The 72,089-nt window shown below is 39.7% G+C and overlaps 4 protein-coding genes across 6 annotated transcripts in view; 1 reads left to right on the top strand and 3 right to left on the bottom strand.

The window, feature by feature from the left end:
- tfr2 (transferrin receptor 2) overlaps positions 1–8,213 on the bottom strand; it is a 21,339-nt gene extending 13,126 nt beyond the window's left edge. Inside the window, exons 1-5 of one of the 2 annotated variants that reach the window (XM_052100164.1) lie at positions 8,196–8,213; positions 5,265–5,298; positions 1,423–1,639; positions 1,018–1,204; positions 803–943 (exon numbers count right to left, since the gene is read on the bottom strand). In XM_052100164.1, coding sequence (XP_051956124.1) covers positions 803–943; positions 1,018–1,204; positions 1,423–1,639; positions 5,265–5,294 — 575 coding nt within the window. In that variant the 5' untranslated portion in view covers positions 5,295–5,298; positions 8,196–8,213. Of the gene's footprint in view, positions 1–802; positions 944–1,017; positions 1,205–1,422; positions 1,640–5,264; positions 5,568–8,195 lie in introns of those variants that run through there. The other variant, XM_052100163.1, reaches the window with a different exon arrangement.
- A 985-nt stretch (positions 8,214–9,198) lies between these two features.
- On the top strand, positions 9,199–11,371 carry LOC127625107 (high mobility group protein B2-like). Its single transcript, XM_052100190.1, has 5 exons — positions 9,199–9,263; positions 10,110–10,269; positions 10,372–10,523; positions 10,702–10,876; positions 10,993–11,371. The coding sequence occupies exons 2-5, from the start codon at positions 10,120–10,122 to the stop codon at positions 11,158–11,160; spliced, it is 645 nt and encodes a 214-aa protein (XP_051956150.1). The 5' UTR covers positions 9,199–9,263; positions 10,110–10,119; the 3' UTR covers positions 11,161–11,371.
- Positions 11,372–12,844: 1,473 nt separating this feature from the next.
- LOC127625105 (endophilin-A1-like) lies at positions 12,845–40,440 on the bottom strand. Of its 2 annotated transcripts, none has more exons than XM_052100185.1 (9): positions 40,294–40,440; positions 21,528–21,596; positions 21,188–21,260; positions 20,617–20,775; positions 20,398–20,531; positions 17,655–17,813; positions 17,456–17,559; positions 17,227–17,351; positions 12,845–16,819 (listed from the first exon to the last, which is right to left on the bottom strand). In XM_052100185.1, the coding sequence occupies exons 1-9, from the start codon at positions 40,336–40,338 to the stop codon at positions 16,623–16,625; spliced, it is 1,065 nt and encodes a 354-aa protein (XP_051956145.1). In that variant the 5' UTR covers positions 40,339–40,440; the 3' UTR covers positions 12,845–16,622. The 2 variants fall into 2 exon arrangements, with proteins under 2 accessions (XP_051956145.1, XP_051956146.1); XM_052100186.1 differs by having other exon boundaries at positions 20,632–20,775.
- A 3,649-nt stretch (positions 40,441–44,089) lies between these two features.
- si:ch73-168d20.1 (NACHT, LRR and PYD domains-containing protein 12) lies at positions 44,090–68,880 on the bottom strand. The gene is given in 12 exon segments (XM_052100159.1): positions 44,090–44,207; positions 46,341–46,514; positions 48,413–48,586; positions 57,441–57,614; positions 59,108–59,281; positions 61,084–61,257; positions 62,286–62,459; positions 63,410–63,583; positions 65,413–65,580; positions 66,099–66,982; positions 66,984–67,861; positions 68,691–68,880. Coding segments are annotated over 12 exon segments (3,456 nt in total).
- Positions 68,881–72,089: the final 3,209 nt, after the last annotated feature.

Below are 72,089 nucleotides of genomic sequence, written 5' to 3'. Positions count from 1 at the left end.
CACCACTGCTGCTCTCAATCTCATTGTGGAGAGTCTTGGTAACACACCAAGAGGATAATTCTAAAGAGCATTGGTGCTAGCACACACCCCTGTGCGTACAAGGAAGGGCTCTGACTTTTGTCCACTGAAGGTCACCCAAGCATTCATCCCATTGTGGAACTGGCGGAGGATGTTTACAAATTTATTGGGACAGCCAAACCTGAGGAGGACATCCCATAAGAGCTCTCTTTGCACAGTGTCAAAAGCTTTGGAGAGGTCGGCAAAGGCCATAAACAGGTCCTGATGTTGCTCCCGGCACTTTTCCTGAAGCTGCCGGACTGTGAAGATCATGTCGACTATACTCCTGTTCCTCCGAAATCCACACTGCGATTTAGGCACCATTGACTCGGTGATGTTACTGATGAGTCTCTGATGCAACTAGCCAAGACCTTACCATCAACAGAAAGAAGTTATATGCCCCTACTATTGCCGCAAATGGCACGGTCACCCTTGTTCTTATAAATGATAACAATGTTTGCATCTCTCCATTGTTGTGGGATGATCTCATCAGTCCAGGCCTTCATAATATACTGGTAGAGGGTGTGCCTACACATGTACCCTCCTTCCATAGCTCAGCAGGGATATTATCTTCGCCAGGGGACTTGTTGTTCTTAAGGGACAGCTGATAGGACCTCCTGGAAGGTTGGTGTTAGACTGAGGTCATGAATGGGAGAATGTATAGGCAATTTGTCAAGGATGGTGGAGTCTGCATCAGAGACCTGATTAAGCACACAAACACACATATATACAGACACACACACACCTGGAGGGGAACTGAAGTGTGGCGTAGTGCGAGTCGGTCCAGGTGTGGTCCATACGGAGGTTCTGCAGATTCTGCAGTATTTCTTGCGCTATGGCGTTCCCCTCTGAAGATCCTGATGGATGAGATGTCCTGCTCACTCGCCTGAACAAAACAGCACAACAAATAAAACAAGCCCTGGACACTAAAACATCACAAAGGTCACACCATGATCTCACCTAAGTGTGCTTTCGATCCTCTCCTCTTTCAGGTATTTTTTCAACATCTCTCTGAGCTCAGCCATGTACATCACCCCCTCCTTGGGCGAGGTGTCCGCTCCAGCCTCATCGCTCAGTGGAAGCAGATCCACCTCGTCCCTGCACAAACCACAGGTTCCACGGAACGCCACGTAACCCAACAGGAACGCTGCGGAGGGGAAACAGTAGAATGCTAGTATAGAAAATCATTTGTGGATCAGAACACAGAATGGAACAATCATCATGTCAAACGTGGTTGTCACATGACCTCACAATGCATGTTCAGCAAGTCGAAATCAAAATGTTTATTTTGCATTTGAAAATATCTGAATTTTTGTCAGTCTGATTAAATGAGTCAAGAAAGATGTTAATCGTGTGTATTATCACCTGTGGTGAAGATAAGCAGGCTGATCAGAATGAGGTAAACTGCTGCTTTCCTGCGGTCTATCTGTTGATGTAGCATCAGAGCGGTGATGTCATTGTTTAGCCCCACCTCTGACCCCTCCACTGATTCCATGAGTTTCATTTCAACATGGGGGACTCGACGTCTGGCCCCTCCCACTTCAACTGCACCTTCATTCGCTTGAGCTCCGCCCCCTGTTGACTGTTCACACAGATTACACAAGCATTAATACAAATACATAATGGAAACAGAACATGCACCCTTACATTCATCAACAATGTATTACTTTATGAGCTAATAAATACTGAGCAGTAATTCATCAATAGTAGATCATCATCTATTGCTTGTAAATTGCATATTTGCCTTTTTTATAACATTACATATTAATAATCATGAATAAGTCCATAAACAGTGATGGTGAGAGTCTGGGCTTTGTTACAATGCTCTCTATGCAAAACTCACCAGATTAAGATTTTTGGAGCCAATATATTCACCACATGAAGGGTTTTGGCCACAGTGGAATTTAAAAAGAAACAAAAATGTTGTTGATTTTTTACGATAACTGATAGTTCCAAAAAACACTATCGGCACCAATAATCGGTACACCCAATATATCGGTCGACCCCTGTTAAAAACACTGATCATAACTAATAAAGAGCCGAGCAATTATCAGCACGATTAATCAGTAAAACCGATATATCGGTCGACCCCTATTAAAAACACTGATCATAACTAATAAAGAGCCAAGCAATTATCAGCATGATTAATACGTAAAACCGATAGATCGGTCGACCCCTATTAAAAACACTGATCATAACTAATAAAGAGCCGAGCAATTATAAGCACGATTAATCGGTAAAACCGATATATTGGTTGACCCCTGTTAAAAACACTGATCATAATTAATAAAGAGCCGAGCAATTATCAGCACGATTAATCAGTAAAACCGATATATTGGTTGACCCCTGTTAAAAACACTGATCATAATTAATAAAGAGCCGAGCAATTATCAGCACGATTAATCAGTAAAACCGATATATCGGTTGACCCCTGTTAAAAACACCGATCATAATTAATAATGAGCCGAGCAATTATCAGCACGATTAATCAGTAAAACCGATATATTGGTTGACCCCTGTTAAAAACACTGATCATAATTAATAAAGAGCCGAGCAATTATCAGCACGATTAATCAGTAAAACCGATATATTGGTTGACCCCTGTTAAAAACACTGATCATAATTAATAAAGAGCCGAGCAATTATCAGCACGATTAATCAGTAAAACCGATATATTGGTTGACCCCTATTAAAAACACTGATCATAATTAATAAAGAGCCGAGCAATTATCAGCACGATTAATCAGTAAAATCGATATATTGGTTGACCCCTATTAAAAACACTGATCATAATTAATAAAGAGCCGAGCAATTATAAGCACGATTAATAGGTAAAACCGATATATCGGTCGACCCCTGTTAAAAACACCGATCATAATTAATAAAGAGCCGAGCAATTATCAGCACGATTAATCAGTAAAACCGATATATCGGTTGACCCCTGTTAAAAACACCGATCATAATTAATAAAGAGCCGAGCAATTATCAGCACGATTAATCAGTAAAACCGATATATTGGTTGACCCCTGTTAAAAACACCGATCATAATTAATAAAGAGCCGAGCAATTATCAGCACGATTAATCAGTAAAACCGATATATCGGTTGACCCCTGTTAAAAACACCGATCATAATTAATAAAGAGCCGAGCAATTATCAGCACGATTAATCAGTAAAACCGATATATCGGTCGACCCCTGTTAAAAACACTGATCATAACTAATAAAGAGCCGCGCAATTATCAGCACGATTAATCAGTAAAACCGATATATCGGTCGACCCCTATTAAAAACACTGATCATAACTAATAAAGAGCCAAGCAATTATCAGCATGATTAATACGTAAAACCGATAGATCGGTCGACCCCTATTAAAAACACTGATCATAATTAATAAAGAGCCGAGCAATTATCAGCATGATTAATACGTAAAACCGATAGATCGGTCGACCCCTATTAAAAACACTGATCATAACTAATAAAGAGCCGAGCAATTATCAGCACGATTAATCGGTAAAACCGATATATTGGTTGACCCCTGTTAAAAACACTGATCATAACTAATAAAGAGCCGAGCAATTATCAGCACGATTAATCGGTAAAACCGATATATTGGTTGACCCCTGTTAAAAACACTGATCATAATTAATAAAGAGCCGAGCAATTATCAGCACGATTAATCAGTAAAACCGATATATTGGTTGACCCCTATTAAAAACACTGATCATAATTAATAAAGAGCCGAGCAATTATCAGCACGATTAATCAGTAAAACCGATATATTGGTTGACCCCTATTAAAAACACTGATCATAACTAATAAAGAGCCGCGCAATTATCAGCACGATTAATCAGTAAAACCGATATATCGGTCGACCCCTATTAAAAACACTGATCATAACTAATAAAGAGCCAAGCAATTATCAGCATGATTAATACGTAAAACCGATAGATCGGTCGACCCCTATTAAAAACACTGATCATAATTAATAAAGAGCCGAGCAATTATCAGCATGATTAATACGTAAAACCGATAGATCGGTCGACCCCTATTAAAAACACTGATCATAACTAATAAAGAGCCGAGCAATTATCAGCACGATTAATCGGTAAAACCGATATATTGGTTGACCCCTGTTAAAAACACTGATCATAACTAATAAAGAGCCGAGCAATTATCAGCACGATTAATCGGTAAAACCGATATATTGGTTGACCCCTGTTAAAAACACTGATCATAATTAATAAAGAGCCGAGCAATTATCAGCACGATTAATCAGTAAAACCGATATATTGGTTGACCCCTATTAAAAACACTGATCATAATTAATAAAGAGCCGAGCAATTATCAGCACGATTAATCAGTAAAACCGATATATTGGTTGACCCCTGTTAAAAACACCGATCATAATTAATAAAGAGCCGAGCAATTATCAGCACGATTAATACGTAAAACCGATATATCGGTTGACCCCTGTTAAAAACACTGATCATAACTAATAAAGAGCCGAGCAATTATCAGCACGATTAATACGTAAAACCGATATATCGGTCGACCCCTGTTAAAAACACTGATCATAATTAATAAAGAGCCGAGCAATTATCAGCACGATTAATACGTAAAACCGATATATCGGTCGACCCCTGTTAAAAACACTGATCATAATTAATAAAGAGCCGAGCAATTATCAGCACGATTAATCACGTAAAACCGATATATCGGTCGACCCCTGTTAAAAACACTGATCATAATTAATAAAGAGCCGAGCAATTATCAGCACGATTAATACGTAAAACCGATATATCGGTTGACCCCTGTTAAAAACACTGATCATAATTAATAAAGAGCCGAGCAATTATCAGCACGATTAATACGTAAAACCGATATATCGGTCGACCCCTGTTAAAAACACTGATCATAATTAATAAAGAGCCGAGCAATTATCAGCACGATTAATACGTAAAACCGATATATCGGTCGACCCCTGTTAAAAACACTGATCATAATTAATAAAGAGCCGAGCAATTATAAGCACGATTAATACGTAAAACCGATATATCGGTCGACCCCTATTAAAAACACTGATCATAACTAATAAAGAGCCGAGCAATTATAAGCACGATTAATACGTAAAACCGATATATCGGTCGACCCCTAGTAAAAACACTGTCCATAATTGAAGGAAAGATCAAGTATATGATGCTCTTACCCTGGTGCTCAATCCTGATGAAGAATCCATCCTCCTGTCATCAACACATAAAAAGGTGATTCTGTGGCCACCGAACATCACAAAATAAGTTTATAGAGCTGTGTCTATCATGTTTTTATATCAGCACATTAAACAACTGTTGATTGTGTCATGATGTGAGTTTCCTGCGTGTTTACTGGATCAAAAGTCAAAACATCTGATGCAACTCCAGCTTGTTTGAGCTCATTTCCCACAAACTCAGCGAAAGATGATGACATGTTACCATCTCTTTCTCTCCCTGTCTATCTGTCTCGTCCAGTAATAGAGATAAACTATAGTGACACACCCTAAATGCTGCAAACACACTGGACAAGACAGAAACACATGAGCTGAACACAAGATTCCTAAAGGAAAGAGTTTTACAGTCTGATGTCAAAGGAGAACTTTTATGTTCCACTAACAACTTCTATTCTGTGTTGTTGTGTGTAAAGAACCCAAAAATACTTATCTGAAGAACCTACAATAAAACATGAAGAACAAAGCACCATATAGGAGCTCAAGAGCCATACAAACATGGTTCATGAACCAGAAGCATTGAAGAACCTTCATAAAAGTATAGTGCTGTTCTCATGCGACATACTCACAAAGAGACATAGCTCACTATTTAACTAAAACACGTTTCTAATGTCATCGATTTTCCACAGTTATGAAAAGAAATTTCAAAATTCTCAGTTTTCTGTCAGGAAAAACTCCGTTATAATATGGATGAGAGGTGCAAACGTATTGATATTAATGCATTGTGAAATGACAACTATTAGTGTGTACATGGTTTCTATGGTGGTCTGGGTGGTTGCTAGGGTGGTAGAGGTGGTTTGGGTGGTTGCTAGGGTGGTCGTTAGGTGTTCTGGGTGGTCATTAGGGTGGTCTGTGGGGTTGCAAAGGTGTTCTTGGTGGTTGCTAGGGTGCTCAGGGTGGTTGTTAGGTGGTCTGGGTGGTTAGTTGGAGTTCTAGGTGGTTACTAATGAGGTCTGGGTGGTTGGTAAGGTTGGTTGCTAAAGTAGTCTGGGCGGTTGCTAGGGTAGCAGTACCGGTCTGGGAATTCAGTCTGTTTTTTTTTCTCTCTGTAAAATCACTATGAGCAAAGGGTAATAGTGATGCTTGACTTAACCACCACTAATTAGCGTTTATATAAATAATTTGCCCTCATGACAAATGTCAGCGTTTTTCCAAAGTTATGGAAAGCGTTTTCATAATTCAAAATTTTCTGTCAGGAAAACGCCATTAAAATATGAATAAGAGGTGCAAACATATTGAAATGAATGCATTGTCAAATTATAAGTATTAGTGTCGACATGGCCTAAATGAGGACACATCATGAGGACATATTGTTTATATTACAGTTAATTAGTGGTGGATAAATCAAGCATCACTATTATTATAAAAAAATAAAAAAAAACAGACTGAACACCCGACCACTATAGCAACCACCTAGAACACCCTAGTAACCACCCACAATACTTTAGCAACCAACCTTAGCAACCACATCTAGAACACCCACTAACCACCCAGAACACCTAACTTCCACACTGAGTACCCTAGCAACCACCTAGACCAACCTTGCAAATACCCAGACCACCTAACAACCACCCAGAACACCAGAACTACCACCCAGAGCACCCCAGCAACCACCCAGAACACTAAAGCAACCACACCGAACACCATAGCAACCACCCACAACACTAATGCAACCACCCAAAACACTAAAGCAACCACACCAAACACCATAGCAACCACCCACAACACTAAAGCAACCACACCAAACACCATAGCAACCACCCACAACACTAATGCAACCACCCACAACACTAAAGCAACCACACCAAACACCATAGCAACCACCCACAACACTAAAGCAACCACCCAGAACACTAAAGCAACCACACCAAACACCATAGCAACCACACAAAACACTAAAGCAACCACACCAAACACCATAGCAACCACCCACAACACTAAAGCAACCACACCAAACACCATAGCAACCACCCAGAACACTAAAGCAACCACACCAAACACCATAGCAACCACCCAAAACACTAAAGCAACCACACCAAACACCATAGCAACCACCCACAACACTAATGCAACCACCCAAAACACTAAAGCAACCACACCAAACACCATAGCAACCACCCAAAACACTAAAGCAACCACACCAAACACCATAGCAACCACCCACAACACTAAAGAAACCACCCAAACCACCTTTGCAACAACCAAGAACACTATCATATGACTTCTGAAGATTGGAATATAGCGCACAATTCATAAATAACTTGCACATATTTCTGACAATTAACAGAATTCATGTTTGGAGCAACAAGAGGATGAGTAAATGATGACATAATTAAAATTTTCAGGTGAATTATCCCTTTAAACCTCATCTCGTGTTGCTCTATAGACTGTAGAGTTATGTAATGTTCTCTTTGAAGGGGTATTTACTGAACTGCAGCAGATATTGATTTAACTAATACACACACACACACACACACACACACACAGTGCCAAGGACACACAGCAGAGATGTCACTACCAGAAGAGAGAAATGTGTTTCTTTGACTTGTTATAGTGGACACTATTCTGACTCAAACTGAGCTAAATTATCATATGAACTATTAACAGATTATAATTGAATTAATAACACGATTCTCTCAATAGCAAATACAATACAAATATTGAAGGATCCTTCTAAGAACACTGAAGCTGGAATATATCATTGATTTACAAGAAAACAAACACAGATGGGATTTTAGGCAGTTGCAGATGTGACCCTATATGAAACAAGCACTATGATGTCATCAATAGTCAATTTATGAATAAAAACTCCAGAATTACGCCTGTCTAGTTGAGATTTATATATATATATATATAGTGTGTGTGTGTGTGACATACCTCCTGTCCCACTGTCTGTCTGTTCAATGGCCTTCTCATAAGCCCCGCCCACAAATGCCCACCAGTAACTAGCTCCACCCCTCGCATGCTCTCCTGACCTGTGATTGGTCGGTCTGGACAGACTTAAAACTGATCTCATTCAAGACTTTCAAAACACGTTTCATTTCATATGTACAAGCAAACCACAACACAAAATTTCACTTTATTTCTGTTTTGAAACTTAAAGTAGCAAGTTTACACAATGGTTTTCACTTGTAATAAAAAACTGTATGCACAATAATTTTGTTCTTTTTTAATAAACATAATTGAAAGCAATAACGCATGCAAGGTAGAGATTCCAACATGGCCGCCTCCATGCGGAGACCCTCTCCATGTGAATAAAACCGCTTGACTAGAGTCTTCATCTGATGTGAATGAGCATCAATTCATTTCTTTAGGAGTAAAACTTTTTTAATGGGCAAAACTACGGAGTGCATCTTTAAAATGTGATATAATATTGATTCCCATTGACTGTGTTGATTTGCCCTTATCAGCACCGACGTGTTCTAGGAAACTGTTTGGCTCTTTCTTCAAACCACTGAATAACTAGAATATTCGCTAATAAATCTGAGGTGAAGACTGATGTACGACGACCTGTTGAACTTTAAATATTTGGGATATAAACGGCTGTGGATGTGATTTCGATGTGATTTTAATTTGGTTTGAAATAAATAAACACATGAACTACTGCAAACAAACAAATCATATATATCAACATCTTCAGCCTCTTTTAAACTGTGCTTGAACAGGGTGATAATAAAGATTTTAATTTAAGTCTATTTTACATTCTGAAGCGTTTGTATGCAAACATTCGAACCAGACCGCGGATTTCACTCCACCAATCAGCGCTGCGGATTCCTCCGGAAGCGTGCGATGATTGGACGTAGCCCTCTGTGACTGATTTCAAAATGAACCATTCAGCCGCCGAGCCCAGGCGGTCGTCCGTTCTGCGCATGACTAGGAGGGATCAAGTGAGTGACGCAGAACAGAGGAGAGAAGCGCGCGCTGGTCATCGGAGATAAACGAAAGGTTTGTGCGACTTACAATCTTTATATTTGAGCGCTGCTAAAGCACACATTGACTTCTTTACCAATGTATGGTGAAATAGTGCTGTATGCACGACGTATGCATTTGAGTTTTGCTGTTACTTTATTTGTGTGAGTCCGCGCGTGCGTTTGCGTACAGCTGGACACCGGAGCGCGCGCACTTAAAGTGTTTGAACTGGGATTCGGTGCAGTAACGGGGATGTGTGCGCGGTTTCATGCATGCATTGAGGGAGTTCTGTGTTTATAGATGCTATAATGTGTTTAGAAAGAGGTAAGGAGATGGGGGAGGGCTGAACGCGGATTAGGCGGGATGGAAAATGGAGGAATCTTTGTTGAACAAAAGATTCGGAGCAACAAACAGCAAACGTGCATTTAAAAGAGTTCAAGCACGAGCATTTCAACACAAAAGTCGTTTGTGTGTTTATGCATGTCAATGCAACTATTTTCTATTTCAGTGCAATTATACACATGCATTTTATTTCTGTGTCTTTAGTCCCCATCCTTTGCACATTATCTATACAAGGGTGAAACATCTACAGTTAGGGTTCTTCTGTTAACCCCAAAACAATGTATTGGCTAGAAATGGCACTTTGTGCTTCTGTTTACAAAGTAAAAACAGTACGTTCTTGAATGACTGGAAAAATCATGAAATTAATTTGTCTAAATGTGAGAATCCTGAACAAATGGATCTGAGTAATTCATTACACACTACTTTTTGTATTAGCCCTTAATTCATACACATATAATGTGTTTGTGTGTATATATAATATATGTTAGTGTGGGTGTGTATATATGGGCTAACACATGGTCAATAAAGTTCTTCTGTTAGTTGATCAGCCATGGTGAAGGGAGACGTTAATAAACCCAAAGGAAAGACGTCTGCGTACGCTTACTTCGTCCAGACCTATCGTGATGAACACAAGCGCAAGAGTCCAGACGTGCCGGTCAACTTCTCCGAGTTCTCCAAGAAATGCTCTGAGAGATGGAAGGTGAGTCATGTCGTTTGTATCGTATCTCCAGCACACATTGGCATGATCGTAGAACTGTTTATTAAGTGGAGATGCCCGACTGTTTGTCTTCGCTCTCCACAGACCCTGAACGCTTCAGAGAAGAGCAAGTTTGAAGACAAGGCGAAAATAGATAAAGTACGTTACGACAAGGAGATGAAGACTTACGTGCCACCCAAAGGTGTCGGAAAGACGGGCAGAAAGAAGAAAGACCCCAACGCCCCGAAACGCCCTCCGTAAGTTTACGTCCATTTTGGGCTTCCTTTCATCTGGTATAATTTGGACTCTTGAGTCTATAAAATGTATTTTTTTAAACATGTTAGTCACTTGAAGAGTGCTAAATGATTAAATGTTTCCTGTAAGTTACCGGCACAGTTTATAAGTAATTTCACGATTCTTTGCATTTCTGTGAAGATCTGCGTTCTTCGTCTTTTGCTCTGAGTTCCGGCCGACGGTGAGGAGCGAGAACCCCAATCTGACCATCGGAGAGATCGCGAAGAAGCTGGGCGAGTTGTGGTCTAGGCAGAGCAGCAAAGACCGCGTGCCGCACGAACAGAAGGCCATGAAGCTGCGCGAGAAATACGAGAAGGTGAACCATCTATTTTTTTAATAGTGTATAAAATGTAAATGTTTCACACTCAATAGGGCTGCATGTATGTCGTCTTGTGAGCGGGTCTAGACACCTAATTTCTCTCTGGTTTGCAGGACGTCGCGGCATACCGCGCAGGGGGTGCAGCTGCGGCTAAGAGGGCGCCGGGTCGACCCACAGGCTCTGCTAAAAAAGCCCAGGTAGGTGATGATGATGACGAGGAGGAGGACGACGACGAAGAGGTGGACGACGAGGATGAGGATGATGACGAGGACGACGAGTAGTGTGTTTGCGTTTAACGCATCACTGCTGTTGGGGGGGTGGTTTCGTTTTTTGTATTATTCTTCTTTCTTTTATTACATGTTTTTACTCCGAATGTCTCCAGCAATAATACAAATGTAAAAGGTTTTGTTAGATTGCTTTTTTATTTTTGTACACGTCCAGCAGTTTAATTCAACAATGTGTAGATTTTTTTTTTTATTATAATAAAATTAAAGTTTTTGAAATATTTGTTGGTTCCCGGTGAATTTATGATGCTGGATTTTGTTAAGATCACTAAAGGTCTTGGAAGAAAGCCGATAAATAATTAATGGGCAGATAGAATAACGAAATGGGTTTTTCGTATTGAACCCTAGTTGACCTTTTGGACGTAATGGATGTTTTACAGCTTTATATTTTTGTACATAAATGAATCAAATTTGACCTTAAATATCTCAAATGTTCTCTGATGTATCATGTGATTCATGATTAGAATTAAATGCTTTTTTGTAGTTATTTTAGACCGTATTCAATAACAAATGGGGTGCGTGGAGCTTGTCTTTGGACAGATTACACAAATTTTTTACTTTTACCAGCCAGTTGCCAAATATATTCAATTTAGTTGCATAGCAGGAAATTTGGATGCAAATTTGTGATTTCCTCTCATTGTAGTGGAGGGTTGGACATTGAGTGAAGGATCAATATTGTTAAATTGCAAATTGGGAAATTCAAAATGTTTTACTTTTACCAGCCAGTTGCATCGGAAAAACAATATTTTCACCCACCCCTAGTAAATACGTTACTAACATTATTTTATATGATGTTACGATGGGGCTGAAGACCCCCAATAATAATAACTATTTATAGCACCTTTTAGCAATTAAAGTTTTCACAAAACATAAACAAATTAAAACACATATACACAGTAATAAAAGCAAGTCTATACAAATGAGGTTTTAAAACCAACTCCAATCAGCAGATCTGATATCCCAGGACAGGCGGTTCTATAATGAGGGGCGTTCACTACAAACGCTCTATCACCTTTAGTTCTTGATTTTGTACCCGCCAACAGTTCACAGGAAGAAGATCTAAGAGGTCTTAAAAATTCTGCTGCACAAACCATGTCATTGATAAAATCTTAAAATCAACCCTAAAATGAGCTAAAACTGGAGTAATGATTAAAAGACCTTGTTCGTGTCAGAAGTCGTGCTAAAGTACATTGATTTAAAGTTGAATAAACACTGCATTACATTCATCAAGGCGAGATGAAATAAAAGCGTGAATAAGCTTCTCATTACCCCTAAAACTCAAGACATGTCTCACCTTGGAAATGGTCTTTAACCGATAAAAACCTCCTGATGTGAAATGGACGTCCAAATTTCTGCTGAAATGAATGTTGTATTTTCAAAGAGGTAACATATACATAGTGAAAACAACATTGGCCCTAATAGTGATCCTTGCGGGACACCACAATGTGCTGTTGAAGAGGAGGTCATCTAATCTCCGACAGACATGACACATTTCCTATTTCTGATGTAGGAATCAATCTAAACACCCCCACCCCCCCCAGATATTCCCACTCATCTCTTTAATGCATTGCATTAGTCATTTTAAATGGTGTCATTGGTTTCCTGCAGAAATAAAAGTTCTTCATGATAAACCGGACGGCACCGTTTATCACAATAAATAAAAACAGGCATCGGCCGCCGCAGTGACATTGTGTTTATTTTCATTATGTTCTCACATCAAGCAATACAAGTTTGTAGACTAGCACAGGAACCAAAATATCAAATAACGGAATGGTAAACATACACAATATAAACGTTTCATAAAGGTGAATCTCTGTAGTGTGAATCATATCAACAATACTTCCATGCAAAACATCTCACAAACACATTTACTCTTAAATACACACTTTCACTCGGTTTATCACACACAGATCAGCACATCACATGATGGGTCATGCAACAGTGTGTGTTAATGAAAGATGTGTTTTCATACTGCCAATGACGGTACATTCAAACACACACACATATATATCTATTATATCTATTGTTAATAAAGGTCTCACAGCCACCTGATTGAGTGTTATGGTACAGTTATTGCCTTATATTAGAAAACTGACTAGATTAAATCTGAAATTTGTTTGATAAATGAATAGTAACACTGCAAACTTCTAATTTAATAATTAGAACATTAGAAAAGTAAAGATTTATTTAAAGGAAAATTCCGGGTTCAATATGAGTTAAACTCAATCGACAGCATTTGTGGCATAATATCGATGACCGCAAAAATGTATTTCGACTTGTTCCTCCTTTTCTTTAAATGTGTGTTCCAGTGAGACACATCCAATGCAAGTCAGTGGGGTTTAATCTGTACACATTAAAATAATCTTTCACAAGACATAAACAATATGTGTGTGAACATGATTTTACTGTCATTAAATCACTTGTTTAAATAATATAATATTACAAATTTGTTGCCGAGATAATAAAGTAAACTAGATAAACGCGACAATACCGGTAAATCCTTAATGGCCCCGTTGACTTCCATTGTAACTGCAGTTTGTGCTTTTTTTTAATAAACGAGGGACGAGTCAATATGATCGAAGGGAACATTCCTTTAAGATTGTAGGTTCAGTACGTTACCTTGTCCTAACCAGGCGCGTCGCGACAAGTTTGTAGCAAAAACTCTCATAACAACAAACCAAACCGACATGACAAAAATAGAAATCAAGTGAACGATAAAATGTTGTGTGGCGGCAAGTTCCCAGGAGAATTGTTTTTGTTTCTTTAAGTGAAAATACTGTGCCAAACAATCACAGACAATCACAACATTGTTGAGCTCATTAAGCTACTTGGGGTCAAATTTTGGTCCAATTAGATTTCATTGTGGGCGGGGCTACACAGCACAACACAATGTTAACCGAAACCCAACTAGTGACAATTTGTTTGCGGCTTTTGCCGTGACAGCCAAGGACAATAAGTTGAATTCAATATAGAGGAGATAACGTTAATAATTTGCCGCTTTGTTATGTGGCGTCTGGTTAGGACCGGGCATAAGATCAGAGGGCAGATGGCACAGAACATTTACTCAGTGAAATGCGTGAATCATATCTCTGTTATCCTCTAGTGAAGATGCATTTACGCATCTGCAGCCCTGAACAAAATGACCAGAAGTTACGAAAATACGAAACTCTCAGCTACAGTTTATGCGCGTTAAATTGCGCCCCCTGTGGATAATCATGGGTGACCGTACACAAATGTCATAAAAAGTAGTCACGGCAGTGCGCAGCGTTTGACCTACGGCACAGATTTCAAACGAAGGCCGAACTGCTCAAGGCATCAAAAGAGTTAGCGATTAAAACATGGTCCATCAACCGAAACAAATGCTGCCACAGTTCTGCCTTTACACGGACAGCGTCACGCACAAGATTATTCACAATGTTTACCAGCTGCGCTTTGCTGAACAATAAAAACGATCTTGGTCATATCAATTGTGCTTACAAACATCACGGAGCTAACAACTAACATCACATTCTACTGTGGAGACAAAATAATACCACACTATATTCAGGGTGTTGTAACACTGATCGCTCGCACTCATACACACACATTTCTATATCTAGCGCACGCCATTTAACAATCTTGGCATCCGTGGGCATACCACTATAAAATATGACTTGTTATGCTGTCTCTATATGCTGCTTTAGGAAACATCTAGTATTCTTTTAAACTGAGATTAAACCTTCGTGAGATTAAACTATAAATGAATCGCCCCCTGCTGGACAGTCCAGATAAATCTAGCTTATGATGCTATTTGGTCGTAAATTGCTTCTAGAAGGTCCAAAGCTTGTGTAGGTGGTTGACGGCTGCTCAACAAGTTAGACAATCTTAGTCAAGTTGGTTGACCACTTTGGACCAGCAATAAACCAGTTCCAAACACCAACTTGAACACCTGGTAGTACCTGCACCTGAAGAACCAGCTGGTCAGGCTGAACCTAGTGGACCATCTTAGTCAAGCTGGTTAGAGCTGGTAACCCACTTTGGACCATAATTGGCCGACCACCTTGGACCAGCAACAAACCAGTTCCAAATACCAGCTTAAGATGTCATGACCTGGTTGTGCCTGGTTTTTGTTTGATGGTATCTGGTTATACAAGGTTCCTAGCTGACAAATAAATGGTCCAAGCATGTATATATATGTATAGATGGCTGATCCGCTGAAACACTATCTTAGTCAGCATGTTAGAATTGGTCGACTACTTTGGACCAGCAATAAACCAGTTCCAAACACCAACATGAACACCTGTAGTACCTGCACATGAAGAACCAGCTGGCCAATTTGAACCCGTAAAAAACTAGCTACCATGTTCTCCAAACCAGCTTGACCACCTTAAGCTGTCATGACCTTGTTGAACCTGGTTGTCGTTGGCTTGTAGCTGGTCATTAGCTGGTACAAGCTAGTCTGGATGGTTGATCAGCTAAACTACTAGCTGTTCAGGCCGAGATCAACCTAGTGGACCATCTTAGTCAAGCTGGTTAGAGCTGGTAACCCACTTTGGACCATAATTGGTCGACCACCTTGGACCAGCAACAAACCAGTTCCAAACACCAACTTAAGATGTCATGACCTGGGCTGCATTTCCCAAAAGCATTGAAGCTTAAGTTGATCGCAGAGACCATTGGTGCTAATGGTTTCTATGACCTACTCAGGCTTCCGATGCTTTTGAGAAACAGAGCCCTGGTTGTCGTTTGCTGGTAGCTGGTTATAAATGGTTTCTAGCTGGTCCAAGCTAGTCTAGATGGTTGATTAGCCGAAATACTCTGTTCAGACCAGATATTGTTATTGCATTTTCTTATTTGTCTTAAAACAATAAACAACAAGCACTTAAAACAAGCAAAATAGAAAGTTTTGGTAAAGACTTTCTATTCGAGTTCAAGCAAGAATACGGCTAATAAAACTGGACCCACCACTCTAAAATTCTCATCGGGTAATGGATGCCCAAGTTAGAGTGTTTTTGCAGCTAAATTGACATTTCCGCAACTTTTGATTGCAGCGATGAAGCATCACTTTCGCAAATCATCACAATATTGCAACGCACCATCCTCATTGGATTCGCAGAGTTTACGCAGAGTCTAGACACCCTAAAAATGAACAAAGATGTTTGTAATGTTGAAAGGCTAAATTTAAGGAGTCTCGAGAATCGGGCAGGACGTTTTGTCTGTGCATGAGAAGGAATTCAGAGCCAGCAACAAATGAAATAAATAAAACAATACAAAATAGACTGTGAAACCAAGAGTCAAGGAGCACACAAGTACACTCACACACACACTCGACTGCTTCTCCATGTGACTCTGTAATGTCTATAATCATCATCATTATCCTCTGAGTCACTTATCGAAAGGAACTGGGAGTGAAGCTGTAGCACAGATGCACAATAAAGGTGGCGGTTGGGTTGCTAGGCAACCGTGGGGGTGGGCGGAGCTTAGTGAGGCAGAGGCACCAGGATGTCCACGTAGTTGACGGGGAAGAATCCCGATTGGCCGTGGATCATGCCTTCGTACCAGTTGTCATCGATCTTATTGGTCAGAGTTATGATGTCACCCTCCTTGAAGCCGAGCTCGCCCTCGTTCTCCGGATCGAAGTCATACAGCGCACGACAGCACGGCTGATCTAACGGAGCTGAGAGAGAGACACGGTTATTATCGTTAACAAAAACAATCACGAAAACACAATATATTCACGTGAGTTTGAATTCAGGGTGTGCTGAGTGACTCCAGTCAGGTCTCCTTAGCAACCATATTGGCCGGTTGCTAGGGAGGGTAGAGTCACATGGGGTAACCTCCTCGTGGTGGTGATTAGTGGTTATCTCAATGGGGCGTGTGGTGAGTTGTGTGTGGATCGTGGAGAGTAGTGGAGTTTATATCAGCACACGAGTCTTAAGTTCTGCTTTTTATATAATGTTTGTGAGGTAATCAGTTGTTTTTCTCAAGATCTGTGTTAAATATGTAAAGCTGTTTTTAATATAACTCCATTTTTAATATAAAAGTCTGTGTCCTCATTTCCACAGGTCCATAAATGTGAGTTACCTGGGGAGCGTTCAGGTGTTTTTGCAGAGTTTATTCCTCCGTTGTGATTCTCACTGGGCAGCTGAAGCTCCATTCGGGGTTTAGGTACATACTCGTTCCGCGGTTTATTCGACGCCTCCTTTATCCTGGAGCACACAGACATATTAGAAATGAATTATTCAGCAATAAACCTTTTTAAAGATTTAGTATCTTATGTTTATTGTATAATGTAGTTTGAGGGTCAGCTGACCTTTCCTCGATCTTGCTGGAGAGCTGCTGAAGAATCTCTGCGGCCTGTTGATGATACTCCAGCTGAGCCTGAACCAGAGCGGACACCTGACTCACCTGCTCAATCTACACACACACACACACACAGTTTTAAATGACACACACACCATCAGAACGGTTGAGGGATACAGTATTCTGCAGAAAGACAGTAGCAGTCATACGTCGTTCTCCAGCAGGTTGAACATGCTCTGCTCTGCGATCTCTTTGGACTCGTCAAATTTCTCCAGCGCTTGTTTAATTTCATCGTCCATCACTTTCCCCTGACGCTTCTTCTTATAGTCGAAATCCAGACGACGTCCCTCCATCTTCTTCAGGTGATGCTACAGGACAACACACACACACACACACACACATATATATTACAGTGCATAACGTGGGACTTTAACAATAAACAAGCCAAAAACACAGCAGGGACTCTTATTTTGAAATGTTGGAGATTTGGCTCTATTTGGAAGTTTTTAAGAATTGAAGTACATATTCAAACCCCATTTCCAGAAAAGTTGGGACATTTTGTAAAATGCAATAAAAAATAAGAATCTGTGATTTGTTCTTTCTCTTAAACCTTCATTTAACTGACAAAAGTACAAAGATTTCCACTTAATTATATATATATATATATTCCTCCTCTTTTCTCCCCATTTCCCAAAGCGCTCCAACTCCTCGTGGTGGCGTTGTGACTCAATCCGGGTGGCGGAGGACGAATCTCAGTTGGTTCTGAGACCTTCAATCTGCGCATCTCATCACGCGACTCGTTGAGCGTGTTACCGTGGAGACGTAGCACGTGTGGAGGCTTCATGCTATTCTCCGCGGCATCCGCGCACAACTCACCACACGCCCCACCGAGAGCGAGAACCACATTATAGCAACCACGAGGAGGTTACCCCATGTGACTCTACCCTCCCTTGCAACCGGGACAATTTGGTTGCTAAGGAGACCTGGCTGGAGTCACTCAGCACAGTATGATATTTTGAGCACAAAAAAATGGTCTGTGCACCAAGATGATATTTTGAACGCACTTGAACTCAACATTGTTATATAAAGCAAAGGATCTTCTTGAGTTGCTGATCCACGGTAGACTTTAATCTGGTCACATTTATTTTAATAATCTGATCTCTCAGAATATCCTGTGGGATAGACAGTATCTGACAAGAGCCCTTAAAGGGACAGTACACCCCAAAACGACAATTCTCTCATCATTTACCTCGTGCCATCCCTTTCTTCTGCAGAACACAAATGAAGATATTCAGAAGAATATTTCAGCTCTGTAGTTCCATACAATGCAAGTGAATGGTGACCAGAACTTTGAAGCTCAAAAAAGCACATAAAGGCAGCATAAAATAGATCTTATCAGTGTGGGTGAGAAACAGATCAATATTTAAATCCTTTTTTTTACTAATAAATCTCCACTTTTACATTCTTCTTCTCGTGTTTTTGTGATTCAATTCTTTGAGCATATCGCCACCTACTGGGCAGGGAGGAAAATTAATAGTAGACTATTTTTATAAAGTTATAGATATTGATCTGTTTCTCACCCACACCTATCAAATTATTTCTGAAAACCACTGGAGTCTTATGGATTACTTTTATGCTGCCTCTATGTGCTTTTTGGAGCTTCAAAGTTCTGGTCACCATTCACTTGCATTGTATGGACCTACAGAGCTGAAATATCCTTATGGGATGACATGAGGGTGAATAAATGATGAGAGAATTTTCATTTTTGGTCATATGGGTTTAGAACAACATGGTGGTGAATGATGACAATTTCCATTATTAAAAATAATATTCACAATAGCATAATTATTATTTTCAATAAAAATAATAATTCTGTAATGCATGATAAATGTGTATCATGTACTGGAATATAGAAGCGCAAACATCCATTACGATATATGTGAAAGTAACTAGTTACTCACTACTTGAGTATTTTTTGATTGGATACTTTCTTACTCTTACTCGAGTAATTTTTAGCATCATTACTTATATTTGTACTTGAGTATTTGTTTTAAATGTAATTGTACTTTTACTTGAGTAAAGTTTTTGGCTACTCTGCACTTGCTCTTTTTTAAGAACATTTGATTAGAAGTGAATTATTAAAGATTTTAACCAAGCCGCTTTAACTGTAAAGAAATATAAATCTAATAAAAACCCATCGACAACTACCGGCATAGACTTTAGCTGATAACTGAATAGTTTCAAAAAGCAACTATCGGCAACCACTCATAACATATTGTCCCCTTAAAAAGCTTTAACGTATAAAAAAATGTCATTACTATACAGAAGTATAAATCTACCACTACTCCTCTCACACCAGGTGTTCCACAGGGTTCAGTCCTAGGACCATTCCTGTTTATTACCGATATACTCCCAATTGGTCACATCATCCGTAAACATGGCCTAAACTTTCACCGCTACGCTGATGACATTCAAATGTACCTCACCGCCAGCTCTCACTCACCTTCTCCTCCCGCTTCAATCATGACATGTATTAGCGACATTAAACAATGGATGCTCCTCAAACTAAATACAAATAAAACTGCGCAATCAACAATGAAAACGAAACCCCCGCTCAAAAACTTTGGCCATCAAAATGAAACGAATTTTGGCAGGATTAATTTGAGGAAGCAATATCACAAATGGAGACATTACTGATTCAATGTGACAAGATCGTCACTCGCAAATGAATCTTGCGTTTCCATTTGAATTGTGTCAGACAACGTGCGTTCACGAATCGCAATTGCATTGGAATGACTGTACGCGACCACGTATGAGTCCGCAAATGGAAAACTCAATGTTTGTGCATGACTAGAGGACAATACTATTCTCATTTACGTCTCAACTTCAGGAGAATCAATATACACATAAATGGTAATTGTTAACAAACACATAGAGTGAAGAACTTGATACCTGGATCTCTTTGAGATCTTTGTCGTGCAGGTTTTGTAGCGGATCGATGAAGTTCTGTTTGACGTTTATATCTAAAGCATCTTTCACCTCACCGAGCTCACGCATCGATTCTCCAGCGTCTAACAGAGCCAAACCTGAGACGCACAGAAACGGGGAATTCACGTATATTCTTTGAGACATCAATAAACTTCTTTAATAAGTGTGTGTTTATGAACATACTGAATATACAGTTACCGAAGCTGGACTCTTCTCCGAGCTCGCGGCCGAACTTCAGCATGGCTTCGGCCAGCACAGTCTCAGCCTGCTGGTAACCCGGACCCTTGTCCTGACCTCTGATCTTTGACATGGTGTTGATCATGCTCAAGCGCGCTCTGGATGCTGAAACACACACACACACACACACACACACACACACACACACACACACACACACACACACACGTACAGTATAAATTTTCTATTCAGTGTTCTTGTGATCTGTGTGTCTCATTGTATCATTCATTACACAGTTGCTTTTGGTTTAGGACACTGCCAGTGTAGGCAGTTGGGGAGAGTGGGGTAAGATGAGCCATTAAACTTCAAATGTAAGTCATTCTTTGGCCAGCAAAATCACTTTATCTGTGTAAAAACTTCTTCACAGAGAGATATAATTGATGGAGACTTCCTGCTAACAAGGTCACATGACAAAAACATGTACAGTCGCCTAGATACAGGGGGTGGATCAACTTACCCCACTCTCCCCTACATATCGCGGCAGCTCAAGACAGGGTTTAAAACGAGTCACACTTACCGGGGTTTGGCTGCAGGTATTCTGTGGTTTTGGTCATGATGTCGAGCACCGCTCTACTCGTGGCGTCCACTTTCTGCACAAACGTGCACACAGACGTTTACGCACAAAGCAACATTTGTGTTGGTCTATATTAATTAGCCTAATTAAGAACAGTGAAGCCTTTCACAGACTGTGATGATGCATTTCCACCTTTAACAGCGTAAATCTAGTGTAAATGTATAGCATTATACTTTGTATTTACTGTATATTACACTGGAATCCATTACAAAAATTTCAAATCCAGCTGCTGAGGGAGAGACAGTAAATTTGGCATGTACAAGGTTTGTCTGTGTTAATGTACCTTTTCCATTTCTTTGAAGTCATCGTCTAGTTTGGTGCCTTCGGCCCCTCCGACCTTCTCACTGACTTTCTGCAGGACAGAAAACACACACACACACACACACACATTATTCATAACACAATCAGACAGAGAACAGTACAGTATTGTGTGTTGTGAAGATGGACAGACACACTTTTATCCACATCAGCTTACAAATGAGGCATTGTAGAGTGGAGGAGGGCTGGGCTGGAAGGACACACGCCCGGTACCCAATCAGCCTGATGGGACGCACGAGGGATAAAGGCGGCCAGTGACGACAGTTCGAGAGAGAGAGTGTTACAGGCAGCTGCCCTGTATGTGTTTATGTTTGTGTGTTTTTGTTTAAGTTTATCTTTAAGTTTAACGGCCGCTGTCCGTGCGGCAAGTGGGGACTGGACTCCTCGACTGCCTGGCGTGATGGAGCCGCTGTCAGGGGTGGAGGAGTGCCCTGCCGTCCCCCAGAAATGTGGAGGGGTCGAGAGAAGACCGCCGTCCACGAGGGGAGAAGGGAAGCGACTCCCCGACTGCCTGGAGCGGTAGAGCCGCTGCCAGGGGCGGAAGAGTGTCCCCACAGGTCGCCGGAAATGTGGAGGGGCATTCTGTCCATTGGGGGTCGGAGGTCTGACTCCGGTCCGCCTGAGAGGGTGGAGGAGTGATCGAGGACCACACGACGGCGCATCAGAGAACCGGTGAGTGAGTTTTCTTTCTTTCTCTCTCTCGCTCTGTGTTCGCCTTTCCCTCAACCATTTTGTTTTTTTGTTAGACAGGGCGCAAGGCTCGCCCCACCACCCGGAGAGGAGGGGGGGGGGGGTTGTACGTCATGCCAGGGGCTCCCCGGCCTGAGGCAATGCCAGGAGGAGTGTAGAGTGGAGGAGGGCAGGGCCGGTCTGGAACGACACACGCCTGGTCCCCAATCAGCCTGATGGGACGCGCGAGGGATAAAGGCGGCCGTTGACGACAGTTCGAGAGAGTGTTACAGGCAGCTGGCCTGTATGTGTTTATGTTTGTTTTTGTTAGGCCTGGGCGAAAAATCGATTCAATGAATTAATTCGAATTTTTTGTTGCGGGCGATTTAAAAAATAAGTAAATCGAGTTTTTGTGTAATGGCGCATTTTTGGCTCCCCGGAGCATCCGTAGCGTTAGTTTCACATAGCAGTATGGCAAGCGACAACAACAACATCATAGCACACACGAAACGGCAACAGCATACAGCAAGCGACAACATGGCTACCGGTGAGAGTGGGAAGTTTGTTCCCAAGAAAGGAATAAAATCATCTGTTGTTTGGAACTGGTATGGGTTTGCTGCGACAGACGTAAAGCAAGAGACCCCACGCTGCAACATTTGCCTAAAGCCCATCGCAGTCAAAGGCAGCAGCACCACAAACCTATTCCAACACCTGAAACAGAGACATCCAGCCGAATATGAAACATACCAGTCTCTCCGAGACGAACAAAACCGCAGTGACCATCAAACCTTAGCTAAAAAACAGCTAACTGTAGCCGAATCCTTTGCACAAGGCACGGGAAAATCGGGAAAAAATCGTAAATCGAATTAAAAAAAATAAAATCGGAGATTTTATTTTTAGGCCATATCGCCCAGCCCTAGTTTTTGTTTAAGTTTATCATTAAACTTTAAATTGTCAAGCCGGTTCTCGCCGCCTCCTTGCCCATCTAAACCCCTTTACAGGCATATACAACATAAACACTGCTGCAAATACAAGTTGGCCAATGTAGATATGACCAAGAAACTACTTGGATTTATTTGAACCCTCCTGTACTGTTCGGTCATTTTTCAGATGTAATTTAAATGGTTTGGTTTATTTGAGCAATACAAGACTTATTGACTTTTCCTCCACTAGCCATCTGAAAACACAAATAAATTGGACTTGATTTGACAAGTTGAAGTAGCCATAAAAAAGTGCCTCCTTGAACTGACTGAGCATTGGAAATAAATGGGAAAGACTAAAAACACTAGGGATGCAAATGGCACTTTCGGTTTTCGGCCGAAAGAGAAAAAAGGCCGAAAATATATATACCTCCTCGCCCCGCCCCTCAGTGCTCAGATTTCACTCTGGATCGATCTAGCCCTTATCACAGCGCTACCAAACAAAGGCCGATCATGTCAGCGGTGTGGAAATTCTTCAAAGTTTCTGATAAGGACATCACATTTGCGATCTGCAGTGTTTATTCAGCAGAACTTTCAAGATATATATATACAGAGTACAGCAAGAGATTCTACAGGAAAATGCCACAACTAGCGCAGCTACACCACAACTTGAGATGTATCGAGCTGAACTACCCATTGCCAGAAGGGACAATCCCCTTGACTACGGGCGCATAAACAAAGACCGCTTTCCTTTGCTTGCGCGGATTGCGCACAGGTATTTATCTGCCCAAGCACCAGCACAGAGAGTGAGAGACTGTTCAGTGCAGCATCTCATGTTCTTGATGAGCTTTCAGACAGGAGAGACTGTCAGAACGTTTAGCAACTTTTGTTCTTGAAGAGAAACCTGTCACTTGTGCTTAAATAGAAAGCGGTCCAATATGATGTGTATAGCAATTACATTACACTTGTTCTTCACATGAGGATACATCTGTCGTTTACAGTTGAGGTTGTTTTGCACAATAATGTTCACTTAAAGTGTGCATACGTTTACATAAACAGAATAGAGCACTGATCTATATATATATATATATATATATATATATATATATATATATATATATATATATATATATATATATATTATAGTTATAGTTATAGATCAGTGGAATAGAGGCCCTCTGCCATTCTGTGTTCTGCCTGTTGTTTTAATTAAAATTACTGTTGCATATTTAAACTTTTTGAAAGATGCTAGTTAAGGTCATTACTTGACTGTTGTTGTGCATATAATAGTTTTCTAAAACTTTACATTATTTGGATAATTGTTAATAAAATCTGTAAAATTTGATTTTTACAGAACTGAAAGATTAATATTTAATATAGTTTTAATATATTTTTTGTCCAATTTTGGTGTTACTTTCAATAAAAGTGTGATTTATTTTATTGGTTTGTAGTTTTTCAATTCAGATTAATTAATTTTTATTGATTAATTTTTTTTTTTTAAATAGGTAAAAATTTCGGTTTCGGTTTTCGGCCAAGTGCATCCTGGATTTTCGGTTTCGGCCCAGAATTTTCATTTCGGTGCATCCCTAAAAAACACAGAGCAAATATTTTTTTGTAAAATACAATATATGCAGAAAAACACACACAGAAATGAAGGGGCGATACTTTACATCATGCAGAGTGCATTGTTATTAAATTACCGTGAGCAATACAATATTAATGTTTGAAATAAATTATTGGTAACAAAATGATTAGCATGAAAAACAAAACTGTAAATTAAACACAGCAACCCTCGACGGACATGCTGGAGAAAGAATCTCCATAGTACAACTGAAAACCAAAAAAAAGATATTAAGAAAACAGAGAAGAGGGCATCATATATATATATATATAAATTATACATATACATTATATATATATAGTTGAAGTCAGAATTTTACATACACCTATAATACATTTAAACTTTTCACAATTCCTGATATTTAATGGCAGAAAACATTCCCTGTGTGTGGTCAGTTCGGATCACGACTTTATTTTAATAATGTGAAATGTCAGAATAATAGTCGAGAGAATGATTTATTTCAGCTTTTTTTCACATTCTCAGTGGGTCAGAAGTTTACACACACTGTCAGTATTTGGTGGCGTTGCCTTTAAATTGTTTAACTTGGGTCAAATGTTTTGGGGATCCTTCCACAAGCTTCTCACAATAAGTTGCTGGAATTGTGTCCCATTCCTCCAGAGAGAACTGGAGTAACTGAGTCAGGATTGTAGACCTCAGAATGAGATCAGGACTTTGTGATGCCACTCCAATATCATGACCTTTGTTGTCCTTAAGCCATTTTGCCACAACTCTGGAGGTGTGCTTGGGGTCATTGTCCATTTGGAAGACCCATTTGTGACCAAGCTTTAACTTCCTGTCTGATGTCTTGAGATGTTGCTTCAATATATCCACATACTGTTCCTTCCTCATGATGTCATCATCTATTTAGTGAAGTGCACCCGTCCCTCCTGCAGCACCCCCACAACATGATGCTGCACCCCCATGCTTCACGGTTGGGATGCTGTTCTTCAGCCTTTTATCTCCAAACATAACGATGGTCATTATGGCCAAACAGTTCCATGTTGTTTCATCAGACCAGAGGACATTTCTCCAGAAGTCAGATCTTTGTTCCCATGTGCACTTGCAAACTGTAGTCTGGCTTGTTTATGGTGGTTTTGGAGCAGCGGCTTCTTCCTTGCTGAGCAGACTTTCAGGTGATGTCCATATAGGACTGGTTTTGCTGTGGATCTAGATACTCGTCCACCTGTTTCCTCCAGCATCTTCACAAGGTCCTTTGCTGCTGTTCTGGGATTGATTTGCACTTTTCACACAAACTACGTTCATCTCTAGGAGACAGAATGCGTCTCCTTCCTGAGCGGTGTGATGACTGTGTGGTCACATGGTGTTTATACTTGTGTACTATTGTTTGTACAGATGAACGTGGCGCCTTCAGGGGTTTGGAAATTGCTCCCAAGGATGAACCAGACTTGTGGAGGTCCACAATAGTTTTCTGAGGTCTTGACTGATTTCTTTTGATTTTCCCATGATGTCAAACAAAGAGACACTGAGTTTGAAGGCCTTAAAATACTCGTCATGCACAAAGTAGATTTCCTAAATGACTCGCCAAAACTATAGTTCGCTCATATGAAATCTGTGGAGTGGTTGAAATATACTGAAGGGTAAGGTAATATTTCACTTTTATCCTTTTAATCACATTCTAGCTTGTATACAAATTTCACATTTTCTCAATTTATATGATGTCATGAAACTGCATTTTTAATAATGACACAAGCGGTTGTCATGGTTCGAAATTTCATAAATGTTTTGTAACCTAATGAAAATAGAATGAATAATTATATTATAAAAATAATCATTTACGTGCTACTATATCAAAACTACTATCCGAAAAATAAATAAATACATTTTTACCAAATCTTTGCATAGATGCAACACAAGCCTATTTGTTAAATTCTTTAATATTAACAGTGTTTTCTGATGTTAAAATATTTCACATTGTGTGATTGTGCCACTTAAATATAGATGTATTTACATATTTATTGGAGATGGTGCGATCATGACAGATTCGGACCCATTGCAGCCAAATAAGTAAAAATTCCTTCAGCGCACTCCCGAGACAAACTGTAAAAGACGAGACTGATTCCAGCTTCCAAATCGAGGAAGTGACTGAATTACAATTCAAAGAAATTCAACACAGTCGCAATCCTCAACGAGTTTTGCAACAGAACTAAAATAATTGCATTAATTTTGAACTAATTATGACGATTTATTCCCTGAGATGTAGTAGTTCATTTCTATGAATTACTAGTTAATTTAACAAATTGTACAAGTTTGCAAGCACAAATCATATTCAGGAATTAAAATGAAATTTAAATGCTGTTCCGTTCAATTCTGAATGGCACATAACTGTTGAACGCACATTATTTTCCTTTACATGTTCCATGATGGAGGTAACTGTTAGGATTGTGAGAGAGATGCTATCTCTCTCTGTGTGTGTTACTTTACTGTGCAAGAGAGAGGCGGTTTCCATAGCAACAGCCATTAGATAGAAAATAGAGATGTACCACCCCCATCACTCTCTCTCTCTCCCTGGTTGATTCAATAATATACTGTTACATCATCTCAAAGTCAAATCTCACTCAATATGCATGTTTGTGTTTTAAGCTGTAAAGTACTGTGGTATGATGCCATAACACCAGCCTGTGGGATGTGAGTCACGTTTCAGACTCCCTTGAAAAACATCACGTGCCTTCACACACACACGCACACACACACACATGCACACACACAGGATCAGTGGACAAACATGATGGACAGTGTGAGGAGAGTCCTTATAATCAAACACACTGGCCCAGTCCCATACCGCCCATCGCAGTTTTGGTCTTGCCTACTTACCCACTTGTCTTACGTATTTCCGGTGTTTGGCCACTAGTGTGCAAGTAGATGTGAAGACTGCGAGTGTGTATGACTTTTGATTGCACTTTGGGACACTCTTAGACTTAATGATGTTGGTGATGGTTGCGACAGCTAATTTTCTTTTAGCACTAAGCTGAAGATTGTTTTTGGTAGCAGCGGCTGTTATAGCCTACTTAAAATAATTAATAACTGAATTTTACCCAACTAAAAACTTTATTCTATAAATAAATAGATGACTTCTCTGTTTGCTCATGTCTTATCTTGTGTAGGTTGTCTTGTATCTTGAGTGTGTTGCTGCTGGCAGGCTGTTGGGCTCATTCATCACATTGTCTGCTTTCACTCGAACTGATTAGCTTAATCAAACGTGGACTGTGAATGCTAGCTGATGGGATTGATGTTTCTGAGTTAGTTCCGCCTACTGCCGAAACAACAAGCTGGGTCTTAGGCAATCGGCTGCACTTTTCTCTCTTGCACTACAATAAAGCCAAATAAACATATTGAAATTGAATTATTATGGTGGGGGGGGGTGTCTAGTTATTAAGTCCATGGACATGTCCCCCTCAGTTATAATGGTTCCTACTCCCTGCAAGAGATCTCTCTCAATAAAACAGCAGCTTGAATGGAGTTATTCATGCTCAATCAATCAATCAACCAACCATCAACCAGCCAATCAACCATCAACCAGCCAATCAACCATCAACCAACAACCAACCAACCAATCATTCTGCTGTTGCACTGGCCGAGACTGTCATTATAATATAGTTAAGATAAGCAGAAATATGCAAGTATTGACAATCAAATTCGCTCTGTACTGTTGTGATTCATGCAGTTCATTTTTCATAGTTCAACCCTAAATAGAATAACATTAGGATGACCAATAATGGACAGCTTGACACTAATTTATTGATCAAATCTGAACTGTTGAAATTATTACTCTCGAATGTATGAACCATCTACCATGGTAGCCATAGTTTTTGCTAAAATATCATAGTTACTGCAATTATTGTTTCTAAGCCTACTGTAAAACCTGAAATTCACATGGGAAAACCTATGGATGCACCGTTGTGATACCTGGATCAGTATAGGCTCCGATACTGATGTTTTTACCTGGATCGGCTATCGGTACGATGAGCCGGATCCAAATCAGTTACCCCATGGTACTTATAATTGTTACAGTCAAGTTCAAAGAATGACATAAAAGAACCTTTAAAGCACATTACAGTAGTCCATATAACTCTTTGTTCAAAGACTCTTGAAGACATACAATAGCTTTCTGAATCACAAAAGACTGTTTAATAAATGAATATACAGTCTGCATTTGCAGCGCACTTCCCTGAACGAGGAACAATAACAACATTGGTGCCTGATCGGGATCGGTATCGGCCAATATTGACAGTTCAGGTATCGGAGTAGGTAAAAGAAAAGAAAACATTATCAGTGCATCCCTAGTATCACCCGTGTTAAAAGCTTAAATCTTTCTATATTTTCCAGAATAATAAGTAGCCAGTAGTTTATATATATATATATATATATATATATATATATATATATATATATATATATACACACACACACACAACAGTTAGTTCCGGTCCTCAAATCTGATTGGACGAGAGACGTTTGTGCTGTTCTAAACTACAGTGTAAGAGCAGTGCAGATGTGTTAAGAGCTATCTGTCTCTTTACATTTAATATTGTGACATTACATATGTTAGCCAGCAGGTGGAGGCAAAAGCGTTTTTGTGTGTAATATGAGCCAGTTCAGGTGACATGAATGAGTCAGCGTCAGTAAGTGTTTTCATTCATCAGCACTATGTGATTGCTCGGATTACTACTGCACTACTAAAGCTGGGAAATATCTATAAACAAACAACTTCAGCATTAAGACTCATCACAGCTGAGAGACACAACAGACTGATTAATTACACAAACTCAAGGTGCTTACCTCTTACCAGACTTTCCACATTGGAGAGGAAGTGCTGTTTAAATGGCGGAGGAGATTGCGGTTTCTATAGTGAATGACTGTGAAATAGGGAGAAATACCCCAGATTGAACGGCTATTTTTCCACTGAGAAAATAGAATGTATTTCTCCAAAATGACATTATCTTCAGAAAGCTGACTAACAGAATACAGCATCTCTGCTTGGCAGTGGCACCAGGTGATGACACGCTCATCTCTCTCTTTCTCTCTCACACACCCTCACCCTCTCTCTCTCTCTGTCTCTCTCTTTCTCTCTCACACCCTCTCTCTCTCTCTGTCTCTCTCTTTCTCTCTCACACCCTCTCTCTCTCACCCTCTCTCTCTCTCTTTCTCTCTCACACACCCTCACCCTCTCTCTCTCTCTGTCTCTCTCTTTCTCTCTCACACCCTCTCTCTCTCTCTGTCTCTCTCTTTCTCTCTCACACCCTCTCTCTCTCACCTCTCTCTCTCTCTTTCTCTCTCACACCCTCTCTCTCTCTCTCTCTCTCTCTCTCACTCTCTCTCTCTCTCTGTCTCTCTCTTTCTCTCTCACACCCTCTCTCTCTCTCTGTCTCACACACCCTCACCCTCTCTCTCTCTCTCTCTCTCTCTCTCTCTCTCACACCCTCTCTCTCTCTCTGTCTCTCTCTTTCTCTCTCTCACCCTCTCTCTCTCTCTTTCTCTCTCACACCCTCTCTCTCGCTCTCTCTCTCTCTCTCACCCTCTCCCTCTCTCTCTCTCTCCGTCTCTCTCTTTCTCTATCACACCCTCTCTCTCTCACCCTCTCTCTCGCTCTCTCTCACACCCTCTCTCTCGCTCTCAATTCAATTCAATTCAAACGAGCTTTATTGGCATGAATTGTACAGTATTGCCAAAGCATTGGCCATTACATCAGGCCATCACCCTCTCTCTCTCTCTCTCTCACACCCTCTCTCTCACACCCTCTCTCTCTCATCCTCTCATCCTCTGTCTCTCTCTCTCTCAAATTCAAATTCAAATTCAAATGAGCTTTATTGGCATGACTGTATACAGTGTACAATGTTGCCAAAGCAATAATAAACACATTACAAACATAAAAACAACAACATGTATATACAATAAATGAATAATAATGATAATAATAAACAAATAAAAATAAATACAAACGAAAAGGAAAAAACAGAGCGCAATGAGGAAGGGAGGAGAAAAAAAAAAGAAAAAAAAGAAGTCAATTAAAATATGAGTTTGGATAGAGCTGTAATATGATGAGGGGTCAGTCTCTCGCCCTCATGTGATGACAGGACGACACATACTGCGCTGCAGCTGAACACACTCGACTTTCTCTCCCATTAGATACGAGAGTTTGTCTAAGTTATTTATGTCCTGGAATTCAGGTAGAATATGAGCTATTTTTGTAAAGTGAGTGCTTCTAATGGTCTCATATTTACTGCAGTGAGTGAGGAAGTGAAGTTCATCCTCTCTCTCTCTCTCTCTCTCTCTCTCTCTCTCTCTCTCTCTCTCTCTTGGGAGTGTTTGGGTGCGTGTGAGAGTGCTCACAAGCTTTTTTTCTACTGTTACTCTTTTTTCTCTCTTCTAACTTAGGGGGATTATTTAAAAGTGAGAACATACGAAGTAAAGTGTTTTAAATATTATTTGGCGCGTCGCCACCGGGAGGATTGTTTGACGGAGTTGGGATGGCATCTCGGCCTGAGGGCGGAGAAGTGCCAGCGCCACCATCACTCCGTCATGGCGTCAGGTGTGAGGTTGAATCGAGTGTGGCGGTGGAGGAAGTTTTAGTGTCAATTGGAGAACAAGTTGGATATGAGAATATCTCTTCGGCGTCAAGAATGAATAAAGCTGTGGTGGTTTTCTTAAAGGAAGAGAATTTGGTTAACCGTCTAGTATGCAGCGGGATTTCGGTAAGTGGACTCTTTGTTGCTATTTCTCCGCTGGTTAACCCGACCCGAAAAGTAATAATTTCAAACGTGCCTCCGTTCATCCCTGATGACGAAATTGAGCGTGCACTTTTATGGTATGGAAAGTTTGCTAGTATGCTAAAAACGATTCCACTCGGATGCAAAAATACGGCTCTAAAACATGTTATGTCGTTTAGGAGACAGGTGGCAATGTTTCTGAAACAACCTGAATTGGATGTGTCATTTAGAGTTTCACATGAAGGGAAAACATACATGGTATATGCTAGCACAGGTAGTTTAAAGTGCTTTGAATGTGGAGATGTGGGGCATAAAAGGTCTAAGTGTCCAAATAAGGCGGGTAGTAGTAGCGTTAATAATGCCACACCGAATCCTGCTGCTGATTCAGAGGCTAATGAATCTAATCGAGAGCAAACGATTCCCAATGTAATCCCTGTTGTGATTCCTACTGTTGATTCAGAGGCAAGAAACGAATCCAATGGAGAGCAAACGATTCAAAATGAAATAAAAGAAAGTGATGGAAGTGTTGTTGTTGCATCATGTAGTAGTGTAGAACATGGAAAAAGGACTTTTGACAAGACTGTAGAACTTAAGGAAAGTCTTGGATCAGAATGTAAGGAAAGTGAGGATGTTCAGATGAAAAAAGTGGTTAATATGGAGGTGAACGAGATGTTGAGTTGTCCCGAGATGGCTAGAGAGGAAGAACTAAGGGATGAGGATACCCTTTCGGATATTTCTGAGATTGGGTCTCAAAATATGGAAGAGATGTACTCTTTGGATGAGATCAATGATTTTTTTGGACACAACATTTGGTAAAACAGTAGAGGTGAAAGATTTTTTCCCAGATGTGGAAAAATTTGTTTTTTCAGTGAAAGTACTGCAGCGTACAGTAAGTTATGATGCACTGAGCAAACAAAAGAGGTTTAGATTAAAGAAACTGTTTTAAGAAATTGAGGAAAAATAAAGGGCCGTCTCCTTTTAAAAAGTAATAGCTAAAATGCACTGGGTGATTCTTATGATGTGTTATCTTTCTCTCTGTCTGTCTCTGTCCATTTTATATTCTAACCTTTTTATGGAGAACTTAAGAGTGGGATCTTTAAATATAAATGGAGGAAGAGATGGGGATAAATTAGTAGTGATATCTGAGTTCTTAAATATAAATAAAGTTAATATTATGTTTTTGCAAGAGACTCACAGCAATGATGTGAATGAAATTGAGTGGAATAGATGGTGGAAAGGGAATTTGGTATTAAGTCATGGGACAAACAATAGTGCGGGAGTAGCTATTTTATTTAAAAAAGGGTTGACTGTCAATATTTTATTTACTGAAGAAATTGAAAAAGGGAGGGTATTATTACTAAAAATACAGTATGGGGAACATGTTTTTGTTCTAGTGAATGTGTATGCTCCAAATAATTGGATGGAAAGAGTAAGAGTATTTGACAAATTAGATAAAGCACTTCAAAAATTTGATGATGACACTTGGTTAGTGTTAGGAGGGGACTGGAACTGTACCATTAACTTTTTAATTGATAGGAATGGTGAAGAGCCACATAGTCACTCTAGTAAATTATTGTCTAATATAATGGGAAAATATGATTTAATAGATGTGTGGAGAAGAAGGAATATTGGAGTGAGACGGTATACATGGATTAAAGTTATAGAAAATATGGTTAGGGGGGCTAGACTGGACAGGTTTTATTTAAGTAAGATGGTGGAAAATGGGGTAATGAGTGCATCAATATTGCTGAATGGTTTTTCCGATCATCATTTAATAATGTTTGACTTCAATATAAAGCAAACTTCAAGACCTAGGTATTATTGGCATTTTAATGAAAAAAATCCTTAAAGACACATCCTTTTGTGATAGTTTTAAGCTGTTTTGGGAGAAATGGAAAGAAAGAAAAAGTGGTTTTGAAAACCTTAGTCAATGGTGGGATGTAGGTAAGGTGCAAATTAAAGAGTTTTGTCAAAATGTTTCCACTTGTATGTTTTTGAATGTGAAAAAAACTATACAAAGCTTGCAAAAGGAAATTGAGTGTTTGGAAGAGGACTTGACAAAAAATGGAAGAGCACAGGACAATGGTACGCTTTTAAGCAAGAAAAAGAGAGAACTTGGAACTTTGTTACAAGAACAAGTGAAAGGGGCACTTGTAAGATCAAGGATTTGTTCCATCAAAGACATGGATGACCCAACTTCATATTTCTTTAATTTGGAAAAAAAGACAGATGCATTATCTTTGTTGCCAAAATGGAAATATAACAACATATCCAGCTGAAATGAGGAAGTTGGCGATGGACTTTTATTCTGTGTTGTATAGTTCTGAGGAATGTGATCCTGATAGTGCAAAAGACTTACTAAAATATTTACCACAGTTGGAGCAAGGAAAAAGTCAAGCTTTGGATAATATCATTACATATGGAGAGTTAACAGAAGCAGTGCAGCAGTTGTCTAGGGGGCGTTCTCCAGGAATTGATGGATTAACAGCTGAGTTTTATAAACATTTCTGGGGAATAATAGGGGAGGATTTCTATGAAGTTGTACTAGAATGTTTTAAAAATAAAGTGCTTCCTGTTAGTTGTAGGAGGGCTGTAATTTCGCTGTTGCCATAAAAAGGAGATCTAGGATTTTTAAAGAATTGGAGGCCGGTATCCTTATTATGTTTAGATTATAAAATATTTTCAAAATCTATTGCAAACAGGCTTAAAAATGTTTTAAACTTGTTGATTCATAAAGATCAAACATATTGTGTACCAAACCGATCAATAATGGACTATTTTTTTTTTTTGAGAGATGTGATTGATTGTGGTTGTATAAATGATTCTAATTTGGGTGTCCTGTCAATAGACCAAGGAAAAGCATTTGATAGGGTGGACCATGACTATCTTTTTAAAGTGTTAAAGAGTTTTGGGATCGGTGATCAATTCTTTTCTTATGTTAAATTGTTATACTCTGATGTATCAGTTTTAATCACGGTTGGTGGAGGAATAAGTGCCCCAGTAGCAGTCACTAGAGGTATTAGGCAGGGTTGTCCTCTTTCTGGGCAATTATATAGTCTTGTAATTGAACCTCTGCTGTGTAAATTAAGGAGAGATTTGGGTGGTTTTTCAATTAAACTTCCAGGAGGACTGATCTGGGGGAGGGAGGGTATAAAAGTGTTAGGTGTTTTTTTAGGGAAGCAAAGTTTTAAAATTAAGAATTGGGAGGGAGTGCTGGAGAAGGTAGTAGCTCGATTGTCTATATGGAAATGGCTATTACCACAATTATCCTACAGAGGACGAGTTCTGGTGGCAAACAATCTGGCAGCTTCCACGCTCTGGCACAAAGTCAATGTTCTGGAACCACCAAGCGAAATGATTTGTAACATACAGAGGAAAATTGTTGATTTTTTCTGGAGTGGCGAACACTGGACTCGGGCTGCAGTGCTTTACTTACCGCTACATGGAGGTCAAGGTCTGGTGGATGTAAAGAGTCGAATTGTCACTTTCAGTCTGCAAGCAGTGCAGAAACTTCTCTATCAAGAGGATTTAGCGTAGACACCGACGGCATGTGCATTCCTGCAGACGGTTGAAAGTTTTGGGCTAGACAAACACCTGTTTTTATTGAAAATGGACAGGTTGAGACTGGACAATCTCTCTTGTTTTTACAAATCAATGTTGCAAGCTTGGAATAAGGTTTTGAAAGTGGAGAGAAACTTGAATGAGCTTGGAGACTGGATTAAAGAGGAACCACTGTTTCATAATCCGTTGATTCAGACTCGATTTTTATCATCAGTCAGCATTCGGAGAACTCTCGTAAAGAACGGAGTCACTAAACTGGGACATTTACTGGATAATGGCAGATGGAGTTCAGTGGACATTTTTAAAGAACGATAAGAATTGCTTCAAAATTGAGAGATGAACTTTTTGCTGCTTTGCCGAGCAGTTACAGAAACCTTGTTGCTGGTGGAAATGTACAACAGCGGAAAGGAGGTTTTCCAAAGTTGAAAATTATTCCTGCTGTCAGTGAAGAACAAGGAGAGCTTGAAGGATCTATACTGACTTTTAAAACTCCACAGCTAGAAGAGCTTGACGTTGCATCAAAAAAAGCATTGCTGTATGTTACAGTGAAAGTTATTCACATGGACTCACTCAGGCGGCAGAGTTTTTCAAAGTGGACAGAGACAATGGAGCCAGACTTCCTAGTGAGGGATAGGTGGAGAGTCCTGTATAAGCCTCCCATCGAGAAGCGGACAGCTGATCTGCAGTGGAGGCTTATCCACAGGGCGATAGCTACAAACAGACACGTAGCACACCTGAATCCAGCAGTGGTGGGGATTGCAGTTTTTGTAGTGTTGAAGAAAGCATAGAACATTTGTTCTTAAGATGTTTGAGGCTTGGAGGTCTTTTTAATTTGCTTGATGCTTGGTTTAAGTGTTTTGGTGAGGAGTTCTCCCATAAAGTTTTTATCGGGGGACTTAAATACAAAGTGTTCGATAGAAGAAAATTGTGTTTGTTAAATTATTTAATTGGTACAGCAAAGCTTGCAATGTGGAAAACAAGGAAAAACAAAGATTTGGAAATTGGCTCAACAGATGTAGAAATGATGTTGAAGCGTATGGTAAAAGGAAGGATCAAAATTGAATTTTCATATTATAAGTTGATCAATAATGTTGAAAGTTTTTTAAGAATTTGGGGTATAAATGAGGTTTTATGTGTTATTGATGATGCAGATTTATTTTTTACTTTTTAATTTTAATTTTAAATGAATTGTTGCTGAGGTAAAATGATACAGGCAACAATAGTGTTGTAAATCCTGGATATAATGGAACAATAAAGATCGTTTCAACCTCTCTCTCTCTCTCTCATCCTCTGTCTCACTTTCTCTCTCTCTCTCTCCCTCTCCCAGCACAAGCTGTGATACTAGTTCCAAAGAGATGTTTTTTAATTACTAATGGGGACTTAGACGCATCTGTTGGTTTGAACCAGCAATTGGAGATTCTGATCTGTCGCTTGAAGGGTTAGTTCACCCAAAAATGAAAAGTATCAAAAATGAACCAGCGCTTACACTACGCATATGTCATACACCGGAATTCGGCTCTCTCTGAACGTGCGGGCAGCCGTTACCGGAAGCCAGTGATTATAGTTTATAAAGTTATAAATATGGATATTTTTCTTACAAAATCACATCGCTTCACTTCAGAAGGCCTTTATTAACCCCCTGGGGCCGTATGGATTACTTTTTTGATGGATGGATTACTTTTTTGGGCTTCAAAATCTAAGGTACCATTCACTCCATTATAAAGCTTGGAAGAGCAGGATATTTTTTAATAGAACTCAGATTGTGTTTGGCTGCAAGAAGAAAGTCATATACACCTAGGATGGATTGAGGGTGAGTCAATTATGGGATCATTTTCATTTTTGGGTGAACAAACCCTTTAAGAAAGTAGTTCTGTTTTTATGACAATTTGTTTTAAATGTACTTGTTCATTGAACTGTTGTATATAAGCAATATCACACTCACAATTGTTCTACATGGCCCTAAATCAGCACTGCTGTGATAACCTACAACACTCGAATCACAGGAGTGCTGATGTAGGGCCATATCGCACTCTTACTCATGTGATATTGCTTAAAGAATTATAATAAAATAATGTATATATATATATATATATATGTGTGGTAAATTAGGCAGATCTATGGTTGCAATAGTACATTTTTGTAGGGGTTAAAATATATCCTAAAATAATCCTTTAAGTTCAAACTGGATGCAATTGATTTTATCATTTTCAACAGATTTTTTTGTTCTTTATTTCTACATTTTGAGAGTGTGCATGTTAAAAAAAAATAATAATTCAAATTCCCACTACTTAGTAGGTCCTCGTGGTGGAGCGGTTACTCGCCTCCGCTTCTGAGACCGTCAATCTGCGCATCTGATCACGTGACTCGTGCATGACACCGTGGAGACTCACAGCATGTGGAGACTCATGCTACTCTCCACGATCCACACACAACTCACCACACGCCCCATTGAGAGAACCACTAATCACCACCACGAGGAGGTTACCCCATGTGACTCTACCCTCCCTAGCAACCGGGACAATTTGGTTACCCCATGTGACTCTACCCTCCCTAGCAACCGGCCCAATTTGGTTACCCCATGTGACTCTACCCTCCCTAGCAACCAGCCCAATTTGGTTACCCCATGTGACTCTACCCTCCCTAGCAACCGGCCCAATTTGGTTACCCCATGTGACTCTACCCTCCCTAGCAACCGGACCAATTTGTTTACCCCATGTGACTCTACTCTCCCTACCAACCAGACCAATTTGGTTACCCCATTTGACTCTACCCTCCCTAGCAACCGGACCAATTTGGTTACCCCATGTGACTCTACCCTCCCTAGCAACCGGCCCAATTTGGTTACCCCATGTGACTCTACCCTCCCTAGCAACCGGCCCAATTTGGTTACCCCATGTGACTATACCCTCCCTAGCAACCGGCCCAATTTGTTTACCCCATGTGACTCTACTCTCCCTAGCAACCGGCCCAATTTGGTTACCCCTTGTGACTCTACCCTCCTTAGCAACCGGGATAATTTGGTTACCCCATGTACCTCTACCCTCCCTAGCAACCGGGCAATTTGGTTACCCCATGTGACTCTACCCTCCCTAGCAACCGGGCCAATTTGGTTACCCCATGTGACTCTACTCTCCCTAGCAACCGGCCCAATTTGGTTACCCCTTGTGACTCTACTCTCCCTAGCAACCGGCCAATTTGGTTGCTTAGGAGACCTTGTTCGATATATTGTTCAATCCCTAAACAACATAAACGTAGAACCTACAAGATCACATATCCACACATTCGAGTTCATCCTGAAAATGTCAGATTTGAGAGAATGTGAAGTAACATTAGTCAGTTCTGATCAAGTGTTGGACAGACGCTGAAGTTCTCTGTGATTGTAACTGATCTCATTAAGACAAACACGTGTATGATCAGCACCACGGACAGCGTCCTGTTTCACACAGATCACATGACAGATAAAACGCCGTCAATTCTACAGGCCACATGAAACTTGCTATTAAACATCACTGACAGTCTGATCCTCAAAACTAGCAGGAGCTCTGATCTGATTGGCTGCTGTATGTCATGTCCAGGAATCAGTGGTCAGAGATAGGATTTGACAAACGTTTGGGATCACATCATAAGAGTTTTGATTGAGACGCTTAGTAGAAAGTGAACTAGATATCCACCCACAGAACAACTGTAGATTACAGGGTTAGCGTGACGGATTTCATGTAAAAACAGCCTGTGGTTGGTTTGATTGCCTCTTCCGGTCTAATTGATTGCTTGTTAGTCGAAGGTCATGCTACACCAGACCACTGTACAACTGATGTGTTCATCTCTCTGATACGCCTGTTATATAACTGCACCGTCTACAGTCCATCCAAACAGACAGACAGAAACAAACACTGTCTGTCTATTCTCAACTCTATGTTCTTCTATCACTTCAATATAGTATTTCTGTACACTTAATCAGCGTATGTGAACGTGTAGGTTTGTGTGCTTGATCATGTGAGTGTGTGTGTTTAAAACAGTATAAATTAAAGATATGTGGTGCAATGCAGAAGGTTTAGACTGAGTATGAATTATTAATCTGTCTCTCTCTTATCTCGTATACAGTCGGTCACATATCAACACTGTTCAGTCTCACATTCTTCCTCTTTAGTTTGTTTTGGACTTTTACTATTCGATTAATATGAAACTGGCCCTTCCTAAACTTCCATTTGGAACTCCTTTTTTGAACATGTTTCATATATATATATATATATATAAAACATAGACAATGACACATTGTAACTTACAGCAGAATATCCTGATTCAAATGAGCCCAAACACAACATGATACGATGAGAAGATCTGGAAATATTCCTCAGAGTGAACATGGAGAGAAGAAGCACAACACTCATCCTCATGTGTTCATCTAAAGGATTGAGATGCTCAGGAACACTTCATATTTCTGTATTTTATAGTCTGATCCATTTATTTCAAATGGCTGGTCATTTTTGACCGGAAACACCACAAGTGTGTGTGTGTGAGAGTGAGAGAGAGTGTGTGTGCACGTATGTGTGTGAGTGAAAGTACAGAATTGATGCACACTGTTTTGTCAGGAGGCGTTCAGTAGGTTGGTGTCCCACGAGAGGAGCTATTTTAACTGAGCCCTGATTATTGAAATCTAATATATATATATATATATATATATATATATATAGTATATATATAAAGCATACATTAAGGCAAGAGTGACAGTAACTATATAATGAAGACAGACTTTAATCAAAAGGCTGAACAGTGTTCTCAGATACCAGGAAAAGAGTTTTTCATTAAATGGTTAGTGAAGATTGCACATGTTTTATGTTAGAAATTAGAATATCAGTTTGCTTTAATATGGTTTTCTCTTTCCCTAACCGTTTTACATTTTTCTCAAAATACATTAAATAGCAAATAATGCATAATAAGTTACTCTTAAATCAGTGTCTTTCCCCATATAGTGTCATCTTTATCCTGGTCCATAATGCTGCAAATGTGCAAGAGCGTTTTGTAGACAAGACTATGTTCTTCCACAAACATTGTGACAACTAGCCCCGGTTCCCCCTCAGAACATCAGTCTCTCTCTCTCAAACCTTCATTAATGAGTTTGACTTCGAATTCTGGAATAAACTCGGTTTGGCATTGGAATATTGCTGTGTGGTAGATGTGGATCAAACGCATCGTGTACTCGTCATCACCGTGTATTAAAGATGATTCGGATCTTACCTGCGTCGCTTTATGAAACTGCTTTTTAAACCCCGCCACAGACATTTCCCTTCTTTATTTCCGTGCTTCCTTTATTCCTCTTTAATCGGTGGCTCTATGTGGAATCTGGGGTAAATATTATCCGTTCAGCGTCTGTTCGCGTGAACGCGCGCGTGACGTCACACGACCCGCCCTGAGCGCGCACGGATGATGAACCCCAGAAGATTCAAATCAAGCTGACAAATGACTCCATTGAACCATCACAAACAAACAACTCAATAAATCATAGATTTCAGAGCTCCAGGACAGACAGTTCCCCAGCTCATAATCACTGCAGCATTATATGTGCAATAGTGACAAATAAGCCCTGAAAACTTGCTTTTTTCAACAGTAAAAGGACAAGCACACCCCAAAATAATAAATGTGCCACTTTCCTTTGCGTTGATCCAAAATCCGACTTTTTTTCTGTGGAACACAAAAGGAGATGTGATGGACAGAATGACAGCCTCAGTCACCATTTACTGTCATTGTATGGATAAAAAATGATGGGACAAAAAAAAAAAAAAAGTGTCTTATTTGTATTTTTACACTTCAATAAAATATATAAATGTCCCAAAAACATTGCATTAAATAAACAGATAAATCAAAGCACAAATTTGAAAGAAAGTAGCCCCCAGAGTACCTCAAGGTGGCGCTATAGTGATCACTAAACCTAAACCGTTTGTCTCACACAAGTTTCTAACATCATTGGATTCCTTGGCTCAAGTTAAAAAAATGCATATCTCCGATTTAATTTCCATCATGAAAATGTTTTTCGAACTCCTCATTGGTCGTATGTCCGATTCGCACAAAACTTCTGGTGTATCTACTATGAACACCCCTGACCAAAATTTATCAAAGGAATTTAGATTTGTTGAAGTGTTGCGAAGATATAAGCCAACAAATTGGTCAGGCATCGTCCATTTTGTACGTATTGACCAATATCTACCAAATGAAAAGGCAAAATATTACGAAAATTGATAAACATAGACAATAGGACATTCTGAGGATGACATTTTGCTTATGGGGGCGCTACAGCAAAAAAAAACTACACAATCGCATGATCGATGAAGTTGAAAATTAGTATGCATCTTGAAGGGGTCAAAGGCTAATATGTCTTACAATATCAGTCGGACAAATAAAAAAAACATGGCCGTCAGCAGCCAATTAAATTTCAGCAGCTAATAACATCAAATCTGAATGACCGACCATTACAAAACTTAGATATTTTAAACTGAGATATTAGTAGACAGTGTTACAATGAGGCTGCGAACCAAGTTTTATGAAAATCGGGCACAAGGTGGCACTATAACAAGGACATTTACCTTTTCACCAATAACTCCAGCATCAAGTTGGATAATCTCAAAATTAATTTTAATTCCTTGCAAAATACCTACAAAATTGATATTTAATAAAATGTTTACGTTATTCTAATATTCTAAAAAAGCTACTTTTTCAAACTCCTATCAGCCCATATATCCGATTCTCACAAAAATTGGTGTGTCTACAATGAACCCTCCTGACAAAGAGTTAAAGGAATTTTGATTCGTCGAAGCCTTGCGAAGATATAAGCCAACGAATTGGTCAGGCATTGTCCATTTTGTACGTATTGACCAATATCTACCAAAGCAAAAGGCCAAATGTTACAAAAACTTGATACACTTATACAACAGCACATTTTAAATCTGCATGCAAAATCGCAAAAACATTTGCCTATAAGGGGCGCTACAACAAAAAAAATGCTCATAACTCTGCAACTCTATTATCAATGAAGTTAAAGTTGGTATGCTTCTTGTAGGGGCCAAATCCTAAAATATTCTACAATATGACTAAGACAAATGAAAAAAACATGGCCACCAGCAGCCAATCAAATTTCAGCAAAATGGCTGTATAAATGGTGTGGAAAATATTGTATATTATCCAATGTTACCTGCTATTGTGAACTACATCAAGGAGTCCCTAGGTTAATAATTATCAAAGAAAAGTTTAACTTTAGTTATTTAGGGGTTGCATTAATTATGTGGGTTTAACCAAGTGTATCCAAAAGCCTATAATTCCAAAAATACATATTACTTAAACCTTTTTGGAGATTGGGTGCTTTGTGGCTCTATAAGTTAAACAAATTACCACCATAACAATGATCCTGTTTCAGGATTATTGAACACAACATCAGAGTCATATTTAACACCAATTTGCAAATTCAGCAACTTGCAAAGTACATATATATACAAATACATACCTTTTTTGCATACTTTGAGAGTTCTTAAAAGGCTTGAACCACGACGATTGCTGCTTACAGCTATATTTATTATTATTATTAAAAGGCCTATATTGGAGAAACACTTCATAAGGATGACACACCTTGTTATATACGGTCTCTTTTATTGACATTTTTTAGAACAAAGTATTCTTAACTTATTTGACTATTTGAATATACACATTTAAAAAACATATATGATTCTATAATGTAAATATTAGGGTTAGGCAAATCTATACATTTATGGTACATCTGCAATGGCAAGAAATGCAAAGTGACAAACTCCTAACCACACTGTAAAATAAAACCTTAGTTTAATTTCTGATAACCATCTGTGTTTGCCAGAACTAGGCGTTTCGCTAAAATAATGCAATACATGTGAACCACTTTGTGAACCACTCCAATGTATATAACTGATATGAAACATAAAAATCACTAAAATACATAAATGTGGGACTTCTGAGAATACAGTTGTGGTTATGTCTACCACAGCTTTTTACTGTAGCATTTTTACATTTAATTAAATTACAAACAAATTTACAGTGATGAGCATTCTTCCAGGGGTTCCTTCTTTGACTATAGCATCTAAAAACATTTTTTAATTTAATTTTTTTTTTATCTTTAGCCAGTAAAAAAAAAAATCTTATAAAAGGAAGAATATATTAAACAATGAACCTTCCCCTGGTTATGACATAATATAAAAATGAAAATGCTCGCTCAATTCAATGACTTATGCAGCCGAAGAACTCTGTGTTATAGCTGCCCATAACGCATCACACACACACACACACACCCCATTAAAAGCACCTGCCTAATATTGTCTAGGTCCCCCTCATGCCACAAAACAGCTTCAACCAGTATTCAGTGATTATATTCTTCTCTGTACAATTGTACAGAGCGGTTATCTGAGTTACCATAGACTTTGTCAGTTCAAACCAGTATGACCATTCTAGGGACTGTTGTGTGTGAAAATCCCAGAAACACTCAAACCAGCCCGTCTGGCACCAACAATCATCCATGCGATTATCTAATCAGCCAATCAAACAGATACAGGTCAGGAGCTTCAGTTAATTTTCACATCAACCATCAGATTGGGGAAAAATGTGGTCTCAGTGATTTGGAGCATGGCATGATTGTGCTGGTTTAAGTATTTCTGGGATTTTCACACACAACAGTCTAGAATTTACTCATTGTGCCAAAAACAAAAATCATCCAGTGAGCGGCAGTTCTGTGGACGGAAACACCTTGTTGATGATAGAGGTAAACGGAGAATGACCAGACAGGTTTGAACTGATAAAGTCTACAGTAACTCAGATAACCACTCTGTATAATTGTGGTGAGAAGAATATCATCACTAAATGGTATTCTGAGATGGAGATTGGCACAGTTTGGTGGCAATGGAGGGACCTACACAATATTAAGTAGGTGGTTTTAATGTTGTGGCTGATCGGTGTATAGAGAGAGAGAAAGCAAACTGAGTCGTTTCATTGACAGTGTGGCTCTTCAGATCAGGGAGTGGTTTCACTCCAGAGTCTCTTGGTTATAGTTCAGGTTGAGCTCTCTCAGGTGTGAAGGGTTTGATCTCAGAGCTGAAACCAGAACTGCACAACCTTCCTCTCTAATACTGCAGTGAGACAGCCTGAACAGAGAAGGAGAAATACTCATCACACCTACAGCTCAACACATACATTAATTCAGCAGGTATAGTGAAATAATGGACTGAACAACAACAAATATGAGAATACACATAGAACCAACTACTGGACAGGGATTTTTTTGCTTCATTGAGATGGCACCACGTGGCACATTTCACTCACAGAACGCAAACTTCTGGAGGGCACACAGACCTGAAGTAGTAGATTGGGGTGCAGAGCCGGTGGTTGTTCTGTAAGCAAGCATCAATGCCTTGAACTTAACGCGAGCAACCATTGGCAGCCAGTGCCATTTGAGGTAAAGGAGGTGTGACGTGTGCTCTTTTGGGCTCGTTGAAGACCAGTCTAGCCATTGTCATCTGACCATGGAATGACAGTGGATATTCAGGGCTTGAGCACATTTTATGGTCTTGATGGCACGAGACCAGTCTGGCACATTTCCAAAGTGGTCTGTATACCAGTGTAGCAAAGATGTGGTTGAAGAAAGTGGAGACACAATCCCAACCTTGGTTTATAAAACTGATTGATCTGGTCCTGTTTGGTCAATAGTGGTGTATTAACTATAAAACCACAGCTGTGACTTGAACAACCTGATAGATAGCAACCAGTCCGGCTTCAAAAGCAGACACAAAAAACTGAAATTGCTTTGCTGTCCATCACTGAAGCTCCAAGAACAGCATCCAAATCATCCATTTTCATTCTGCTGGATCTGTCAGCTGATTCCGATATAAGTCAAACACAAGATTCTCCTTTTCACCATCTCTACAATGGGCATCACAGGAACCACACCTCTGCTGGTTTGAAACTCACCTCACAGGTAGGCCCTTCAGGGTAGCTAAGCCCCATATCTCATCCAACCCTAACAATGCCCCTGCGGCTTTTCCTATCATTCCAATGCAAATGACACAACTCAACCTCTCATTGCAGCCTGACAATTATCCTGTAGTGGCACAGATTTCAGCCTGCCTGGTAGATATCTAGTCTAGCAAAGACAGAGCTTCTCGTTGCCCCAGTGAGCCCGGCTACACAACATAACTTCACCATACCGATTGACTCATCAACAATTACACTATCCAGGACAGCCAGAAATCTAGGGGATGTGTTCGATAAACAGTTGAGCTTTATAGACCACATCGCAAAGACAGGCCAATTGTGCAGATTTACACAGTTCAACATAAGGAAGATCAGAGCTTTCTTATCAGAGCATGCTACATAACTCCTCATCCAGGCTCTTGTTAAATCAAGACTGGACTACTGCAATGCTCCTCTGGTGGGATTTCCTGCATGGATTGTCAAACCTCTACAATTGATCCAGAATGCAACAGCATGTGTGGCCTTATGATATTCGGATAAATTGCCACATTTTATTTGTAAATAGTGCAGAAGAGAGATTTTGTAGTTTGATTGGGCATTTAATTTATGATCAAATGGATAGAAAATAATGCTGTTCATTTCGCAATATTGAATCGAATGGTTCGTCATTTATTTTGAAAAACTGTAGATTTCTGCAGAATTGAGACATCAGTCATTAATAAAATGTCCACCCATTCTCCACTCTTTGTATGTTTGTTTATTAAACATTTTGGATAATTTTGGCTAAGAATTTTGTACTTTGTTCAATTTGACAAATTTTATTATGTTTAAATCTGCACAGAAAATGAGTCATGCGGCTGTCCATCACTAGTTAAAAACCGTAAGTTATGCACTGAAGGGAGTCAGCTTTCAAACACATTAAATAGCATCAGCACTCTGTCAAAGCACCTGATGCAGCAACCCAAGCCCACATTAAACTATACGCTTATGAACTTTGAAGCATTTTACATAAAGTGCTCCCATGCTTTAGACAATTTGGCTTGTATTTCCTCTGCTTCAACTTTTTCCAATCTCCTCCATTTTCAAAATTTGTGGTCAATAATTTCCATTACCAATTATTATTATTGATTTTATTGATTCATTTTTGCAGCACTCCTTAAAAATGCATTTGCTGTATTTTGAAGGGGAAGTTGTTTTGCATATTAAAAATGTGAGATTAATCGCATTACCTACAAAATATTAAGAGATTAATCAAGATCATTTGAATCTATTGACAGCCCTAATGATAGAAAGAAATTATCACTCACTCTAGTTTCTCCAGTTTACAGTGTGGATTCAACAGTAGATCAGAGAGCAGCTTCACTCCTAAGTCTCCTGGTGTATTATAGTTCAGATTCAGCTCTCTCAGGTGTGTGGGGTTTGATCTCAGAGCTAAAGCCAGAGCAGCACAACCTTCTTCTCCAATACTGCAGCACTCCAATCTCAAGAGAAAATGAGAAGAACACATCACACTTTCAGCTTATACTGCTGAAAAAATGAACCTCATCTAGGTACTTTAACAACTGTGACAATGAAATAAAGAAACACATAAAACCAGAAGATATGCAAAGATAAAGACACTATAACAATGGAAATGTAGCAGGTAAACACATTCATTCTGCCAGCCATCTCTCCTTGCTTTAAAAAGGGTGTTTAGGTTTTGTTCTTGTTCCTGAAATTTTCGTAGCTTTCTATAACGAGTTCTCCAAGTGCCGGTATGTTTCGTGCACCATTGAGTGCTCAGCCTTTCAAAGTACACTCTTTTCACCATGAGCTTATACGGACGGCATTGACACATGTGCACTACGACTGCTTTGCGATACTCTTCAGTGCATCAACTGCAGGTGTATTTGCAAGTCTAGAAAAAAGGCCTTACCACGACAGTCTGGCATCCTGTGCAAATGAAAAATCTGCATCATGAGCGCTGTGCACAAGTCTTAGTGGCATGCGGAACATAAAGCTATAGGATGCACCCTTGCTCCCTAGTTAGTGAATGACTTACTTGGGGGGGGGGTCACCGGAGGTTATGTGTAAAGGATGCGTTTACAATAAACAATGTTTTATTCAACAAGATATTTTTTCTTTTTCTAAAACATAATTAGTGCAATGATGTTTGAGATTAGCTATATTAACAGATTTTGACATTCTTGATTATTTTTAGCTGTTAATGTCTAGGCTACAGGTTACAGACATATAAGGTAAGCCATATACATAGGCGGAAATCGTGGGGGGGTCAGGACCCCCGCTATCTGAGGGCTGTCCCCCCCTAAAATATCATTAAAATATGTGTATTGTAAATAATATAATGATATATTCTTAAAATAATTGTTTAAGAAATAAAATAATACAAATGCAAATGGGGCAACAACAAAAAAAACCTTGGTGTCCCCTTCAAAAATTGCTTGTAGCACTCTTTAAATGATGGAGGACAGGAAACAGGTCTTCGGGGCACGGTAAGATTTTAATTCTCTTTTTTAATGACAGTATTTGCAATAATGTAGACCACAGCAGGGACTTCAAACGCTGAGTTTGTTGTTCCGTCCCTCTCTCCTCTGTGGCTGCTGGCTTTTTTAAACCGCTCTCCTCACTCTACTGCAATTAGAGACAGGTGTTAGACATAATTTAGCCCAGGTGTGAGCGCCCTTACCGCTTTTCTCTCTCGGACGGGCGCTTGACCACGCCCCCGCTGCCACATTGCTCTTGAGAATTTTTATGTTTATTGTCCCCCCCAACATTTTGATTAAATTTTCGCCCCTGGCTATATAGTGCAATAATGTACAGACATTTTTAGTAAGTTTGATCTATCTGTCTGTTTGTTCGATCAACAGCATATTTGGAGGGGGGGGGGGTATTCAGAAAGCTGTTTGAAAACAAGGTTTCATATTTGCAATTCTGTTCAGTGGCAGAGAAATAACACATTTTAGCTTTACGCTGGTGTTATGAGGTGGTATTTGTCTTTCAATGGCTGTCAACTAATACCACAGATGTTTCAAGTATGAACAAATAACTTTACATTTTACATTTACATTACATTAATATACCCTTCTAAGTAATGTATGTCATGTATGAGTGAGAGTGTCATATTGGAGTGAGCAATGTAGCGATTCTAATCAATTTCGCAAATAGAAATAAATTATCCACATAAGAATCATCATGATTAAAAGAATGTAGATAATTAATATGATCCTGCTGTGATGTACAAAGAACAGGTCCTCAAGTGATTTTCATTGTAATTTTCTTTAATTGTTTTAAAAATATATATCTTTATATTACTTCATAATGTTTTTTATTTATTGTAATTTTGAAAAATGTAATTAAGGCTTAAAATAATATTACTCACTGTAGTTTCTTCAGTTTACAGTGTGGATTCTTCAGAAGATCATAGAGCAGCTTCACTCCAGTGTGCACTGGTTTATTATTGTTTAGATTGAGCTCTCTCAGGTGTGAAGGGTTTGATCTCAGAGCTGAAATCAGAACTGCACAACCGTCTTCACCAATACTGCAGTCATCAAGCCTGTAGACAGAAGAAGTTTACACTTACAGCTCAATACACACAGAGTAAATAGTAAATAAATGGTAAATGGTCTGCACCTATATAGCGCCTTTTTAACCTTAATGGTATTCAAAGCGCTTTACACTGTGACTCATTCACTCATTCACACACACATTCATATACATATTATATGGCAGAGCTCCCATGCAAGTTGCTAGCGTGTGGGAGTCGTGTGGGCCAGGATTCGAACCACCAACCCTGCGATTAGTGTCCGACCTGCTCTACCAACTGAGCCACAGCCGCCCAGATTCATAAAATTAATTAAATATTCAGACCCCTTAAAATTTATTAAAAAGAAAAAACTGAAATATCACATTGACATAAGTATTCAGACTCTTAACTCAGTACTTAGTTCAAGCACCTTTGGCAGCGATTACAGTCTTTTTGGGTATGAAGCGACAAGCTTTGCACACCTGGATTTGGGGATTTTCTGCCATTCTTCTCTGTAGATCCTCTCAAGCTCTGTCAGGTTGGATGGGACCATCAGTGGACAGTCATTTTCAGGTCTCTCCAGAGATGTTCTATTGGGTTCAAGTCCGGGCTCTGTCTGGGCCACTCCAGGACATTCACAGAGTTATCACCAAGACACTCTTGCGTTGTCTTGGCTGTGAGCTTGGGGGTCATTGTCCTGCTGGAAGGTGAACCTTCGTTCCAGTCTGTAGTCCTGAGTGCTCTGGACCAGGGTTTCATTAAGGATGTCTCTGTATTTTGCTGCGTTCAGCTTTCCTTCAACCCTGACCAGTCCCCAATCCCTGCCACTGAAACACACAGTTAATGGGGACTGGTCAGGGTTGAAGGAAAGCTGAACGCAAATGCTTTCCAATGCAAATGTTGAAAGCTGATGCTACCATCACCATGCTTCACCGTTGGGATGGTACCGCACAGGGGATGAGCGGTGCCTGGTTTCCTCAAGACATGACGCTTGTAATTGAGGCCAAATAGTTAAATCTCTGTTTCATCAGACCAGAGAATCTTGTTTCTCACCGTCTGGCCACTCTTCCATAAAGCCCAGATCGGTGGAGTGTTGCAGTGATGGTTGTCCTTCTCTAAGTTTCTCCCATCTCCACACATGATCTCTGGAGCTCAAACAGAGTGACCATCAGGTTCTTGGTCATCACTCTTACCATTCTAAGGCCCTTCTCCCCTGATTGCTCAGTTTGGCTGGGTGGCCAGCTATAGGAAGAGTCCTGGTTGTTCCAAACTTCTTCAATTAAAAAATTATGGAGGCCACTGTGCTCTTGGGAACCTTCAATGCAGCCAAGAACATTTTGTAGCCATCTCCAGATCTGTGCCATGACACAATCCCGTCTCTGAGCTCTGCAGATGTTCCTTTGACCTCATGGCTTGGTTATTGCTCTGATATGCATTTTCAGCTCCAATCATAGTGTAGAAAATCTCAAACATGATCCAGGGAAATGGGATGCACCTGAGCTCAATTTCATGCTTTTTAATACATTTGCACAGTGTAGATTGAAGTGAAAAATCAAATAATAGTTTAAAAAATTTTAGCATATGTGCAACATAAAAATTATGAAAAAATGAAGGGGTCTGAATACTTCATGAATGCACTGTAAATTCAGCAGGTAATTATAAGTAATAAGACATTGAGGTAAGGGTGAGCAATACACTAGTTAAACAGTACACAGTTATAAATGTGTCAACCAGTACAAATGTTGAAGAATTGTATATATTAGGGGTCAATAAAGCAGCTGCATCATACAACATGCACGTTCAAATAATCGTAATCCTTCACTCGAATAAATCCTAGTAGTAACATTTCGGTCATGGTCTATCCCATATTAAAAACTGAATTTAAAAAAAATCTGTTTCAACTGTTTTCAATTGTTTTTCACTCCAAGCGCAATATACCTGTATTGCAGGTTACACCGTAATATCTTCCCAATCCTGTAAAATTAGCCTAAAACGCCTAATCAAGGCATACCCAAAGTAAATTTAAAGCTTTTCTTGAACCTTTTTGAGTACATGCATGGTTTTGGTCACATTTGAAAGGGGGCAATCTGAAGTTTTTTCCCCAGTAGTCAGAATTACTGTAAGTGCTACTGATTTTGAGTAATAGAAGTTTGAACACAATGAAATAGAAGTTTGTTTTTCCGCCTGAAATTATTTTTTGCATACAGATGCCTGCAGATGACTATAACTTGTAGCTATTAGCTTGAGAACACAATGGGATCACAGCATGAAGCCTTACCTAGTCCAAGTTCAAATTTTATAACAATACCATAAAAAAATGAATATTTTACACATGTTTTTCTAAGGGTACACCCAGGCGTTTTACAAAAGTGCCTTTTGGATACTCCAAAAGGACCCTTTGGTAACCTAGGACAAAAAGGCTCCTACTTTTGAACGCTTCAACGTACAGTCATAATTTTGGGCTCTAATGAAAGATGACACTTAGAGCTATCATATTCCATATCCAGACCCACTATTAGTTTTGCTGACACAGAGTAACTGATGCATAAACACATTAGAGTGCCTTTTCCCTTCTTGAAACTAAATGTTGTGTATATAAAAGAGTCAAAACTAGTGCTATGGTGGACAATTTGTTTATATAAAAAATACACAACAAACTATTTACATGAATTTTTACACAAAGTATTTACAAACCATTATAAAATTGTACATGTTTCTAGCAACATGCCAGTCATTGCAGCAGTCACATTTGGGTACAAAGCATAAAGGCACATCACAGGAAGAGTACTTCACTGGTGTCTTTGCATGACACTGCCTGCACTTCAGACGACCAGCGGTGCAAGATTTGGTGATGTGCAACGGGCTGTGATGTGCTCTTCGTGGAGCAGGAGATACGGGTCTGGCTGTGGAGTGAGACCCCAACTCTGCCAGCTCCTCAGCAAGGGTCTCTCTGAAAGCCCTCCTCTCTTGATGTGGTGCTGTCCTGCTGCTCCACTTTATGTGGCCGCTTGCTGAGTGGGGGATAATAAATAAATGTCATTTACAAAGCTAGACACAACTTTTCCATCTTTTCTGTATTCTGTATTATATATATATAGTTTTTCTTTTCGAGTGTGTAAATATGTATTATTGTATGTATATTTACTGTAAATACTGTATACTTTGCCAATGTACTATGGAACAAATAGATGGGCCTACACCTCCCCCCATCAATTCAGCATTGTAACAAATAGATGGCCCTACACCTCCCCCACCTCCCCGCATTGTAACAAATAGATGGGCCTACACCTCCCCCCCATGAATTCAGCATTGTAACAAATAGACTCTCAAACACAACATATATTCTTATTTTCAACTTATATTTATTGATTTATTTATATATATATATATATTTCGCGTCCATTTATATATATATATATATATAAATATATATTTACAGTAAATATACAAAACAACTATATAGCATGTCAATAGATCTGAAACAAACAATGAACTATAACCTCACACACGCACAAACGGTTCAAACACTCACTGAGGAAACACACGACAAAGGGTAATTACAAAATGTGTATTCATTATTCAAACTAAAGCTTATTTATGCGGAATATACAGTAATATATGTTATAAAACACAAGAAAACACTTACTTGTCCAGAGCAATGTCTCATCTCTCCATAAACATTTCCTCTGCCTCCGAATTATCCGTATTGTTTTCAGAAATTTCATCTCCAAACTCTTAATTTAACCTTCTTATATCACATCCTGGGGTGAAAATCCTGTTTTTCGCGTCCGTTTCACCATATTTAAATCGCCAAATGTGTAAACAGTTCCAAAACAACACTCCAATGGTTTTACGCACAGACGCACAAAACACTGGGTAATGGCAAGGCAATTTTTCGCACACACATTACAGAACCATGCTCTAATCGTCCCACTAAAGCCGCATATCACTGTTTTCAGAATTTCATTGGCTATACGATGCGTCAGTCATTTCCACTCTTCGATGTAATTGGTTTGATCAGTAAACAAAGGAAAGTGGGTATGCCCTTACATTCGACACAGACTGTGGTTGGGTATTGAAGGCTTTGGACAGGACATGGAAGCTCCTATTGGGTCAAATGAGGTGTCAATCGAAAGGTCAGAGTGCGTGCTTCCATTTTGATACCAGATATAGGAAATGTTTACATCTGAACTGAAGTTATTACCGATAATATGTGAAAGATTAGGCACAGCTGCCAGGTGCTTTGAAATGATGCAACAAGAGTCTGTGGATATTTATTGATGTAATAATGTGATTTGGACTAAACATTTTACTTGATTTGATCGTTTGGACATTTGACAATGAAACAACACCGTTTTTGTCGGGAAGTTATGGCTCAGTGCACAACTATGAGGCATCATAGGTGAGTTGCCTGAATTTTGTTATTGGTTGTTTATATGTTGGTGGTCTGACAAAGATATAGATTGTACCTGCTGTTGTGATTGTATCTTAAAATGGTTTATATCAATAGAAAATCAAGAAATGTAGCTTTCCAAAGATATGTGGCATGTGTACCAATGTAACACACAGCAGTTTTGTTTATCGCATACTTTTATTTTGTACATTTAAGGGCCCGTCCGCGGGCTGTGAATTCTATCATGTTAAATTTAACTTGTTTAACCCTCCTATAGTCTTAAGAAACTGCCCTAAAGACTCCACATAATAGAAATCTGTTTTATTGTGGTCACAAAGTTTATAATGATAGAGAAAAAAATTATATAGTATATAGTAGATATTTCTGTCAACTAATGTTTTAGGAAAATATTAGATGTCTTTTACTATTGGGGGGCCTTTAGCCCCATGGTACCCTATGATATAAAATCATGTTAGTAAACTTATTTATGAACATATTACCTGATAAAAACTTTTAAGAATGCTCTCCGAGTGTGTTTGTGGACAAGTGCATAAGTGCACAAACCTCGTTTGAAGGGAAAGTTTGCAGTTTGGGTGAAAGATGCAGTACCCCATGGAGCAGGTGTAGGGGCTAGATAACAGTATGGGTCTAAATTTGAAAACATTTCAAATATTTTTAGGTTAAATTTGATTCACAAATGTATAAAAAAGAGATCCAGAAAGTCTAAATGTAAAATGTCACAAAGGTTCTTCCCATGTGGGTAAACATTTACTGAAATAGAATGAACAAATTCTTTTAAATTGTAATTTCTCATAAACAATTATATACAAAACAAAATTTTCTTTTTAATTAGTTTGTTTTGATGGTCTTGACAAAGTCACAACATTTTGGTCATTTTTTACCTGGGAAAGGTAAAACATATATTATAAATACAGCATAGATTTAGGTACTGCAACCCAAAGACAACAAGGGTTAACAACATTTGAGTAAATTACTTTTGCAGTATTTGTTTTTACGTCATATATGACTTTTGTGCTCAGCTGTGTGTATATTCCACCAAGCGCCAACGTCATGGCCAAGGCAGCAAGTGAGCATATAGCGTATAACACACAGTCTATGCTCAGCAAATGCCCAGACACCCCAGTGTTACTCCTTGGTGATTTTAACAGCTGTTGGCTTAATCATTCTCTGCCAGCCTTCAGCCAATATGTAGATTTAGCAAAAATATAGATCTATGCTACACAGCCAGAGCTCTTCCACCACTATGACTAGCGGACCACAACATCATCCACCTACTTCCTGTTTACAAGCAACAGCTGAAACAACATAGGCCCGTAACACACAGCCAGCCCCTGTCAACCTCTGTTATAATGAAATGTTTAGAGAAACTGGTTCAAAACCTCATCTCAATGGATCCCCTCCAATTTGCAAATAAGCAGAGGAGAGGTACAGATGATGCTGTGGCCTGTCCCCTGCACTGTCTGTTAACACCTGGACACCCCCGGAATTTATACAAATGACTGTCAAAGTCCATCCACCACTACCCTCTTCTTTTTGGGAGTGGTGGTGGCGTAGTGGGCTAAAGCGCATAACTGGTAAGCAGAAAGTCGCTGGTTCGATCCCCACTGCCACCACCTGTGTCCTTGAGCAAGGCACTTAACTCCAGGTTGCTCCGGGAGGATTGTCCCTGTAATAAGTGCACTGTAAGTCGCTTTGGATAAAAGCGTCTGCCAAATGCATAAATATAAATATGCAGATGACACAGCCATCCATGCATTGCTCTATAATAACAGCAATGACTCTCTCTCTCTGCCTATCAACACGCCATATCCCATTTTAGCACATGGTGCGATGATAACTTTCTCCACCTTAACATCTCAAAAACTAAAGAACTGCTCTTTAGCCCACCCCCAACCCAAAACACTGATTCATCTCACTATGATTCATCTCACTATCAAATGAGAAGGTAGAAGTGGTGGAGTATTTCAGATACCTCTGCATTATACTGGAAAATAAACTCAGCTTCAATTGGCACACAATTGACATTTACAAGAGACTTACAGCCATCTGTAAACTCTAAGCACCTGTCTGTCCAACCGCATCATCATCTTCTGTACCGTAGCATTATTGAGCCTGTTTTTATGTATGGTGACATATGCTTTTTCCATATGCTTACAGTCACTAATAAGAACAAACTCTTAAAGATAACTAATTTAGCTTGCAAACTCATTGGTATTCCCACCTTAACTTGTCCGATTGTGTCACCTCATCTCTAATCCGAAAAGCCCTCTCAATCATACATGACCCAGACCACCCACTCTACCAGCACTTCATCCCCCTTCCTTCTGGCCATAGGTATAGAATACCCATGTGCAGAAAGGCCAGTTTTAGCAAGAGCCTTGTTCCCATAGCCATCCATCCATCCATCCATCCATCCATCCATCCATCCATCCATCCATCCATCCATCCATCCATCCATCCATCCATCTATCTATCTATCTATCTATCTATCTATCTATCTATCTATCTATCTATCCCAATTTTCCAATGTCCGCCATTGTGGGCATCGGCCATTTAGAATTTTGTCATAAAATGCCATATTTTACAAAGCATTGACGTATCGTTACGAAACTTGGTATGCATCATAGGCACCATACACTGTGGGTACCTACAAAGGTTGGGGCCAGTGCCCTCTTGTGAAAAAGTTATAACAAAATATGTAAAAATGCTTATAACATTTAATTAGTTTTGCCTATTGTCCTGCCACTGCTCTCATCTGATTCCTTGGGTCATGCAGAATACACTGATACCCAAACAGCCATGCTGTGTTAATTTAATTGAAAAACTACTTTTTCTAACTCCTCCTAGACCATAAATCAGATTCACATGAAAATTGGTGACAGTGCCAACTGTTGGTCAATAGTTATAATGAATTGTATTGTGATATAAGCAATTTTACTTACTCCTTACTTGCCATTTGTGTGCTCGGCCCCATAATTGCTGCTTGCATCTATATTGTGGAGTTGCTCCTCTCTTCACTGCTCTTTCAGCTTAAACTCTTCTGTTCACCTTTCAACTACTTGTTTCAACATGGCTCTGGTAATTTGGTCTCATTCAGACAAAAGAGCATCTGTTAGCTCAAACACTAATTTTGGGCGATGATGGGGTCTGACTCACAGTCAGTGTTTGGATTAATCTCAAAAGTGTTCAATGGGGTTCAGGTCTGGACTTCGCACAGGAAAGACATGTTTTTTCTACAACACACTCAGCAAACCATTAGGTTTGTTATTGTTTGTTGTAATGTAGGAAAAATGGATGACAGATTAAGATAAATATATCGAACAAAGATATGAAAGAGAGAGTGAATTGGCAATACGCCAAAATAATTTCACTCACTCTAGTTTCTCCAGTTTACAGTGTGGATCCTTCAGTAGATCAGAGAGCAGCTTCACTCCTGAGCATCCTGTTTCAAAAGTATAGACACAAGACATAAACAATATGTGTGTTAAAAGGATTTTACTGGGATATGCCAGTAAATAGTTATAGCCAATTTTACAACTTTGTTGCCATGACGATGTAATGCAATGGTATACTGGCAGTACCACAGTGTTTTTCAAACGGTAGTACTGTATTTGAGGGAATACTAGAATGTACTTAATGTTCGGTAGCAATATTCCCAGATAGTAATGGTATTTGGCTGTACTCGGTTGTAAAGCAGCATTAGAGGCTTAGGCTCTGCCTCACCCGCAGTAACAACATGTATCCTAGTGCTGCAGCAGCTGTTGTTTATACAGAACACAGGGGAATGGAACAGAACACTGAGATCTCAAGAAACGCTTTTCGAAAATTAGAAACTTCTTTCCTGTCACAGCGTTCTAAAACGGATTACTTATGTTTATGCAATGGCCAAAGACCTCCATTTTATGCATGTGTACATTGAATGACAATTAAAAAAATAGTGCAACAGATAGGTACATCATTCAGCCTGCTATTCAAACAACAATAACGGTATCTAGATAATACTCATTATTAGGGCTGCAAGGATCAACAGCTGGTGATGTGCACATCACCGCAAAATTTGCACACAAAAGGAGATGTTTTGATTCATATCTTGGTCTGAATATTCAATACAGTGTCAGTGGGTAATGACCCATTTCAGTGTATAAAAAGAACCAAAAAGATCATAAAAGTAGGCCATGCATCCCCTGCCTCATATTCCAAGTCTTCTGGAGGCATACGATGGGTTTGGTGAGAACCAACCCGGATTATAAGAATAAAAGCTTTCAGTGAAACTATTGACATCGTTGCACAGTCATGAGCACTATGAGAAGATTGTTCACAGTGGCACGCATATTCACATGAGAATTTGCTTTGTTTTAACATAAACTATGTATTATGACACAATTACAATATTCCTTAATGTTTTTCAAAGTGTATTTTAAAATGCAGGGGGGCATTGATTTGATAATACAAAAGAATAATATCACTCACTGTAGTTTCTCCAGTTTACAGTGTGGATCCTTCAGTAGATCAGAGACCAGCTTCACTGCAGAATCTCCTGGTTCATTATAGTTCAGATTGAGCTCTCTCAGGTGTGAAGGGTTTGATTTTAGAGCTGAAGCCAGAACAGCACAACTCTGTTCTCCAATATTGCAGTATTCAAGCCTGCAGAGAGAAGACAAAAACTCCTAAAAAAAAAACAGCAAAGTGCACAAATAAATTGAGCAAGTGAGATCAAATCATGAGTTATAAATGTACAGTTTTGATATGTCAAATCATCTTTATAGAATGCATGACACTGCATGAATGTGTGTGTTAAATCAAATCACTTTGTTACCCAGCCAGGTCTACTAAGCAACCAATTGGCCCGGTTGCTAGGGAGGGTAGAGTCACATGGGTTAATCTTCTCGTGGTCGCTATGAAGTGGTTCTCGCTCTCGGTGGGGCACATGGTGTGTTGTGCATGGATGCTGCGGAGAATAACACGAAGCCACTACACGCGCTACGTCTCCGCGGTACCTTGTTCAAAAACCCACGTGATAAGAATCACGGATTGAGTTGTGCACAACTGCAGAATTTTGAGCAGGCTGTTGTCGACAGACAGTGAAAGTCAATGTGCATGCCTTTATAGAAAATAACTGTTTGGAATTTTAGACCTGTCCGATGTGCGACACCCTTTAAGTTACCCTGCCGCTCACACTTTCCAAAGTTGTGTTGAGAAATATGGATGAAGAGACAAAGAATTCTGTGCAATTAGTAGCCCTATTTATATCATAGAAAACATACTGATATAGATTGATAATAATTGGGAAAACGTTCTGATTATCAATGCATGAAAAAGGCATCGATCCCAAGCCTACCATGTACACAAGTGTAACTGACTAACAATCTTGGGTGCATGGTCCACAACACTGCAGTTGTGTATGGACAGGAGGATACTGTATATGTAAAATACACAATGCGCAGAACATTTTCTGTACAGTATACATGATACACAGTCAGTATCACATTTCTTTGATAATCAATCGTCAATCATTTGCTATTAATAATTTATTCAATCAAGAGTAGTAAGAAATGGTGAAGATCTAAAATGCTGATTAAATGAAAGGAAACGGATCATGTATCCATGAGGCATTAGGACTGTGGTGGTGGTAACAACTTAGCATCAAGTAACTCTGTTATGGTTATATCCAGATCTGCGCATCATACCACATTGTATTTGGACTCGTTTTAATTGGGAGCATCTGCTCTAAGTAACCTGGTTCATTTTAATTCATTAAAAGGAAAAATGCTACAAAAAACTCACATGTAAATCTGCTTTCCATACAAATGCTCAGCTTTTACTCTCTATACATTGGGGTGTGAGTGCTTGTTGCATTCTACTCGATCGAGACATTTACAGCGACATTTGGCACATCATGACCATACCATCTATATCAAGTTTCGACCATATGTTTGACAGTTTTATATACAGTAATCTTTTCTTATAAGATATGAAAAGGGAACACTTCTAATGCTGTTAAGAGTTATGTTGCCTAAATGCATTGTAAAGTCCAGCTTCTAAGCTTTCTAACAACAAACATTTTGTGTTGGTGAAGCTAGTAAGTTTGAAGGAGGACTTGATGTGATTTGATAATATGATGGAATAATATCACTCACTCTAATTTCTCCAATTTACAGTGTGGATCCTCCAGTAGATCAGAGAGCAGCTGCACTGCTGCATCTTCAGGCTCATTATAGTTCAGACTAAGTTCTTTCAGGTGTGAAGGGTTTGATTTTAAAGCTGAAATAAGAACAGCACAACCTTCCTCTCCAATACAGCAGCATTCCAGTCTGAAGAGAAAAGGAGAAAACTCCTCACACTTACAGATCAACACACATGTTCTGCAGGTATAGGACTTCCAGTTAAAGCGTTTTTGTGGCCACCTTCATAAGAAGTCTAAAACATGAAAAAGGACTAAACAAAGCATGACAGAATATGAAAAAGAGGTGATCATGGCAATTGGGGACACCTCTCAAAACTGAACTCAGACTAAAAGACATTTTCCAAACTAGAATTATAAACTTCATCCAGATCACAATGAAAGATCACAAAAGCAGAGGCAGGTACGCAGTCCTGTGTCCTCCTCGATGAAACAAACAAGGACTTTTCTAATTCTTACAGAAGTGGGGGTAAAATATTTTACAATCAGGCCAAGGGTCTTGTCAAGACTCAAGCTATAGTCTTAATTTGTCTGTCCAAGTGTCAACACAATGCATAATCGAATACTGAAAGGACACTGGCTAAGGAAGTGTAAATAAAAGTTGTGTGAAGGGGTCAGGAATTGGCTATTCGGCAGGTCTACCCTGCTGGTAGTTGCTGGAACTACACCCTGTGAAGGGTAAAGTATTGGGGCTTTTCCACTGCATGGTACAACTTGACTCAACTCTGCTCACTTTTTGGGGGTTTTCCACTGTGGATAATACCTGGTACTTTTTTTATTACCACCTCGGTTGAGGTTCCAAGCGAGCCGAGCCGATACTAAATGTGACATCAAAACCCTGCAGATCACTGTTTGGTCAGAGAGAATAGTCACTACCGGCGTCACTGGATTTGCGACATGGGACATCAACCTGCTAGTTTTAAAGTTAGCTACAGTGATAGCAGTATCATTTGTTCACGTGACATTCGAATTGTAAAAATAAATGGCTGTGTGCAAAACCACGCCGTGGTCAATAAACGAGGAGCAGACGTTCCTCTCGTTAGCGAAGAACGAAACAACGCGAAACTGAAACGTGTTTCTGGAAGTGTCTCAGCTGTTGGCCGCACACGGCTACCACCGGACCTACCAACAGTGCATTGAAAAGTTAAACAAAACTTAAGTGACTACAGAACCATCAAGGAAAAGTGGAAGTGGACGCTATCCACACAGGCGAGCAATGGGACTGAGATTGCCCTGGACTCAGCCATGGCTGGAGTTCACAATGGAGGATGGTACGTTTTGTTACATTAACTCTACATTCTGCTTGAAAGCTTCACTTTATTTAGTTGACCAGCTACTGGAAACTTGCTTCTAAAACAACCAGGCCAATTTAACCGTTACACTTGTGTAAAATCACCATACAACAACAGCTTTATGCAGCACAATGAGCTAGCAGCTAACAGCTAGCGATTGTTTTTCGCGATTGTTTTTCACTTGTTATTGTTTATTGTTTTATGTCACATTTAAGATGATGTCACGGCAGCAGAGGCGGCACAACTATGATGATCAGCATATAATCCCACCCACGTTGAGGCGGCAATAAACAGCAGTGGAAAAGCAAGCTCAGAAAAGTAAAGAGAGTAGAGTCGTAACGTGCAGTGGAAAAGTGCCATATGTTGCTCCATTGACAGTCATACAAAAATAGCTGTGACCAAGGTTGCAACCTGTCCTGTAAATGTGGGATCGTCCTGTATTTATCCTTGTCCAATGGTGTCAATCATTGATGACTGTTAATTTAACATTGGATATTTTACCTACGGTGGATAAGGGACCATCTGAAAAGTTCACACTTTGTGCTAAAACGTGCTAAAACTGTGGAGGTGTGTTAAGGGACTGTCTGAAAATGTCAGCGAGCAACCCACCATATAATAACCCCCCAGTAGTATTACTCACTCTATTTTCTCCAGTTTACATTGTGGATCCTTCAGTAGATCAGAGAGCAGCTTCACGGCTGAATCGCCTGGCTCATTACTGGTCATATTGAGCTCTCTCAGGTGTGAAGGGTTTGAACTTAGAGCTGAAATCAGAATTGCCCAACCTGCCTCTCCAATATTGCAGTGAGACAGCCTGTAGAGAGAAGGAGAAACACTCATCACAGTAATAACATATTCACACCAAATCTCAAATATTTCAAAAGAACACTAGGTGTGAACAAACATTCCTATGAAGCCATTCACAATAGGGCAATGCCCGGTGACAGAACAAAGATATTTGGTAAGTGCTACTTTTTTTCATTATGCTACTTTGTTGCATAAAGCCACTCTTTCAGTCCCGCCGCTCCCTATATACATATTGTGCAGTCTGCATAGGGCACTATCTCCATAGGGGGGCTATCATCTTACCCCAGGGGGGCATCAGAAACTCCACTGGCTTCCCTTACTCGCACGGTATATGTTAATCAAGGACCCAGTAGCAGTCGTGGAACATAGACGATTGCCTAGCGCTCACACTGCATCTTGCAACTTTTGCACTGTGCCTCGATCCACATACATACATTTAATGAGATAATAGTCAGGGGTGTCAGACCATTGGCCATGTTGGACCTGAGTAACAGTGTTCTCTCACTAGAGGGGGGTCCACGGTTGCACGTCTACGTGTTTACATTTCTGACTTGCGAACTCTTGCTCGCAAGCCCTTCAGTGGCATTTATTACAATGGCAAGCTGTTCTACATACAGTGCAAGATGCTATGAATGACTCATGACAGGATCACAACTAGCTCATGGGAACACAAATCTCACCCATTGTGACAAAAACCTTATAAGTAACACAAACAATTTTTTAGTAAAATATTTTCCAGTGCAAATACTTATTTTCCAGGACATTTAGGCATTTTTCAAACGTTACATGACTTTTCCTACCAAAACCACATTGCAAAATTCCATGTTTCTAGGATGCGTGGGAACCTTGATTTATATATATCCCCCACCACAAACCCAAATTATTTAGGGGGCCCTAAATTAGCTCTGTGCCAGGCCCCAACATTTGGCGCTACGCCCCTGATAATGGCTAATATCATTTAACATTTAATTGACATAATAAATGACACAATATTAACTTTGCCAGCCCTAATGATGAAAGAAAAATATGACTCACTGCAGTTTCTCCAGTTTACAGTGTGGTTCCTCCAGTAGTTTAGAGAGCTTCTTCACTCCTAAATCTCCTGGTGTATTATAGTTCAGATTGAGCTCTCTCAGGTGTGAAGGGTTTGAACAAAGAGCTGAAATAAAAGCAGCACATCCGTCCTCTCTAATACTGCAGTCATCAAGCCTGCAGAGAGAAAAACTCACACCTGCAGCTCAACACATAAATACAGCAGGACAATACAATAGAATAAGTCACATTGTGTGTGAGTGTGTGTGTGTGTAACATATTTTCGCGAAAATAAAGTCGCACCTGACTATAAGTCACAATGGGTCAAAATCGCATTGTTGAGAGTAGAAAAACACATATAAGCATATTGCACTGACCCGGGAGCTACGTTTAGCCACTCACATGTCAAATGTGCTCTGTGAAGATTACAGTCCCTCAGAATTTACAGACTGTATCAGTGTTTTTGGGCTTGCTTTAAATGGGACAGTTTGCTTTAAATAATCATATGTAACAGTTTCTCATATTCTTTTTATGTTTCATGAAAGAAACACTACAAGTAAGCCACATCCGTTTATAACATCTGTAACTCTATGCTGTGCACAAATAAACAGCTTTTAGTCTGTGAGTAAAACAATACACCTGTTGTATTCTATTCATTCATTCATTAACATTAGCAACTGTGGATATTTCTGATATTTGTAACCCTCTTGTATTAATTATCCGGTTCACTGACTGAATACTATTAGTGTGATGAAATGTCATTCAGTGAGCTTGTGAGGAGTTGCGTTTGACAGCAGTTTAGAGTTGGTTAGAACAATAATGTTATGATGGACAAAATATTTAAACTGGTTGCATAAAGTACTCTCTGTACAGCAGTACAAATTCTGAATCTAAGTACCAATTATCATTGTCCCATCTCTGTCCCATCACATGTTGAGTGATCCAAACATAATCTGCAGCCTGAAACTGAACTTTTGATCAGATTTTAGGAGTGAATGCACTTAGCTGCATAAAGAGCTATAGGATGCTCCCTTGTTCCCTATGTAGTGAATGACTTAACAGTATATACAATATACAAAAATGCATCAAAGTGAGTGATTAGATATTTTGATAGAAATATATCTTACTGTAGTTTCTCCAGTTTACAGTGTGGATCCTTCAGTAGATCAGAGAGCAGATTCACTGCTGAATTTCCTGGTTTATTATAGTTCAGATTCAGCTCTCTCAGGTGTGAAGGGTTTGATCTCAGAGCTGAAACCAGAACCGAACAACCTTCCTCTCCAATATTGCAGTTTGATATCCTGAAGAGAAGAAAACTGTTCTTTGTATGTGATGCAGTAAATTTCAAACTCTTTAATTGAGCTCACAATTATCATCACTATACATGCACATTTAGACAGAAAATAAATGTAACAAAAATGGAATCACAAATAAATGTCATGTATAAATAACTAAGATCCAAGAAATAGAGGCCAAGTCTAAGTCAAGTCTAATGTCTTTCAAGGCAAAGTCCAAGTCAAGATTCATATCTTTCAAGGCAAAGTGCAAGTCAAGATTCATGTCTTTCAAGGCCAAGTCTAAGACAAGTCTCATGTCTTTCAAGGCCAAGTCTAAGTCAAGTCTCATGCCTTTCAGAGCCAAGTCTAAGTCAAGTCTCATGTCTTTCATACCAAGTCTAAGTCAAGTCTCATGTCTTTCAAGGCCAAGTCTAAGTCAGGTCTCTTGTCTTACAAGGCCAAGTCTAAGACAAGTCTCATGTCTTTCAAGGCCAAGTCAAGTCTTTCAGGGCCAAGTCTAAGTCAAGTCTCATGTTTTTCAAGGCCAAGTCTAAGTCAAGTCTCATGTCTTTCAGGGCCAAAGACATGAGTAATTACTAAAACGGCAATTGCGAGTGGGGTGGCCAGGCTTTGGTCCATGGTGGCCCCTGGCCACCCCCTAGCTCCACCACTGGCTGTGCCCTTTATATAGCAAGTATGATGTATGTGAGCCTTTGGATTTGCCTGGATGAAAAATATTAGACATAAATTTGTCATAACACACAAGCAGTGATAGGTTTTCATGCCTCTCTTATAAACACAGTTTAAACATTCACAGTGCAAAAATGAGTGCACATTTCTAGGCTAATGACATGGAGATGTTGTCAGAGCCCTATTAAGTAATTAAGAACTATTCACAAGAAGCATTCCCTGTTGGAAGCATCCATAAAGTGCAGATTGTTCTGAAAAATTCTAGAGTGTCAGCTAAAGACTTGCGTAAATCTTTGGAACATCATAACATCTCTGTTGACGTATATATGATACATCAAGAACCCAACAAAAATGGTGTTCATGAGGAGGACACCATGAAGGAAACCACTACTGTCAAAAAAGTACATTGCTGCAGGACGTAAGTTTGCAAATGAGCATGTGGACATTGCACAGAACAACTGGTTCAATATTCTGTGGACATATAAAACCAAAGTTGAGTTGGTTGGAAACACCAACATTAAAACCTCATCCCAATTATAAAGTACGGTGAAGGGGGACAATTTGGTTGGGGCTGCTTTGCTCTCCAAGAGCCTGGACAGCTAGAAAACATCTATGGAAAAATTAATTCAGAAGTATTTCAGGCCATTTTCAAGGTGAATGTAAGGCCATCTGTCTGCCAAATGTCAATAGAGGTTGGGTGATGCAACAGGACAGTGTCCCAAAGCAAAGAGTCAACAGCACAGTGGCGTCAATAGAAGAAACTGCACCTTCTGGAGTGACCCAGTCAGTATGTTCACCTCAACTAGATTTAGATGACTGTGCATGACCTCAAATGAGCCATTTACACCAGTCATCCCAAGAATATTCCTGAACTGAAGGAATGGTGCAACATTTCATAAAGTTTCAATAAATGTTTGGTGGAGGTTATTGGTGCCAAAGAAGGGTCAACCAGTTATTAAAGACCAGGGTTCACATACTTTTGCCACCCTTCGCTGTGAATTTTACATGGGGTGTTCAATAAAGAATGCATGCATACTTGTTCAAGCAACTGTATACTGAACAAGCGGTTTTATCTTTATAGACGAACAACAACATGCATGCATACTTACATCCAGTGCAATAATTATGCATACAAGTATAAAATTATATAAAGAGATAATTACTTAAATGTATCCAGTTTACAATTCTTCAGGCCAGCAGAGAGCAGCTTCACTCCTGAATCCTGCAGGTCATTGTTACTCAGATCCAGCATTCTCAGACTTGAGGAGTTTGAGCTGAGAGCGGAAGCCAGTGCTGAACAGATTTTCTCTGTCAGATTACAGCCACTTAAACTGGATGAAAAATGACAACAAAATCTTAACTAGCAGAAAACAGTACAGAATTAGCTCATAAAATAATGGTAGCATAAGTTCACATGTACGTTGTATCCTTTGCTGTGAAGATAATCACATTTGACTTAATCTCTCTGACTATATTACAGTAAAATGTCAGAAATTTGTGGACCGGTATGACTAACCCTCAAGTTCACATACAATGTTTTTTGGAGGCCCGCGGCAATGCGGAGGCCCTAGACAATTGCCTAGCTAGTGTTCATTATATCGGTTGACAAGATTGCAAGACAGCAGAGTCTATAGTTATCAAAAATGCATGTTAATGCCAGCTGTAAAGGGGGCCATTGCTGTTTGATAGTGGGGCGAAATTTTAACAAGAACAATAGTAACAGGTGGGCGTTAAGCAGCTGTTTGTTTACACATGCTTACATCGTCATTTATCATCAGGATAAGATGAACATGCTCATCTCAAAAGTTCAACATAGATTATATGCAGCTTCCAAACTGAAAATACTCACTCTGCTTTTCTGGATGCTTTGACCACTGGCAGCAGCCTTAGAAAACACTCCTCTGATAGATGATACTCACTCAGCTTAAAATTATCCAGCTCCTGCTCTGAGTTTAGCAATGCAAACACCAGAGCTGACCACTGAGCTAAAGAGAGACTGACTCCAGACAGATGGCTGGTACCGGTTCTGCTCAGATACGACTGGACTTCCATCACTAGAGAATGATCATTCAGTTCATTCAGACAGTGGAACAGATTAATGGATTTTTCTGGAGAGGGATTCTCCCTGATCTTCAACTTAATGTACTCAACTATTTCCTGTTTGCTGTGAGAGTTTCCAGTCTGTCCTAACAATCCTTGTAAGAGAGTCTGATTGGACTCCAGGGAGAGGCCCAGAAGGAAGCGAAGATAAAGGTCCAGGTGTCCGTTCTCACTCTGTAATGTCTTGTCCACTTCACTCTTTAGAAAATCAGTCATGGTTGACTTCTTTTCTTTTTCATGAAGAAAGGAAAGGAACTTAAACAAGGCAGCAAGAAACTCCTGAACGCTCAGATGCACAAAGCTGAACACCTTCCCCAGACACAGTCCAAACTCCTCTCTGAAGATCTGGGTACAAACTCCTGAGTACACCGAAGCTTCTCTGACATCGATACCAGACGCTCTCAGGTCCTCCTCGTAGAAGATCAGATTCCCCTTTTCCAGTTGCTCAAAAGCCAGTTTCCCCAGTGACAGAATGCAGTCTGCAGCCTGCTGAAGATCTACTTGACATTTCCCATCATACTTCTGGGTCTTCAGCTTGGTCTGAAAGATGAGGAAGTGTATGAACATTTGAGTGAGAGTCTTGGGGATCTCGACACTCTCCTCCTCCTCCTCCTCCTCCTCCTCCTCCTCCTCCTAACATTCTCTCTAGAACAGTAGCTGAAATCCAGCAGAACACTGGGACGTGGCACATAATGTACAGACTTCTTGATGATTTGATGTGTGTGATTGTCCTGTTGGCCAGTCTCGGATCATTTATTCTCTTGCTGAAATACTCGTCCTTCTTGGGGTCATTGAACCCTCGTACCTCTGTAACCTTGTCAACCCACTCAGGAGGGATCTGATTGGCTGCTGCTGGTCGAGAGGTGATCCAGACGAGAGCAGAAGGAAGCAGATTGCCCTTGATGAGGTTTGTCAGCACCACATCCACTGAGGCGGATTCGGTCACATCCCACAAAATCTCATTGTTCTGGAAATCTAGAGGAAGTCGACACTCATCCAAACCATCAAAGATGAAAATTATCTTTAAGTCCTTGTAATCGATTGATTTCAGTTCGTTCATTTCAGTGAAGAATTTATGAAGTATCTCCATCAGACTGATCCTTTTCTCCTTTATCAAATTGAGCTCTCTGAAAGGAAGTGGAAATATGAAGTGAACGTCCTGATTTGCTTTTTTGTCAGCCCAGTCCAGTATGAACTTCTGGACAGAAACAGTTTTTCCAATGCCAGCGACACCTCTTGTCAGCACAGTCCTGATGGGTTTGTTTTGTCCAGGTAAGGGTTTAAAGACGTCGTTGCATTTGATTGGTGTCTCTGATCTACTGTATGTTGTCTCCATCTGTCTCACCTCATGTTCATTATTGACATCTCCACTCCATCCCTCTGTGATGTACAGCTCTGTGTAGATCTCATTCAGTAGAGTTGAGATCCGTTGATTTGAGAAACCTTCATTGATTCTCTGACATTTCTGCTTAAGTCTGGACTTGAGTTTTTGTTGATTCAATAAGATATGTTCTAAAGAGAAAGAGTAACAATAGTTTTGAAAGATCAGTTGAACTATCAGATCACTATTAGTGGTCGACCGATATATCGGAGAGGCCGATAAATAGGACGATATTCAAAACAATAATTTGAATGATTGTCATTGGCCAACAAACATTCACGTTTGGCCGATTAGCTTCTCAAGATGCGATGCCGCCAAGAATCTCCTGCTTGCATATAATGTTGCTGTCTGAGACATGTTATTGAGCCATCATAGTTCATTCTTTTGTTACATGCTATCGTGTTACTACAATAGACTATTGCGCAACAACTTCTCAATTAAACTCTTCTGCGTATCAGAGAGACGCGCAGGAGTTTGTGATGTTTAAAGTGCTTGTGTTCTTGTTTAATGATATCAAGGCAAATATAAATAAAACCTCTATCATATGCCATCTGTAAATATGCGGATACCTCGTTTATACAGATGTAATTCACGAACCTTGAAACTTGCACAAATCCGGGATTTTCAGGATTTTCATTTTCAATATTAAGTTGAATGATATTTATCGGCCTACCAGCCACCTTAAAAATTTAAGAGGTCCAAGAATGACCCATTTTGGATAAATTAACTTAAAATATAATGAGATGGATCACTTGTTGAATATTTGTTGTAAATGTATTTTGTTGTTCTTGCCAATGTTTGATTCATCTTTAATACTGAAGTTTGTTCCTGATCATCACCATCATCCTATATCAGTGACTGAACACAAACAGTTGTTGATTATTAGCTACAGGCTACTATTGAAAAACAGGTTACAAATAATCAGGAAAAACTGACACTGTGGCATAATAATCACATGACTCTTACTGGTTTGTAGTGTGTCAGCAAGATCTGTCTGGTTCATCATCCTCAGGACGTGCAGTGTGATCTTCAGAAACCCCTCACTGAGTCTTCTCTGACCTTCATCCTCATCCTCCTCTTCCTCTCTCTCAGAGTATGCTGGGTAATCTGGCTTCATGAGAGTCTTCAATCTCTCCAGCTCTTTCTTCATCAGAGAGAAGATTTCCTGCTCAAGCTCCTGTGTTCAATCACAGCCAATATTCACACAACAACAGAGATTGAATTGAAGAGTCAAGAAACTTGTGCCAGAAAACCAATAATATCAAGTAATATGTGGTAGGAGTTGGCCCATGGCGTAAACTACTCTCAAGTAAAACAATCTTCATTTCTCTCGTTTTCTAATAAACAAGCTGGAGACGCAGGAAGCCTGTGGCTAGTTGTTACTATTATCTGTGATTCTCATTTAGTCCATACTCATATGGTTGATTGACATGCACACTCCAATTATGTTGATTCACAGTTGACAACATAGCAACGGTCCATACTAGATGTTGTGATTGGTTAACTTGTGACAGAATGATCTGATTTTGTTGTTATGTTGTTTTTGGGCACGTTTTAATCTGGATCATCTGCTTAAAGTAACCCATTTCCCATTCTCTGTTTACAGCCCCTTTCTACCATTATCTGTATAACGTTATATCCAATATTACAACTTTGTTGTCATGCCAATGGAACCCTGTAACCCTGTAAAAATAAAAAGGTTGGTAAACCAATTTATCCCATATAAATCATATCATATCAACAATGTTTATTGACTGGCCCCATTCAATTCCATTGTAAGTGCCTGTCAGGATCCTGCCATCTCTGCCAATAGTTGTTATATTGTGTTCTTATCCTTCTGCTCTGTTATCTCTCGTGTTCTCTGCCCTGCTTGTTTCTGTCCTTATTTGCCTCACCAGTTCTCCTCATTTGCCTCCTGATTTTGTTTGTTGTTCTGTTGTTGGCTCATTGCTTGTGGTGCCCTGTCCGATCATGGTTTCCCAACGGGCTGGTTTGTTCCTGGTTTTTCTTTCAATTGTGTATATTTTTAATGCCTGTTTCTGCATTTTTTATGTTTTTGCTCTCATAGGATGTTTCGTTTCTTGCCCTGTTTTTTTTTGACAGTGTCATGCTGTACGCCCTTTTTACAAATGCTACTGATCAGAGCTTAACGTGTACTAAAACCGAAACCTTCCTTAAAACTAAGGTGGGAACAACATTCAGCTTTGAATCTAACTACAGCTCCTGAGCAACTGAAATAAAGCACACCTTGAAAATAGAGTCCATCTTTATCTTTCCAGCGCAGGACTTTAATCCCTCCTGTTTGTTGCTACAGAGGAACAATAACACACTGAGTTTTCTGGTTAAGATCTACACAAACATTTCATTCACAACAGGAAATACACTGATGAATGTATCCATCACTCAGAATAATGCACAGTGTAAAGTTGGACAACTTTTGAAATTAGGTTTAGAAAGAATACCATTTGAAAACTACTTTTATCATTATAAAAGATGTTGATGTTGAACAGACAGAAACAAGATCCTGCAATAATTGCCAATCGAATTAAGTAGAAGTTGGTCTGAAAATGAAAACAGCACTAAAATCAGCTGATAATCAATACAGTCACCCGTAGATTGTGCATCTCTACTTTGAATCGTGACACTGTTCTCACCTCACATCAGCAGAAGAGTCTCCTAAACTGAAGTTCGATAGAGGATCCATCGACTGCTCACTCTTCACGGACACACAGCTGGGTTCAGGTGCAGGTGAGTCTGATCTCTGGTTTGAAATTATCCTAAAAACCATCAATAGCTCAGCTTAAATTAAAATGTTACCCTGCACTATTGTTTGGCATTGAATTAATTGCAGACGTCTTTCCGAACAAGGACTCGATACTATCTAGCAAAGTTTACTACTCCATACGTAGACCCTCAAATGGCTTTATTACAGGTCTGGATCTTAAACCGCGAGACTGTCCTCACCTCAGTTTAGCAGAAGAGTCTCCAGAGCTGAATTTAATTGGAGGATCCATCGATGCATCACTTCTCAAAGACACACAGCTGGGTTCAGGTGAGTCTAATTTCCTTTTAGGAGGCATCCTGAAAACAGCTGTGAAATATGAACTTTCAATCTCTCTTCAGTTTCTCATATTCACAGTCCCTTAGATCTTCTAGAACAATTATAGGATAATTAATGACATCATGCAAACATAGGCCTGTCACTATTTTTAAATAATCATCCGTTTGTGCTTATTTGAGACAAACATGATTATTGAGTACTTTGAACTCTTACCGCATTTTACTGTCCAAATAAGGCAATTTTAAGCAAATATAGAAATGCCATGAACGGCACATTTTTGTGTCTCATTATCCGGTGTTATTGCATAATGTGAGCACAGGGGCTGTTCTAGGGTCAGTGGATATTCGTGGCTTTGGCCAGACCTCTGTGGAAACATATTGTTGGCATATAATTATGTTAAACTGTGACAAGGAGTAGGCCGGGGCCTGGCCGTGACTACGCACGCCCAGCCCCCAATCGGGCTAATCAGTTGAGGACAGGGATAAGTGCTATGGGACGTGGCAGTTCGGAGAGAGAGAGCTACAGGCAGCTGCCCTGTATGCGTTTACATTTGTGTGTCTTTGTGCTTAAGTTTATTAAAAACATTACTTTGATGCTTCGTCCAGTTTCTGCCTCGTCCTTTCCATTGAACCCTGTTACATTGGTGCCGAAGCCCGGGAAGGAGGAGGGATATGCCATCGTAGAGTCCTCGCCACCACCATCCACCCCAAAGGAGCAGCCACGGCCATCCGCCGGGGGATGGAAGAGTTGCTACCGGCCGCCTGGACACTGAGGAATGGCCGCCGTCCGTGTGGGGATGAGGGGCTCGCGGTAGAGCCCCTGCCAGGGGTGGAGGAGTTCCCTACCGTCTGCCGAAATGCCGAGGGGTGTTCCGTCTGCCATGGGTCGGAGGACTGGCTCCGGTCCACCCGGGGAGGGTGGAGGAGTGATCGAGAACCAGGCAAGTACGTTTTTCCTCTCTCTCTCTCACTGTCGCTCCTCGTTGGCGTTTCTCTCTCCTCTTTTTATGGTTTTGTTTTTCCCTCCCCATGTCTCCCTCCGAGGTCGCGGAAGGCGGGGAAACTGTACGAGTCTGCATTTGGTGTTATCGATAATGTAGAAAGCCAGTACAAATGTAATAAAATATTGATATATCGATTATTGATCGGCACGTTATTTTCTCGATACATTTGAGGCGTCGATGTATTAACGTTAGCCAAAATATAAATTAGTAGCTCAATTTCTGTGCTTATCAATTCAATGTTAGTTGGCCTTGCGTTAAATGTAGTCTGCCGTAATAGCGTTGGGATACCACAAGG

The sequence above is a fragment of the Xyrauchen texanus genome, chromosome 31, assembly GCF_025860055.1.
Source record: "Xyrauchen texanus isolate HMW12.3.18 chromosome 31, RBS_HiC_50CHRs, whole genome shotgun sequence".
NCBI lineage: Eukaryota > Metazoa > Chordata > Actinopteri > Cypriniformes > Catostomidae > Xyrauchen > Xyrauchen texanus.
The sequence above is the reverse complement of the archived record's forward strand: the minus strand, read 5'-3'. Positions and strand labels throughout refer to the sequence as shown.

Excerpts from the sequence above, each read along its gene's own strand:
- LOC127625107 (XM_052100190.1), top strand. The coding sequence starts at position 10,120 with ATGGTGAAGGGAGACGTTAATAAACCCAAAGGAAAGACGTCTGCGTAC. Across the intron at positions 10,270-10,371 it reads AATGCTCTGAGAGATGGAAG|ACCCTGAACGCTTCAGAGAA; the intron begins GTGAGTCATGTC and ends CGCTCTCCACAG. Across the intron at positions 10,524-10,701 it reads AACGCCCCGAAACGCCCTCC|ATCTGCGTTCTTCGTCTTTT; the intron begins GTAAGTTTACGT and ends ATTTCTGTGAAG.
- LOC127625105 (XM_052100185.1), bottom strand. The coding sequence starts at position 40,338 with ATGTCTGTGGCGGGGTTTAAAAAGCAGTTTCATAAAGCGACGCAG. Across the intron at positions 21,261-21,527 it reads ACTTCAAAGAAATGGAAAAG|AAAGTGGACGCCACGAGTAG; the intron begins GTACATTAACAC and ends ACGTTTGTGCAG. Across the intron at positions 20,776-21,187 it reads ATACCTGCAGCCAAACCCCG|CATCCAGAGCGCGCTTGAGC; the intron begins GTAAGTGTGACT and ends TGTGTGTTTCAG.